The 65,276-nt window shown below is 42.8% G+C and overlaps 3 protein-coding genes across 8 annotated transcripts; 2 read left to right on the forward strand and 1 right to left on the reverse strand.

Annotated features, from left to right (window-relative positions):
* Window positions 1–1,912: 1,912 nt before the first annotated feature.
* On the forward strand, window positions 1,913–5,005 carry METTL23 (methyltransferase like 23). Of its 2 annotated transcripts, none has more exons than XM_019542672.1 (4): window positions 1,913–2,104; window positions 3,149–3,386; window positions 3,895–3,979; window positions 4,553–5,005. In XM_019542672.1, the coding sequence occupies exons 1-4, from the start codon at window positions 2,021–2,023 to the stop codon at window positions 4,719–4,721; spliced, it is 576 nt and encodes a 191-aa protein (XP_019398217.1). In that variant the 5' UTR covers window positions 1,913–2,020; the 3' UTR covers window positions 4,722–5,005. The 2 variants fall into 2 exon arrangements, with proteins under 2 accessions (XP_019398217.1, XP_019398218.1); XM_019542673.1 differs by having other exon boundaries at window positions 2,001–2,087.
* A 733-nt stretch (window positions 5,006–5,738) lies between these two features.
* SRSF2 (serine and arginine rich splicing factor 2) lies at window positions 5,739–9,184 on the reverse strand. 4 transcript variants are annotated; one of them, XR_002102425.1, is made up of 3 exons: window positions 8,625–9,184; window positions 7,458–8,167; window positions 5,739–6,798 (listed from the first exon to the last, which is right to left on the reverse strand). XR_002102425.1 is itself a non-coding variant. In XM_019542671.1 (3 exons), the coding sequence occupies exons 1-2, from the start codon at window positions 8,981–8,983 to the stop codon at window positions 7,864–7,866; spliced, it is 663 nt and encodes a 220-aa protein (XP_019398216.1). In that variant the 5' UTR covers window positions 8,984–9,182; the 3' UTR covers window positions 5,739–6,798; window positions 7,857–7,863. The 4 variants fall into 4 exon arrangements, 2 of the variants coding, with proteins under 2 accessions (XP_019398216.1, XP_019398215.1); XR_002102426.1 differs by having other exon boundaries at window positions 5,739–6,174; window positions 6,689–8,167; XM_019542671.1 differs by having other exon boundaries at window positions 7,857–8,167; window positions 8,625–9,182.
* Window positions 9,185–11,886: 2,702 nt separating this feature from the next.
* MFSD11 (major facilitator superfamily domain containing 11) lies at window positions 11,887–39,032 on the forward strand. Of its 2 annotated transcripts, none has more exons than XM_019542674.1 (14): window positions 11,887–14,168; window positions 14,361–14,531; window positions 16,309–16,364; window positions 17,398–17,505; window positions 17,939–18,018; window positions 18,126–18,222; window positions 19,169–19,227; window positions 22,533–22,674; window positions 24,637–24,677; window positions 26,357–26,422; window positions 33,076–33,201; window positions 33,984–34,158; window positions 35,076–35,211; window positions 36,410–39,032. In XM_019542674.1, exons 2-14 carry the CDS (start codon window positions 14,436–14,438, stop codon window positions 36,572–36,574), a joined length of 1,347 nt encoding a protein of 448 aa, XP_019398219.1. In that variant the 5' UTR covers window positions 11,887–14,168; window positions 14,361–14,435; the 3' UTR covers window positions 36,575–39,032. The 2 variants fall into 2 exon arrangements, with proteins under 2 accessions (XP_019398219.1, XP_019398220.1); XM_019542675.1 differs by having other exon boundaries at window positions 14,364–14,531.
* Window positions 39,033–65,276: the final 26,244 nt, after the last annotated feature.

Below are 65,276 nucleotides of genomic sequence, written 5' to 3' on the forward strand. Positions count from 1 at the left end.
GCGCCCAGCGCGGATCTTGGCTTCCCGGGGTGGGCGAGGCCCCGGCGCGGCCGGCGGCGGCCCGCTTACAGCGCCGCGCACGGGGCCGGCGGAGGCTGCGTGGAGACCTGCGGGCGTGAGGGAGATCTCCGCGGGGGTGGGGGTGTAGGATCTGCGGGGGGTGGGGTGATATCCAGGTAATGGGTGTGGTGGGGAGGAGGGATGTATGATCTCCGTGTGCGTGTGTGTGTGCGAGATCGATCTCCAGGTCTGGGGCATTTGTGTGTGACATCTGGGGGTATTACTGTGTGCACTGGGGGAAGGGGCAGGGGCAAGGAGGGTGATCTCCAGGTATTCCTGAGTGTGTGCGTGCGCAGTGGGAGAGAGATCTCCAGACACTTGTGTGTGCGCGTGTGTATGTTATGAGATCTCCAGGGGGTAGGTTGTAAGGACCTAGGCAGACAAGGTTCTTTGGGTAAATCTGGTATCTCTTATTAGATCAACTGAAGTAGCTGGAAAAATTCTTCTTAGCAAGCTTGTGTATAAATATCCTCTTCAGGCTGAGGAAGCATCTGCAGTTGGATTTATGACACAATATAACCTGCCTAACATCTGACTCTCCCCTTCCCCTCAAGCCTGTGCCTCACCCACTGACACCTCAGCTTACATCTTCACTGACACCTTCCTTCACGCAGCCCAGCCTCCGGCCTTTTTACTATTTGTTCCCTCCAGGAAGAGCACGCACCAACTGCAGGTGCGTCCTCAGCCTGAAGAAGGATATTTATACACAAAAGCTTGCCAAGAAATTTTCCAGCTATTTCAGCTGGTCTAATAAAAGAGATCAAATTCACCCAAGCAGCCTTGTCTGCCTATGAGATCTCCAGGTCTGAGAGAGAGAGTGAGCTCTCCAGGTATTAGAGGATGTGTGTGAGGGGGAGTGTATGATCTCTAGGCATTAGTGTGTGCACGTGCACATTTTTTACTATGCTGGATGGCAGAAGATGAAAGGAAACCCCAGTTATGCTGAAACAGTAGTTCGAAGAAGCGCTTTTATTTTTTGAATCTCCACCTCTCCATACCTTACATTGTGAATAGCTACTTTGCACCTGAGGTTTATCTCACATTTCAAGCCAGTGTAAAAAGTGGACTAGGTTGAAAACATTTTAAACCAGGCAAAAAAATAAATAAGTAAATAAATAAAAGCCTGTCCAAAGGCATTAAAGAAATTAAATGGAACTGTGTAATTGCTCCCGTTCTTGCAAGCGGTGCAGCTGAGCTGCCTTTTTGATCATGCTCAGAAGTGTATTAGGTCCTACCTCTGCAGCTAATGGAGTTAACAGTAACTGTTTAGTTAGAACCCAAGTTCATTTCTCATGTAGGACTGCTCTAAATCAGTGCCATAAATGTTTTTAAAAATGCCATACGGTCCTTGATACACAGTTGTTAAACTTATTTGAGTGTGTAAGCAGGACAGGGTTGTCCTTTTCCTTTATGAAAACACAGCAATTGCTACAGGTGGTATATTACTGAACCACCATATAAAGGCAAAAACTTACTAATGGGGTTTATCCTAGTCGTGACTGAGAGGATAGCTCTTGGGGAAATGAGATGAAATCAAAGAAGCCAGCCCAAGCTGAATTTCAGAATCAAATCTTGACAGCAAAGTTCTTGTGGGTTGAGTCCTATACTTGCGTAAGCTTATTTGAAGGAATCTGGAGCATTATTAAATAAAGGCTGGAATACCCCAGTGCTCCAGCAGGTGTAACAGGAACAATCTTTAATAAATTAGTAGGGAAGCTCTAGCTAAAAGGCAAGCAATTTTTTCCCCCTAATTGTCGAGCTGTACATTTATTTGCGTGTTAGCAGAAAATTAACTGAAGTTACTCAGGATCAAATCTGAAATGAGCAAAAAAACTTCAGTCTGGCCTAGAATAAAAGGTATTAATATAATATTTTTGTTTTCCTTTCAAAATATTCTGTAGTGCTGCTGAAATTTATTAGAAAGAACTTATTGTTTCAGGTCCTGGATTCCCAGTATGGCATGTATGTTTGGCCGTGTGCTGTGGTCCTTGCTCAGTACCTGTGGTTTCACAGAAGAAAGCTACCTGGCAAGAGAGTTTTGGAGGTAAAAATGGTTCTTTTTTAAATCATGCAATTTTTTTTTTATAAAAGAAATAACAGAATCAATGTTACTGTCTCTTGAGTATCTACTGGTTTTAAAATTGTGAGCTCTTCTTCAATAAAATGAAAGCTGTATAGGGCATAATTTTTTTGTTTCCTCTCAGGGTTTATAGAAGTCTTGATTTATTATCATCGTTTATTTTTTCTTTTCAATTCTGTTCATGTTGCCCCAGCCAGTCTAATTTTGGATCCAACTTACATCAGAAACTTAATGCTGTGGGAAATGCTTTTATGGCATTGGAGGTTTATTAACCAGCTTGCAAATTCTTTGCATGGTGTGGTAGTGAGACCCTAATTCATCTATAAATTTTGCATAGTTAGGTATTGATAGGGTACTTTGTCCTAAATATGGCCTTCACGTTAAGGTCCATCAGTTCAGTAACTAAGATGTATGTAAATGTGGACTGTCTAGTTCACCCTGGTATCTGCCAAATAGAAATTGATAATAGATTCATATTACTATCAGGGATCCAGGTTTTCCATTTCCCATGGGGAAAATGGAGAAAAACCTTGAATTTCTCCCCTTTACCAGAGGAAAACATGGATTTCTCATTTTACTGGAGAAAACCATGGATTTTGCAGAGCTTTCTGCAGGATGCAGTTCCAGTCTGCAAGGGGCTGGGGGGAGGGCAGGCAGGCAGGGGAGGCCATGTTCATGTAGATGCACATGGACACCAGATAGCTTGGAGCAGCTCCCACAGGTAAGTGAGGGAGTGGGAATTGAGGCCCCCATGGTGAGGTGGGGAGCTGGGCAGGGCTGGGGTTGCTGCCCAGCCAGGCTGCACATAGGGCTTGGGACTTACACTGTGCAGCCACAGGGCCCTGGCAGGGAGCAGGCTTAGCCAGGGAATGGGCAGCTCCCCACCATTCTGCATACTCCCAGGGAGAAGGGGTAAAAATCTACTTAGGGATAACCAAAGTGAATTTAAAGAATTGCTACAATATTAACAGTTTAAGATGCAAGACTCATCCATCCTTCACTGTTTAGATTGGAGCCGGTGTGAGTTTACCTGGTATAGTAGCAGCTAAATGTGGTGCAGAAGTAATACTATCAGATAGCGAAGAACTACCTCAGTGCTTGGAAAACTGTTGGCAAAGCTGTCGTATGAATAACCTTCATGGGGTACGTGTTCTAGGACTCACCTGGGGTCAGATTTCTCCAAATCTGCTCTTTTTGCCTCCAGTAGACATTATTCTGGCATCTGATGTGTTTTTTGAACCAGACGGTAAGTCCTCATAAGTAAAATGTCTAAAACTTTTAGGAAGGCAGTGTAAAACTATGAAATAAGTGTTCAAAATAAAATGTTGAAAACCAGATCAGGGAGGTAGGTTATTGAATACAGCTATGAGGACTACAAGGAACTGTTAAGCCATAAACCTTGACATTACGAGTAGTCGCACTCCCGGGTGTTGAGTTGTTTCTGGGGGAGAGGAAGGTCTGACATGACAGTTCCAATGTTCAGCTATAAAAACATACTGAAAAGTATTAAGGGAGAGTAATATGCTATTAAAAGTTCAGTTATACAAAACCAGCCTGGTTCGTAAGTCTAACTTTTAGACGTCGTTGGTTCTTTATGGCTTCTATTTGTACTCCAAACATAATTTCCTTAAGATCAAACTTTGTAACATACTGAAATGAATTCAGTATTGTTAATCTGACCAGCCATAAATATAACATGCACAGAAGAACCAGGACAAGCTAAAATGTTAACCTCCACCAATACTTTGATGCAGATTTTGAAGATGTTATAACTACAGTATACTACTTGATGGAAAAGAATCCATGTGCTCAGTTCTGGACAACCTATCAGGTCCGAAGGCAAGTATCATGAAACGGTTTTTTTTGCATTGTCAGGACTCAAAAGTTTTAAGTTACTTTAAATTGGCAGAGGCTTTGAGTCAGGGTCCTGCCTCCTAGAAGCCATAGGACCATATTCTTTGGATTGTAGCTGTGCTGTAAATCCTTTCAATTGTATCCGTTAGTAGTTTTTAACTGCTGCCTAACAACTCCTTTGCCTACCTAAGCATTGCTCAACTCATGGCCAAATCTTAAAAGGGTAACCTTATAGGTAACCTGAAGTGGTCGAGAGAGGACTGTTGGCAGAGAATGTGAGGTAGAAGTGATCGACTAAGCAGGAACAGGCAGTTCTTTTATAGTACAATAGTGCTAGAAATGCATTTTACTTAAATAATGAACTTAGGAGTCACTGAGAGTTGTGCAAGCTCTTTTCTGTAGTGCAGAGAGGTTAGCCATTTTATCCAGTCAAGTAGAAGGTAAGCAGTGCCCCTGTGCTGTTTCTTTACTATACTTTACTACCAGGTTTGCCTTAGTCCAATCCTCATTCTGCTCTTATATTTTGACACTCAATATTGATACCGTTTACTTTTTCAGTGGTGACTGGTCTATTGAAGCTTTACTCTACAAATGGGAGATGAAGGCCATCCATGTTCCATTATGGTCTTTTGGTGCTGACAAAGAGCAGTTAGCTGGCTCTTCTCTTCCAGGAAGACACACAGTTGAAATGATGATCATCTCACTGGCAAGAGCTAACTATTCTTGAAGCTATGTATTTAATAACTTCTTATAAGTCTGACTGTACCAGAATTGGGGGGGGGGAGGGGGGAAGAAAGAAGAAAAATACTCTCTCTCAACAGCAACCACTACACACATTTTGGAAACTTCATCCTTTCTCAAGTCCAGAATGCATTTAACTGTTCAGAATGTACAGATGTAATTTATCACGTTCCCACCACATACTCTATAGGAAGCTGGTAGACTACATTGTTTTAGATGCTTTTAAAATCATTGTTACCTTGGATTGGGAAAAATAAAAAGCTGGAAAAAGGTTTTTTACTCCCAGTTTTTTCCCCAGACTCGTATCTTTATAGTTCAAGCACAGGAAAGGAAGAAAGCTTCACTGAAGAGCTTCCTGACATGTCACTGATGTTTGTACATGCTTAAGTTTGCAAAAAGTTAAACTCTATTTGAAATCTGAGTAAGAACTAAAAACTCTATCCCTTTTCAGGACAAGAGTTTCCTGTAGCTCCCAAAAGGGAAAACACATAAGCTTGATTACTTAACTGACTATGGGAAGTGAAATATTCATTTGGGGAAGAGGGTAGGAACAGTAAGGAGTTTCCTGGGCCAGTCAGATAAAGATTTTGTTCCTGCGTAGCCAACTTTAAATACAAAAAAGTGTTTTTGAGATAGTTAGCTGTTTTTATGTACCTTAGTAGTGGGTTTAAGTATAAATTCATTACCCTGAACAATGCATCAAGATATCTGGTGCAAAGTGGTATTGATGGTCGCAGTTCAAAAAGTTCAAAAAAACCCAGTTAACTTCCAGATCAAAAACTGCCTTCACTGCTTTGAGCTCAAAAGACATTGTGTTCAACAGTTAACATTTCTTTGACAGAATTAGAGAAAGCAAGTGTAAGAGTTAAAAGTTGCCTTTAACTATATGAATAGCTACCCCATGTGTTGATTTTTTTTAAACCCTATATTGTCACTGGCATTAGATGTGGACACGAGCTGCAGAAATCTTCAGGTTAAAAGAAGAGGCGACTCAGACATTCAATTGAGAAAAATTAACACGAAAAAAAGTTTAATATTAAACTACAGAGACAGTGGTTATAGTACAGAATGTCTTAAGCGAAAGATACACCAATCAGTTACTTACAAAGGAATGAACCATCTGCTTTCTTAACATTATAATTCTCATATGCAAGTTCATACATGAAGATGGTAAGATTTACCATTCTGGAAAAAATAAGGTGTGTATATCATCTGCTAGATGTGCTCACTGTATGCTCCATTATTTTTATGCAAGGCCCGGGTGACTGGAAGTGCAGTTGTCAGGCATTTTAATTAACTGGACAGCCATTTGTTTCTGCACGACAAGGCATCGTTACACTGGAGCAATCAGGAGAAAACAGGAAACAGCCAAGCACTCTGCACTGCAACACGCCACCTTAACAGCTAACCAGCATTACTCAACTGCTACACAACTGCGCCTAGTGCACAAAAATACATAAGAGAAGAGATTAGAATTGAGTCTGATAAAACAATCCTCTCAAAAGAAAAAAAAAAAAAAGTCAACTGTCATCCGAAAAAAGTTCTCTATGAATTTGGATGTGAAGATACTTCAATTCAAAGCATAAAGCATTTGCAACGAAGTTTAATTTGATGCTCTGCAGAATTTTAAGAAATGAAGCCAAAATTGAGAACACTTTTCTTGACAGAGTTAGCTACTCAGCATAATGGCTGCAGTTTCCTCAGTATGAAACTTGAGGCAGCAAGTTACCAGTGTGTATTATTTCAAATAAAAAAAGTCAGCACTATATAAACAAAAATGAAATTTTACCTCAAATATCCAAGCCAATAATGAAATCGGTAGTCGATCACTTCACTAAATTACAAGAAATTTGAATAACAGCAACAAAATGGCACATAAAATGTAAAATCTGCCATTTGAGGCGCAACTTAAACAAGTAAAAAAAAAAAGTTAGACAAATGTTACAAAATAACCTTTTCAATAGCTGGTTGCTTGTACCAAGGGTCTCTCCAATGGACCGAAGACTCAAGTCATCTTCTCCCAGAGGCGTCCTTTACGTAGATCTCTCATTTGTCTGATGCATCTAGGTTTGAAGAGAGAAAAGTTCAGTCGAAGTTTTCATAACACATACCTCATGTGGATGACTTCGGACATACTTCTAGTAGCTTCAGATGCCCTGGTCTAGTTTCATTAAGTTTTAAGCATGACTGTGGTGTTCCACCTCCCCCCATGGTCCAATTCAAAGACCAAATTAAACTGAATGGTTAGATATTAACAGTACTATTTATTTATTTATCACTTTAATATATTAGAGTTGTTGTAGAGATCAGGCTGTTAGTCAAAGCACTTAACTTGAATTCAGCCTGAGTAAGAATAAGTTAACATAATGTTACAGAAAACTAATACTTTATATAAACTTAACTATTTAGTCTGCAATTGACATTCAAAACAATGTGGGAAAACATCACTACATCCAATACAGCAACTTAATGTTAGAGCTAAAGGCCCTTTCCTTTTTAATAAAAAACAGGACCAAACAGTTTGAGGGGTTAAAGACACACTATCCTTTCCCCACCCAATGCATCCTCAAAAGCTTTGTGGAATGGAGGAAAACCTGGTTTTCATCAATCTTCGTGCATTTGCTGCTTCTAGAAAGACGGTTACCTCCAGTCAGAACATCCATCCCTGTGCCACTTTTCCAGTACCAAAGGATAGTGCATCTTTAACATTTTAAAGACAAACCTGCTCCAATACACGCCCACAGAAACTGGTCCCTGGAGGATCAGCCAAATCAGTTAAAATCTGCAATACTGGTCAATATTCTTTTAGCAAACAGGAGACCGCAGCTTTAAAGGGGAAAATGCAGATGTTGGATAAATACAGTAAGAAATAGTCATTTTCATTTATAGGTCTCATACAGTATTTTATTAAAAGCAAGCCATTAATCTAAAACACCCACAAAAACGTGTCTTTTGAAGGAAGTCCTTTAGTACTTACATCCCTAACCAAATAAATGAAAAGCACGGTTCCCCATTAGGATTCATTTGGTTCAGTTTGTTAATACTCTAAACTACCCAACAACCCACTTAAATGCTAAAACGAATTTAACATGCGGACAGTGCTGTTCCCTAGCTACCTTACCATTTTTCTAAGACGATACAGCTCCTTCCTCTTCTGGAGACTTAGGGGGGCTCTTAGACCTCGACCTGGAGTTAGATTCTCTCTTCGAGACAGGTGGAGGGCTCCTAGACCTTGACCGGGATCGCGACCTTGACCGGGATCTGGAGACGGAGGACGACTTCGATTTGGATCTCCGGGCAGACCTGGACTTGGAGGTGGAGCGCGACCTGGAGCGCGTGCGGGACCTCGACTTGGATCTGCTGTAGCGGGACCGGCTGCGGGACCTCGAGCGGCTCCTGCTCCTGGACCGGCTGCGGCGGCGTCTTCGGGGGCTGCGGTTTTCGAAACACTTAATTAGGCGCGCTCCCTTCCCGCCCACCTGGGCGAGTGGTGGAGGCCTGCACAGCGGTTACGCCTAGCGGCGGAGGGCCCTGCGCGCCCCTGGGGATCCCACGTGGCTCCGGCTGCTTTCGCGCCTATCTGAACCCCCCCGCCCCCCTTCCCAGGGGCCCAGCTTCCTCTCCCATCCCGCAGAAGCTTCGCTGGTCACCTCCCCCCAACTTGTTCAGAGGCCACTGGGCATCCCTTCCCATCTTTATTTGTCCCCCATGGCTTTAAGGGAGCGTGCAGCCTCCCTACAATGCTGCAATCCACCCCCCCCCCCCTTTTAGCTAGGAACCTCACTCCTTTCCCTCTTTATTTGCCCCCCACGTGTAGTTAACCCGTCCCCTCTGGCTTTAAGGGGGCGTGTGTCCTCCCTACAAGGCCCAGACCCCACCAGGCGCTGACCTGCGGCTGCGGCGCCCGTATCCGCTGCTGTAGCGGCGCGGCGGGGGCCCGCGCCGACTGTGGTGCGAGTCGGGCGGGCGGCCGTAGCGGGCCATCTGCACGCGCAGCTCCCGGCCGTCCAGCACGGCGCCGTCCATAGCGTCCATGGCGTCCTCGGCGTCGCGCTTGTCGTGGAAACGCACGAAGGCGAAGCCGCGGCTCTCCTTGGTGTAGCGGTCGCGGGGGATGTAGACGTCACCCACACGACCATACTTCTCGAAGACGCGGCGCAGCGTGTCCGGGGACGTGCGGTAGGTCAGGTTGTCCACCTTCAGGGACGTCATGCCCTCCACGTCGGGGGGCGGCCGCCCGTAACTCATGGCGGGCAGGGGCCCCCGCGGGGCTCGACTCGGCTCAGCTCGGGGAAAGGCTCAGGCTAGCAGATCAGGCCGGAGAGGCGGAAAGCGACCGGTCGTAGGAAGGAGAAACAGAACTGAGGACCTCCTCTGAAGACGGCTGACGAGGAAATGAGCGAGGTGCTGCCCGCGCCCTTCGACTTAACGCCACAAAATGGCCGCCCGCCCGCGACCCGGAAGCGAACCGCTGGGCCCGCGCGCGCCCCCGATGCTTTTTTTTGGGGAAGCTCGCTTTTTTTTTTCTTTTTTAAATCTTCGAGCTTCCCGCTCAGCGGCCACCGAGGAAAAGCTGCGGCACAATTAATATTTCAGCCGCGGCGCAAAGAGGCCGTTGGGTTGGGGGGAGGGAGGAGGAGGAGGAGGAGGGGGCCTCGCTGTGACCCGGAAGGGCTTGTCCGAGGCGGGGAAATTTTGAATGAAATGCGTGCCAAAAAATTATTATCAGCCCCCCAGATTGAATAAAGTCGCGAGGCGGGGTCGGAGCTGTTGGTGGGGAAGGGAAATAAAATGGACACGTCGGGCCGGGGTTAGGGAAGGGAGCGATCGCGATTCAAAATGGCGGCTGAGCAGCTGGGGCGGGTGGGTGCGGCGGGGTCGGCTGACTGATCGGCTGCTGGGGCTGTATCGAGGTGGAGGAGGGGGCGGGTTGGTTTCCTCCTCTCGCCACGTGTTGGGGCCTCCCACCTGCCACATGAGGCGAGTTTGCAACGTCCCCGCCTCACTGCTGCATGTGCCCTTCGCAGCCCCAGGGTCATGTAAGATGCTTGGCTCCCCTCCGTGCGCTCACCTGACCACAGGGCTCGTGTAACGGCAGGGGGTGCACGTGTCCCAGCACCCCCACCTCCCGGCGAGGGCTGCCGTGTGTGGGCAAAACTCCCCGTGGGAGCGTGGAAGCTCTGCAGAAAACGGGCGCAAAAGGTCTTGGAGGAACGTCCTGCCTGGAAAGTGCTGTGGGAGGAGGAGACCTCCTCATGCACCTGCAGAACTGGTTGTGCAACGCGGACTCCCCCTGCATGCGCCCACCCTGCCGCCAGGCTGGGGCTTCCCCTGGTTTCTGGATGGGGTGGGTGGCCCTTAGGGCTGTGCAAAATTTCGCAGGCTGTTCCATTTGGACTCATTTTGAGCCCAAAATGGCAAATTTGAAACAAAGCGAAGGGCTTCGAAACAGCCTCGAAAGGCAATGAGAGCAGTCAAAATGTTTCGAGATTCAAAGCTGAAGCTGAGCTTGCCTGCAGGGAAATGGAAAGTAAGGACAGGGAGGTGGGTGAGCGGGGAAGGACAGCTCTGATGCTGACTGTGACTATTTGGTTGCCTAAGGTGCTGCTGGTGCTGCTGAGATATTACCTGTTGTCATTTAAAGGGGTGGATTGGACTGAGGCTAAAGACGAGGAGGAGGCCTCCTACCATGTTGTGTAGAGGCCCCAGCGCCAGCGACAGTACGCCTTAACGCGCACACGGTGTCACCCATATCACGAGTTTTGCTTGTCAGCAGCCTGAGGTGCAGTTTCTCAGAAACCCCTGCACCTATCTCCTTGAAAACTGGCAGGCTTCATGGCCTCAGGAGGGGCTACCATCCTTGCTGTTCGCATCCAAATCATCAAAAAATGACAAAAGTTATAGGCAGTTTCGTGCTTCTCCATTATAGCGTACGGGAGAAATGTGGAAGCAGTGAAACAGTTTTGACAAAATGAAACAGAACGGTGCTTCTGAAACAAAATGGAACTTGAAATGAAACGCTGTCCCATCGAAACGGTGAAACAGAAGTCGAAACAAAACAGTGCTGTTTTGCTCAGCCCTGGTGGCCAGTCATTGGGAAAGCCCTTGTACCTGGGCGGGAGGGGGGTGTTCCTCAGGCTGACAGCAAGGGCTGCGTGAAACAGCGCTGTTCTGTTTCGACTTGCCTTTCAACAGAACAGCGTTTTGTTTCAAATTTCATTTAGATTCCAAACCACTGTTCCGTTTGGTCAAAACAGTTTTGCTGTTTTGAGGCTGTTTTGATGTTTCGTCCCTAGGGTATAATGGGGAGCCTCAAAACAGTCTATAACTTTGCCATTTCTGGCCTGATTTGGATGAAACTTGCAGGAATGGTAGCCCCTTCTGAGGGCATAGAGCCTGCCAAGTTTCAAAGAGATAGGTGCAGGGGTTTCAGGGAAACTGTACCTTGAAGTCTTGAAAACAAAAAGATCATGTCACATGTATGACAGGGTGAAAGTGCAGGCTTACTAGCCCCTGCTGAGGCAACGAAGCCTGCCAGCTTTCAAAGAGGAGTTTAGGGGAAAGTGCACCTCAAGCTGCAGACAAGCAAAACTCGTGTGTGCGCGTGCGCGCACAGCACAGTGAAAACTGCAACCCCTGCTGCAGCCACAAAGCCTGCCAGCTGTCAAGGAGATTGGTGCAGGGAGAGTCTGGGTTCTGGGGCCCTGTACCTGTAGCTGCTGACAGACAAAACTTGTGACATGGGTGGGTGGCACCGTGTGTGCATTAAGGTGGACACCAAGGCAGAAAGCAGGGCAGGTCAAACAGTGCTGCCTTTTATTCAGTTTTTCCATCCCTCTCCCAGAGCACTGGGATTGGAAGAGACCCCAGGAAAGGATGACCATCACTGGCCAGCTACAAAGTCAGTAACGAGAGTAGTCCTCCCCCTTTCTTCCCCCTCCCTGGCCTTACTTTAGTTTCTGTTTCTCAAAACATTTCAACTTGCCTCATTTCGTTTCAATGCTGTTTCAAAGCTCTGTTTCATTTTGATTTTGCTGTTTCGAGCTCGAGTTGGCATCGAAATGAAACTACTGGCGAAATTTTGCACAGCCCCAGACAGCATGTCTGCAATTCAGCAAGGTTGTATGGTGCTGTAAAGTAAAATTTCTATCCATTTTATTTCATATTCTCATTGCCCCAGTACTATGAAGTGGCCATACCAGTTGTAGTGAGTAGCTCCCACCAATGGCAGGAGTTGATTGGTCGTTGTCAGACTTCTTAGACTCAAGGCACCCCTCAGAAAATGCCATCTCTTAGCTTTTACTTGCTTTTTGACTGTGGGGAAAAATAGTAGAGTAATTTTCTGTTGCAAGAACTTGGATCATCCCAGTCAAAACATTTGTGACCCATGGATTTGTGTTTGAAATCTCTGTTTATCCTGTGTATCATGTGTAGAGATGTTTGGCCCAACTAAGTGCGAATATTATATGGCATCTTGTGACATCCTTAAAAGGATCTCAGTAGCACCCCAGGGTGCTGTAGCACCTTCGCTGGTGTAGATTGTCACTTGGAATTTTTACTTCACATTTAACTCTGTTCAATAGAGAAACACTGGGAAGTTTGGCCACATTGTTTTCTTAATGATACCAGCCACACAATAATCATAATACCTAGCTCTTACACAAAGCATTCAAGAGGTGTATGACTGTGTCCTTGATAACACTACTTTGTTTAAATAAACGTAAAATAAGCTGAAAAGGACAAGAGACTGCTTTTCTAGAGATCTCAAATTTTAAGTGTAATGGCGGTGTGAATGTGAGATTTTGAAAGTGGTTAGTGAAATTTTAATTGTTCTTATTGCAATATTTTGTTAAGTAAATACTTTGTGTAAGAGTGGAAAGCATGTGTAATGAGGTAATTTTGGCATAAAATAGGAATATGACTATGTCATGCAACAGTAATCTAAAGGAAGTAAATGTGTTGCTTCTTGTTGTTTCTTGTTTTATTGCTTTTTGCTATGTGTTTCACAGAGCAGCAGCATGATTATAAATGTCCTACTGAATCACATTGTAAAAATCCTCCGTATCGGGAAAGAGATTAAAATCTGTTTTAAAATGAATCCATCAGAACAGCTGAGGGAGTCTCCCTGCCATCTCACTTAGAAATCTAATATAAGTGTTAATTATATGGAAGAGGGGTTGAAGATTGTCTTTCCTTAGTCCAGTAACCAAGGCAATGATCCTTCCATCTGCTCCATGTGAGCAGTACTTTGAAGCCAATACAAATCAGTAGTCACAGGAGTATGTAGTCCCATTGGCTTCCCTATGTAACAATGAAGTTTGAAAAATAAAATCTTGGACAATTTTGCAAACAAATAGTTTGGAAATCTTTGAAGTACTGAATAAGTCATAACAGCTTTTGGGCTGTTTTTGGAGTAGTAGATTCTGGGTAGGCCCCATTTGGCAGGAAACACATAAAATACTGGTGACACTGAAATTATTGAGTTTTGTATTTTCCTTAAATTGGACCTGAATTTCTTTCCTGCTGTCTTTGTACTATGGTTAGCACACTGAGATCCCAATCATAATGGCATGCTCCTGTAATACAAACACTTTTAAGTGCAATAAAAAGAAGTAGTAAAACAAGTAATGCAGGCTGCTTTACTTTCTTTTTCTGCTTTGCTTGCTTTTTTGATAAGGATTTTCTGCCCTTACAGGTTACTTCTGTTTCAAAACGTTTACAAAACTTAATAACGATATCAGTGTATTTAATTGCTAATAATTAGTGTATGTTGGAGGCATTAGGAAGCTATATGTTGAATGATTGCAGAGGCAACCATTTTATTTCCTTTCTGGAGTAAATTAGTGAGTGACAGGAACTGAAACAGAAAGGGAGTGTGTGCCTGTGTCAGTAGCGATGAACTAGCTCCTTTTCTTCTGCTTGTATGGAGGGGACACACTAAGCATTGTCATTTTTTACTTCTGAATTATTTTTGCATGTTAGAAAGCAGAAGTCAAGACAGTGTTCTTATGAGATTTTGGAGAGATTTGGTTTCTTGGCAGATGTGTTATTGCCTGGTGGTTACTGAATATTTTTTGTGGAAATGGCAAACAGATTATTAATATTGAACATCTGCCATGTTTAAGGAGGAGAAGTGCTGAAACTGCATTTCCCATAATGCACATAGGTTTTCTTATAGCCTGGATCAGCTGACCTGGATTGTGAAACCGTCTTTATTTCCTGTCCAGCATGAATGGAAATGACTTGTACATACCAGTATCTTTTCTTTCCTTAGTCAGGTGATTTAATGACTTTTGACCAAAATCTGATTCAGAGCAATGGCCAAAAAGTGAGCTGACTTACTGGCTCGAGTGGTGGAAAACTACTTCTTTCGGGGGGAAGCAATGTCACGAAGTAATATACTACAGTCTGCTCTATTATCTTCATATTGAAGGTAGAGAGAATCTTAATTTTCTTAGCAGTTCTTTAGTCTATTGTTTATAGTGTTCTTTACTGCTATAAGCTTTATTTAATATTAAGTGCAGTGTACTAGAGCTCTTAATTTTGTGATGAATACTTCTGACCACTTAGCAATTGGCTTGAAATAACCTTTTTTCTGGGTTTCTTCATGGCTTTGTTTTCTCAGCAGAACTTAAAAGAGACCTTTAAAAGAAAACTAGAGCTTTTCCAGGCAGTAGCTGACGTCTGAAGAAAAGAGAAAATGTCCTCTGAATCGAAAAAGCTTTTTAACATAATTATTTTAGGAGTGGCTTTTATGTTTATGTTCACTGCCTTCCAAACATGTGGAAATGTTGCGGTAAGTTCAACTATCAATATATAACCTGTATCACTACCCCAACATTTCTCCTTTCTTCCTAGCACCCCAGTTCTATGGGTTGTTTTGCTAAAAGGTTTCACAGCGTGTGAGAGAGACTATATTATACAGTGCCTACATAGGTACTTAGTACAAAGAACACATTACTACATGTAATGTGTTTCTTGTAGTGAGTAAAGTAGTGAATTGGTCCCATTATGAAAGAGCGCATGGCTATTTATGACTGTATCCTATTAAACGGCTTCACTTTGAACTTCAGAATAATAGCTGCTTTGGCACTTGTCTGTCCAGAGGTTTGGTTAAACTGAAACTTAACATGTTTCTGGGATTCTTACGTAAATCCCTTCAAAGCATCCCCACAAGATGCTGTTGTTCTTAACCATAGTCCCTATTTTCTCTTATTTTAATTAGTCATACCTAGGCTTGCATTCTTTTCAAATTGGACGTTGCAAGTATTTGTATATAGTATCTTACAAGTAGCCTGCCACAACTGGTAGAATTGCTAAGTCGCCTTGCTTCTCAGTAAATAATTTTCTGCCATTGTATCTCTTTTCCCTAATGCAAGATTGGAAGTAAAACTAATGAGCATACCAGTGCAAGAAGATTGTGCTTTTACTACAACGCTTATTATAATCCTTTTGTTACCATGTTTGGGTTCAGATCCTCAAAGTTGCCTTAGGAGCCTAACTGTCATTGTTTTAAATTGATTTCAGTGACAGGGAGGCACCTAAACATTTTTCAGGCTATGGGCCTTAGATTCTTTCTTTTCCTACAACTTTTTTTGGTAGATTTAAGAAGGTTTCTTTACATTACATAGTTAATTGCAGAAGGTTGATCAGGGACTTGGGGAATAAGGGTTTAATTCCTAATTCTGCAGATGTCTGTGCACCTTTTATGCCTCTATGCCTTGATTTCCATTTTGTAAATGGAGCTAGACAGCCTTCTCTGTTAAAGAAGTTTTGTAGGGCTTAATTAATAATTTGTGAAATGCTTTGAGGTTTGGAGTGTAGAGGAAAGGAACTGCTGAGCCACAAAGTATTAATTATTGTTTCAGACATAGCTCCTCCCTTCCAAGCGTCTGTTACACTTAATGGTAGCAAGTGTTTTGAAGTGAAGGAATCAAGATTTAGTTGTCATGATTCAAATTACAGTTGCCTGGTGTCCAAACTCTCACACACACAAGGCAGCAGAGGGAGGACATAGGAAGGCAGTGTCTGGTTTTAGTATAGCTTGTGTTTTTTTTCTGCTGTACTTATTCAGATGGACAAGGAGTGTAATACCAGAATTTGTCCCCATGCTAGGTTAAATGTACACATTACAGTGAGCGATTGAATTTTGCAGGGTCACACTTTTACATATTTTTCTTTATTAGTTTCATTACATTAGCTAACTAATCAATGCGGTTTACAAAGACAGCCTTGCTGCTACATTTGAAGCTGAGGAAGTATGAGCAAGAGAGAGAGCGAGAGTAACAAGAGTAGGGAATGGGAGGCAAAATTCTGATGCCCTGATTTTGACCCTGCTTCTAAGTCTGACCAAGCTTTGATTCAGGTTTCCAAACTATGTAGTGGGTATAATATTAACCTTCATGTGGGTTTTATTAAGTTTAATATATCAATACACACAGCTTTTAGTTTCTTGATAGCACTTACTAATAATTAGTTCTAACTCTGATCTGTGTGTCAGGAATTTTCATATTTAAAAATACATCATATTTTCTATATTAATTTATCTCTATATTGTAATTTTTTCCACACAGCAAACAGTTATCACAAATTTAAACAGCACAGATTTTCATGGCAGTGGCTATACCAGGTAATTTACTTATTATTTACTTTAAGAGAGCCAATTCTCTTTATCAGATTTCATGAATACTCTAGTGATTATATTGTTCTGCTGTATTTGTTCTTTAAAACACATTTAAGGAAAGTTTTATTGCTGTTGTACTTTAAATGCCTTCATTTACTCTTAGATTTCCTTACTATTTCATTGAGTCACATGTATGGAAATTTAGGGGGAAATGCCATTACTTAATTGCATGCTTTGATTTTAACCCAGGCTGTGAAGACAATGTAAACATTGCTGAAAACGAAGCAGCTCAGTAAGGCTAGGGTTCTACCAACCTTTGTGCCTGTGTGCTTCCATGTGCCCATACAGAGCACAGGGTCTGCCTGTGTCGATCACTTTACAGGGGGGAATTTCATTCAAGAGATGCTTAGAAAGAACAGTCAGAAAAACAGGAGGAAAATTAAGACTGCAGAGCTGTGGAAACCAGTTCTTTCTACTGCATTTCCCTAGGAGCCAAAGTCCCAGTCATGATCAGGGACCTACTTGCAAGGGACTGTGCAATCACATAAGAAGCTTGTTTACTACCATAATGCATTACAATATAATTTAAGACAAAGAGCAATGTTAGCAGGAACAAAAATAGGTAGTAGACAGTCCTGAATGAGAAGTTTTAAAATTAAGCGAGGAATCAGAAATTGGTGAGGAAGGGTGGGGACAAAAAAAGGCAAAACTAGTTTTAAGATGAGGCTTCATAAATTTATGGTCAAAGTTGCATGATGTACTTGAATGTGATCTCAGGGAACTGGACACTCTTTCCCAGGAGGTCCCTACAGAGTAATGTTTCTTTGTTAAAATAAGGTGAAACATATTAACGTAACTAACAAGAAAGGGAAAGGTGGCTAGATTAGAAAGCTTATGCATTTACCTTTCCTAGGGGTGTATTTCACTCCGATAGTTTGGAATCATTTGAAAGTCTTTGTTAAAAAATAATCAGTTACACTTAGCAGCACCTCAAATTTAATTTTAAATTCCAACTCATCTTTATTGTTTCTTTTTGTAGCATGGCCATTATTTATGGAGTGTTTTCTGCATCAAATCTCATTTCACCTTCAGTGGTTGCTATAGTAGGACCACAAATCTCCATGTTTGTTAGTGGTATATTTTATAGGTAAGTAATACTTTTTTAAATCAATAATATCTGCTTCGTGTTCAGCAACTGCTTTTCTGTTTGGTTCTCCAGCTTCAAAAGTACCGCATTTTGCATGAAATGGTACTGGCCAGGCAGAACACAATATAGTTTCAAAGGTGTCACTTGCAAGCAGTCCCTCCCACCAGAAACTGAGCTTGCTATTTCCATAGCACTGTCAGGGTTGGCTGACCTTGGAGTAAAGAACTAACCACTAGTCTCAGTTTAATGATTCCATTAAAGAAGTATCAGTATATCTTTAGCATAATCAATTGTTTTGCCTCTTAAACTTTGGATTATTTTCAAAACTAGCTTAGAGGATAGTTAGCGGCATCTGTAATTTTTAAAGAGCATAATACACTGGATATTGTCCATATCTAGTATGTATATAATAAACTGACCTGTTATATTTTAGTGCATACATTGCAGTTTTTATCCAGCCTTTCACGTGGGCCTTCTACACTGCTTCTGTTTTCATTGGGATAGCAGCTGCTGGTAAGTATTGTAGTTATTCTGTATCTGCTTGCTTTTCTTTACTACATTCATATATATCTCTCAGATGCTCAACAAGAAGTAAAAGTAACTTTTTGCTTGAATTTCAGTACTTTGGACTGCACAGGGAAGTTGCCTAACAATAAATTCAGATGAAAACACCATTGGAAGAAATAGTGGAGTATTCTGGGCACTTCTACAGTTCAGGTAATTTTCCTTGGTTAAATTGATCCATTTGTTCATGCTCATTCTTGTTGTTTGTATAGTGAGCATGCAAGGGACGTTTTATTCTGAGAAAGTACTTCAGTGATGCTCACAGGCTATGAAACAGAAGGAAAAGCTGGAGATGACATTTCTGTTAGTGCTGTGCAATTCTTAATAATAAACAGAAGTTAAATACTGCAGGCCTCTCCTTCTGGTGTGCTAACATCCCCACTGTTTGGTATAGAAACATAAGCCTTGAGGCATATGCCTGTTAGGAGAGAAGCCAAAATATCTCATGTCCAGAATATATATTGGTGATCATTGTAGACTGCAGTGAGCAGCAGATTCAGGGATTAGAAAAGCACCATTTTGTCGTAGTTTCCAGAAGCACAACTGATGCTATTTCAGCATGAGTAAAATGTATTGTCTGCTGTGAAGGAAACTTTTTTATTCTAGGGCTGTAGTGAATCACTGTTCAGAATCACTAGATGTTCAGGAACTTATCTTTAGACACTCAGAATTTCCCAGGGTGATCACCAACCAGTCCAGCATTGTTCAAACAGGCCTCAAGCAACAAGAATGGCCCCTTGGAAGAAGCACTGCAAGACTGATCTCTGCAGCTTTGGGTCAGCTGCTCTTTCACCTCTCCAGCCCCCAAATGTTGCAGAGGGTAACCCATAACCTGAGTTTGCCGCCTCTGTACTCCTTATGCTATCTTGGATCCTTGCAACAAATAGAGTAGCCTCATGAAAGGGGATCCTCAATTTAATGTTAAATTATTGCTGTAGGGTTAGGAGTGAGACAGTATGAGGAAAGGTTCCCTCTAGCCCTTTTTCACAGCTGTGCCTTATACTTTGTATTTATAATTTATTTGTATTTTATTCTTTGTAAATGTTACATTATCATAATAAATACCAAATTCCTGTGTTCCCTTTTCTGATGTCCACAGCTTGTTTTTTGGAAATCTCTATATATACTTGGCTTGGCAAGGAAAAACCCATATATCAGGTTTGTATGATTTATTTTGATGTTTCTTATACACTGTAAAAATAGCTACTTCTCTGTAGGGAGCATTCAGAAACATAGAAAATGGCATGCAATCTCTGTAACTTAGTTGATATATTCCTTATTTATTTTAAGAGGGTATTTTGGTTTTAGTAGGTACACCCCCATGATACAGGATCTGTGATTTTTTTGCCGCTGTTCCTTTTGGCTGTTGCTTTTTGGAGTTTATCTAAACAGGAAAATTGTTCAGGATAGCTACTGAAGAATAAGTTATTTTGCAATAAGTATTCAGGAATATTTCCACACTCGAATATGCTTATCCTAGAATAAACGTGTTGACATAGAGGAGTTTTGTGAAAATTATTCTGTTTAATATCCATACCTTGTCTTATTCCAGCTTAACTACCCCATACAGATAAGCCCTCAGTCTCACCGAAGTTTGTTTTCTGTTGGAATTTTAATTTTTATTGTGTCTGTTACATTCTATATTTTACTATATATCAAATTCCTTAAATACAGGATTTAGAGCAGAGTGTGCATGTTACTCGGAGGTGAAAGTGGCAGCTAGTAGAACCTGGGCCTCACAACACAGGCCACTAACACTTGACTTACTGTAAAATGGGGGGAAGGGCTTTGTACGTGGTGGTTGTAAGCCACACATTCACTTAATTATATTGAGATTAGAATAAAATCTGGATTTTAATGCAGTCACCTAGGTAACTGGCGTAATCTAGAACTTTAAATGGAGCTAATGGTTGTACTTGTGTAAGAAGTTCATTTGTAGTAGACTATCAAATACCTAATAGAATAATTTCCATATAAAATCCTGTACATTGGATAGAATATACAGTCTTATTAACCAAGGAGGATATGGGGCAAGGTTGTCTGAGAGTGTTTGTTTGTTTTTGCTAAACAGCACAAGGAGTCGAGAGTGAAATGGTGACTATTAAATGACCATTATCAAGCTTCCAGGGTAACACCCTGTTGAGAGACACAGGTGCAGACTGTGCTGGGTAGAGAGCTATTTTAGGTTTTTGTCAGGCTGGATTAATAGTACAGCAAAAGTCAACCTTTGAATGGGTTCAACCCCCTTTTTTTTTTTTAAAGTAAAAGCTTAAAACTGGGTGAAAGCACTGGGGAACACTAGATTTGAAGTACTAGAAGTTGTATGCATCTTACATTAAAATAACCCTGCAAATCTTCCCAGAATACAACTCTATAGTGGAACTCGCATTAAAGATTTCCTTAATTTTTAAGTGGTGTAAAAGTCCTCGATCCTATATTGAAACTATTGCTCCACTTCATTATAAGGTTAATGGCATTATAACAATATTTCACCGCACTTGTAAATTGGTTCCTCTTTCTCTTTCCTTCCTAGATCTTAATTCAGGATCCTACAAGAATAGTTTACACATGTAGGTTTACATATACGTAATACAATTTTTTTTTTTAAGCTTACACCCCTACATTCTTGTTTTGGGTTCTTTCACAGTTTTTTAAGGAATTTATAGCATTTATTTCTGTTCCCCTTTGAGCCCCTAGAAAGTTCATTACAAGTGCATAGGCAGTATCTCTAGGATTGAGCTCTAGGAGTTCAAAGGTTAGTCAGTTTCTCAATCACAAACCAGTATTAGCTACTTCTCAGCAGTTTTTCTGCCTGATTGGGCTTGGTGAATGGCAGACGGGCTTCTGCAGCAACAACTTCACTGTGCCAAACAAATTGTTTACTCTAGAGCCGGTGGTTCTCAGCCTTTTCAGACTGTTTCTCAGCCTTGTTTGGCTTGAGGCTCCCCTTGGAAAATGCCAGCTCTTTTTTTTTTTTTTTTTTTAGTGCAGAAAAACAACAGAGCAATTTTTCTGTTGCACAGAATTCAGAAAGACCACTGTCGGTCAGAACATTTTTAACACTGTGAATGCCTATTCAAGATCTCTGGGTTTATCTTATGAATCATGTTTGCACATCTAACAGTGCTGACATTTTGTAGCACCCATGGAAGGGTGTCAAGGCACTCTGCTTGAGAATAACTACTCCGGAAGGAATATGGACCAGCAGGCACCTTCTATACTCTGATGCTGTGACAAAAAAAAAAAAAAATGTAAATGCAGTTATGGGTATTGTAATTGCCCTTGGGCCCCTAAGTGCATAAAACGTATTCTTTGCAATGCAGTAACATGCACAGCATATAATACATAGGAGATATCCTTCCTTAGCACTGCTTAGGCCTCAGCTGGAGTGTCCAGTGCTAAGCATGACGTTTTAAGAAGGATATAGAGAAACTGGAGATAATCCAAATGTGAGTGACAGCTAATAAAGCAGTTGGAGTGTAAAGAAAAGTTGAGAGAACTAGATGTATTTAGTTTAGAGAGATTAAGGGTGGAATATGATAGCAACATTAAAAAATATTGGAAAGGCTGCCAGAAAGAAGAGGGAAAATAATTATTCTCCTTTGCTTCAGAGGCAGGGCAGAAAACAAGGTTTTAAACTACAGTAAAACAAATGTAGATTACATTTCAGGAAAAAAACTTCCGAACAGTAGGACGATGGAATAAATTGTTAGTTAAGAATCCGACACTGGCTAACAGGTTGGACTAGGCAACCCATGAGGAGCCTTTCAATCCTATGATTCCCTCCAGATATGCATTGTATCATTTGACAAACTGTAAGATTTCAGCAGCTGAAAGCCTTTAGATTTTACAGCTGTTTATGGTGTCATATGGTGTAACAATAGTATCCTGGGGTCTTGAAAGGAAGCTGTTTTAGAAGTCTGAACAGCACTGGTAGAATGGGATGTAGTCTCCAATCCTTCTGAGTTTGAAATAGGATGTTTTGCATGCAGTACTGAATAGTGCTACAATAGCTGCACTTGCCCTTCGCTATAGAGGGACTATAACAGGAGTTAATAAAAATAAGTGGAAGTGACATTCTCTGACATGCCCAACACTCTGTATGTATAACAGCACTAAAGCAGGGATTTGTTAGCCATTTGGACATTTTGTCCCACGTGCACAGTAAGTTAGGCAGCACCAAATTATATGCTAGGCATTACGTGCATCTTGTCTTAAAGTGTTCTGTGTTTTAACATGGGAAAGTCATAGCTAGGTAGAAATAGTTTATTAGACAATAAACTAGACAAGTATTATTAGACAACAATATTTATATATATATAAATAGTATTAATAAATAATAAACAATAAATAATAATAAATAATAATATTTATGGTCTAATAATAATTAGACAATATTATTAGACAATAAACTATGTTTGTTAGGACAAACATAGTTGTGATATCTTTTTGTTTTTCCACAGAGGGTGACCGCAGAACTGTCTTCATTGCTCTAACTGTTATCAGTCTTGTGGGCACTGTTCTGTTTTTTCTGATTCGGAAACCTGAGGAGTCAAATACTCATGGGGAGGAAGATTCCACTAATGAAAACCTTGGGGATGCATTGTAAGTGCTTAAAACAATAACACACTACCATTCAGCCAGACTTGTGTTCTTAATCCTTTGTGGAAAGCTTCTTGCTCGCTTATCTCTCTGACCCCAAAGCATGTAAGTTTTGAACACGGTATTAAGCCTTAAGGATATTTTTAAGAGTCCCTACCATCTCATAAGAAGTGAGGATTACATCACTTGGTTTCTTTACAGGCAGTTGCCTTGAGAGTAGGATAGGGCACAAGTTGTGTTTTTCCATTGAAGAGTATTAGAAGAAGTCACTGACCTCCTCCTTCCATTGTTAAGCATATATTTGTCCATGATAGTCTCTCTTTTTTAATTTTTTTTGCTGCTTCAGACCAGCTGTGTTAGGTTCAGTGGTCGTGTCTACACGAGAAGCTGACTGAGCAGTTGTTACTGTGCAGCCATTTAGTTCTTGTATAAATAAGGACTAAATGACTGCACAGTAACCGGAGTTACTGCTCAGTCACACTGAGGAACAGCTTTTTATGATGCTGGCTGCACAGTAGCCCATGACTACTACGCAGTAGCACTGGAGTGGGAGGATGTGATATTACTGCATGATGTGATGCTACTGCACAGTCAGAGTCTTGTGTATATGTGGCCAGTGACTCCAAACCTTAGCTGTTGCTCTCTGATCATGGAAGAGATTGGGGAATAGAAGCAATGCAGGAGATGCAGCAGATTTGAAAACGGGTTGAAGTGGCATGTTTACTTTGTCCTTTGTAAGAACACATTTAATCAACTTCTGTGGCTGCAATAATTATCCTGCAAGAGAGAACTGACCGCCTTACCAGCACAGAATTTTTTTTAAGTCGGCTTGTTCCTAGCAGAATTTGTATCTGGTGGTCAAGTTAACATGTTTATCCACACCTCTTCCCTGAATTAAAGAGGACAATAGAGTGATTGTTTATTTGTAGCTAACTGGGGTTGGGAGCTAGTTTGTAATTTTAGTTTGTTGCTAGAGGCAGGGCAGCAAATTTTTATTACTTTAGTGGCTTCTTTTTAGGTGGGATTTGGAAAAATCGGCCATAAAAAAATCAACTACAGTGTAGACAGATTATCTGTCCAATAGTTTAAAAAGATTTCATGCTATTGCAATAGCAAGGGCTGTTTCACATACCGGACCAAGATCTCTTAAGCCAGGGATGTCAAACATATGACCTGTGGGCTGGATTCAGACTCCAGAACCATTCCATCCAGACTGCTAGTAGTCCAGCAGGCTACTGGAAGTTGTGGGGCACAGCCTGCTGCAGAATTTGGGGACCCTGGACCCTGATGGACATGGCTGTGGATGGTAGCACTTCAGACCCACATTGCCCTAACACAGCCTGATGTGGCTGCATGCCTTTGGACCCATGTTGCCGTGTGAACACGGCTCTGCTGCTGCCAAAATATTGCTCTGCTCTTCCCTGGCAGTGGACACACAGCAGTTGCTGGTATCCACCCCCAGATCTGGCCTGGGAGGAGCCTTTGCGGTTTGGATCTGGTCTGGGGCCCAGGGTGAGTTTCACACCCCTGTCTTAAGCTCTCATTGATAATTTAGCTGCTGATTGTTAGCAAATTACTTAGATGTCATACATATTATAAATGCATGGGTAAATGGAAACACTAAAGTAGTCGTGAAATGGTATTTTCAGATACAGATATGCTGTTAATAATCGGCATAAGAAAGACCAAAGCAAATATAGTGAGGAAATCAAATCCAGTAAAAAAAAAAAAAAAAAAAATCCCAGAGACAAGTAGGTTACTTTTCCATATAATATGTGTGTAAGTAAGCAAATACCTTATAGCTAATGGTTTAGGTTCACAAAAAAAAAATTGTTAGACATTAATGCGTTCTAGCTAATAATAACCAGTAAGAAAATATACAAAAACTGAAAATAGAATTAGCTTCAATGCTGAGGCAGGTTTATCTCTGGTTTATCTTTCTGATTTTAAAATGCATTTATCCAGGTCTTCCCAAAGCAAAATGACAAGAGCAGTGGATGCATTTAGTAAGTATTATTCCACTTCAGAACCACTTCTGAAAATATTAAAACAGACTAATGATTCTGTTCATATACATGCACACTTGCAAATCACTTTAATTAGCAGTTCAAAAAAGGATGAAACTTTGAGAATGCGAGGCAACAGACTTGCAGCCTTTCCTCCCTCTACACAATTTTAATATTGTCTTGGCTATATCTTTACTAGGAACACTATTGGTGTAATAGTAAATGTGTGTTATGGAGGATTGTAGCTCTGCTAGTTGCCACAGTAAAATCAACTTCTATCCCAGCCTTCCAAGAGCAAAAACTGCCATATCGATTAAAGGGCAGTTTTACTGGTATAACTGCATCTTTTCCAACCCTTGTTGTCTCTACTGCACACAAGCCTTGGGAAGCTTCAGTTTCTTTACTTATTCTCCTAAACAACCCTCGCAGTTTCCCTGTTGGTTACTAATACGATAGTAAGACCCAGTATCTTCATGTCCCAGATCAGTCTGAGCGTCTGTAGTGTTTGTCTCCTTTGAAGTATCATGATCTGAGGCAAAGAGTATGTGATATGAAAGCTTGAATTTCTCAGGATTCAAGAGAAAGAGCAAAGAAAGTGCAGTAAGCATTTTCACACTTACTGTGCTTGAAGAGGTCCACATGCTGAGTTAGAACATAGCAGCTAGTGCTATAAATTCACACCTTACTCCACAATTACGTTATCATGTAGACAATTCTGGTTCTCCCTAACGGCATAACGAGAGGAACAAGTCGGTACAAGGTATGCTTGGGAGTGAATTTGCTGCATGTTAACTGTTTTGTAATAACTACCTATGTGCATGCTTTTCCTTTTGCAGAAGGCATGAGGTAATTTATACTGCTTTCACTACATTCACATTGCATTTATAGTCTAGCTAAATCCCTGTCTTATTACAACTTAATAGTATAGTGCTTACAAAAATAGAGCCCTCTTTGGTTATGTCTTTCTTTAAAAAAAATAAAGGACTTCTGTATGGAGGTGGAGCATAGATAGAGTTGTTAGTGTGTTATATATTAATTTACTACACAGTGACATCTTCATGTAGACAAACTCGGGGATCCAAAAGTTGAAACCTGGTGTAACAAAATGATGCAAAGTAGCATCCATGGAGGGAATTGTGTTAGTCAATTTGGCAACTGAATTCTAAAGTAATTGTAGTAGATTGTTGCTCTTGCATATTTCTTTTCCTCTTCTGTACCTCCGTCTTTCCTCCTCCTTTTTTTTTTTTTTCCTTTCCTTTATTGCTTATTATTTGTGATAGGCAAATTTGTGATTTCCCCCCCACATGCGCGCGCGCGCACACACACACACACACACTTGTAATTGTAACACAAAAAGACAATCTTGGAGAGAGGGGCCATTAGTAGGAGTGAAAGTTAAAAGGAATAACCACTTCAGGGAAGTAAAAATGTTTCTTATTGGAGAAACAACATGAGTAAGTAAAAGTTGCTTTTAAACTAAAGGTCAACATGTGAAAAAAATCAATTAATAAATGTGTGCCACTCATTAGTGCTTTTAGCCTAGCAAACATTTAGAAATATTCAATCCAGAATGTATTCAGTCTTTTAAAATAAAAACATTGTAAAATGAAGATTAGAAAATAATGTCTAAAAACAATCTTATCTTTAATATTGTTAGTGATTTTCTACTTTTTTTCCAGAGAGATCTATGAAGCTTTGCCTCACCAAAGAGATTCTACTTCTTAGTATTACAACAGCCTATACAGGTAATGAAGTAAAAAACCACAATCATTAAATTGTCAGCCAATTGTATTGGACTTTAATTGCCTGCCCCTTGATAGTGGATTCTTGTGTTTTAGTATCCTAGTAGTATATTTGGGTATATAATATTTTTGTACTCTGTTTCTGGAAAAAGTCTTCTGTAGGATTTTTTGTGGTGAGGAGAGGTCTAAACCCTGTGAACACCATTGGGTTTAATAAGAGTGGTTGGAGTTGGTTCCAGGTCAACCAGTTTGTACTTGCACATGTTTTATGAATCTGATTATTATACAGTTTCTCTCCATGCTGGGCAGGTTGAATCCTGCTAGAAAGAAATTAAATTGCAGTGAATTTTAATAACTAATTAAACACCTGTAGGTGATGAGGCCTCTAATACTGCCTGCAATGAGCTGGTAATGAGGTGTAGGAGATTGCTGTTGGAATCCTTGTCTTAATGTCCTGTTTGCATTAGGAAAATGTTGTAAGATTTCCCTACTGTTGTAGTCACTGAATTAATTTTATTGATGTTTGCAGTTCTAGAAGTGCTATATGTTTAAGCAGCACTGTTTAAACTTGCTCTGACTAAAGTTAGGGCAGGATTTGAATTGGGGAATAAAAAAAATGGGGCTGTCCCCATATGCCAAGTTCTGCCAAGCTGAGATTCCAATACCCACAAAAACCCTACCCACAGTAGATTATGCAGATGTTCAATGTGTGACCATGCATGCTTTGATCAGTATGTCAGACTTGGTTCCCCTTACAGGGGCTCAGATGCCTCCTGGACAAAGCTGAGGTAAGGCCTAGGAACCATGGGTATATGTTGCCAGAGTCTCAGGATGGCATAAGAATCATTATAATGTGGTCCATAGCTCTCATAGGTACAAAGAAAACCTTGAAAATGTGAATTTAGTATAAATTCTTGGATTGGAGTGTTATTGTAGCCACTTGTACCAAAGTAATTCAAACCTGAAGTGCAGGGCTGGTTTGTGAGCCAGATCCAAAGTGTGGAACCATGGCACTTCAGAGGTCTACTTAAGTTGCAGTAAGACAAAGCAATTTCGCAGCTTGGTCACAGCATGAAGTGCTGATTATTTTTTTTGTGTTTTGCAGGCATTTCCTGGTGTCCCCGTCCTTCACCACTGATTGGTGGAGGGGCATAGGCATTGTATTTAACTTAAAAGATGTGCTGAGACACTTTCACTTTACTGACTGGCACCTTCACTCTCTGTACATTACTAGCAGACAGTGGGCATGCCTACACATGCTTTTATGCATGCCTAAACTTACTGCACATTTGCCTAATGCACATTAAGGCAATTTAGGCACATTATGCAGTGCACAGACCAATTTGGGACTAAAGTTAATTCAAAGTCGGTTGACATAGTATTAATGTGTCTTAGTGCGTCTACACGTTCATTAAGGCATTTAGCTATTCATGTGTAAATTTGGTACCTGCTTTTGTTGTCTTTTTATTGTCTTTTGATTCCCATAGCCAGTTTGAGTTTGGTTTCAGCCTTGGCTTTTCTGGTCCACTCCCTACAGGTGCGGGCCAGTGCTACATAATCCTCTTTAGTGGTAGTTCCCGACTTCCATCCCTTTATAAGCTTCTCTTTTCAGATTCAGGAGGTGCATGAGTTCTGTCTTGAGCCAAGGGGGTCCCCAGCCCTTTTGCTACCTTTCCTACAGTCTGGATTGGACTTCCCCTGTGCTTTTTAGGATCACGTCCTTAAGGAGTGACCACTCATTGTAGATTCCCCTTCCATGTCAGATCATGGTCTCTCAGGACCTCAGCAACCAATTCATGTATCAGGAGTGCCATTACTGTTTTCAAGAACCTCTCTCTTTGATAAATTGTTACATTAACCTAGCATGGAGTAGCAGCATAGGCAAATGGACAGAGTCTCCTTGGTTAGCACTCAGAAATCTCTTGGGTCCATTCCTGCTTTCCCTCTTAGCCTTTGTTTTGTTTGGCTGAACAAGCCAAGGTCTTTTACTCTCCTCTCATAAAATAGGCTGTCTACTTCCAGCATCTTTCTAATAGCATGTTTCTGGACCTGTCCCAGGATGCATTTATCTCTCTTAAACAAGGAGGAGCCAGAATCATACACCATGTTCTAGATGAAATCTCACCCATATTCTGTACAATAGCATTAATATCTCTTTATCTTTGAAAGAAACACTTATTTTTAGCCCAGTGCATCCTTGAATTCTGTTTGCCTTTTCCACAACTGCATCCCACTGTTGGGTCATGGCAATCCTGTGATTGATCATGTGTGGAGGGAAGGGGTCTCCTGTCAATTTCCGTTGATGAGCTGCCCCATTGCAGCAGGAATTCTTGAGTCCCTAACTGCATTACCTTATGTTGTGTACTGTTACAGTTAATCCCATTTCTATTACTCTTGTCCCCAAGATCATCTAGTTAGTCCTATATGATATTCTGATTTTACTTTGCTGCTGCTGCTGCTGATGACGATGCCTCCCAGCTGTGTATCAACAGAAAATTTCACTAGCTCACCCCTGTTTTATGTGCCATGGTTATTAGTGAAAATACTGAGTGAGGAACAACTAAGCCTGCAGATCAGATATCCTAGGCACTGAGGGAGCTACTAATCTTTGCCTTCTGAAATAACTATTGCTAATGAATGTTGCTACAATAAAGTGCTAAATACATTCTTTAGCAGCAGCATACTTCCTTGCTTGGATTGTCTCTGTGTGTTATTTTCAGGCTTTGTCATTTTACTTTTAACTTACTTTAAAAGCTAGCAATCTTAACTGTGCCGTCTTCTATGTTCAGAGGAGGAGGTAGACTTAGTTGAGTGAAGATCACTGTGATTTAAAATAGAAATTTCAAATCCCTGCTTACTCATGATAACAGAACAGTAGGATAACACAATATTCAGCCCTTATGCAAACAATTTCCATCCATTATACTTGGGAAATAACCCTGGGAGAGTCTGTAAAGGGACCAATGTATTTTTATTCAAATCCCTCCTTAAGACTTGCCTCTCTCAGTTCCTTACAATGCACTGCCACTTGGTGACGTGCTAATTTTATTGTTACTTTGTTCCTTTCCCCTACCCACACTTATTCATTTCATCCATATTTTGTGTCTTGTCATAAACTGGTTCTAGTGGTGGCTGTTGTATTACTTGTTAGTATGGCACGTAGTACAGTGGGACCCTTAGATATATTCATAGTTTGGGTTATAATGACAGATAAATCACATTGCTGTGTCTTAAATGCTATTTTAAATCAAAACCTGAACTAAGAACTCGCTTTTCATAGCAAATGTGGCCAACCACATGTGGTGCAGGAAGGCTATGTGGGGCATAGGCAGACTGGGGAGGGGGCAGAAAGCAAAGCAGTAGATTGGGCAGGGAAAGGGGGTTGGAGTGGCACATGGGGAGAGTTCAGAGCTTAATTTGTGGCACACGTGCCAAAGTGGTTGTCCCCCCCCCTTATACAGTCAGTATACTGGGAGCATGACGGAAGGTGTTACTGTAGTGCAAAGTAAGAAACTACTTGATGTCTGATTCTTCAGTCCTTACTTCTGCATATCTCCCATCAAAGGCATTGTTCCCTGATTAATGCAGGAACTGGTCCTTACAGTTTCCTGAAAATAGACTTGTAAAAACTTGCTGCTGCCATCTGTTGGCTCATATTAAACATTACTGCCTGTACTGCAAAACGGGATTGTACAGCTTCTCACAAAGCTGCAAAAGCAGCTGATGTCCAAAATCTTTCAGTTTGTTTTGAAGCTGTCCAAAGTTCACTGCTCTGTGAGCTTCTGTAGTTCTCATATTGCGTAGGATCAGCCACTGCTGCCAGACCCATAGATGATATATCATTTTGTCAGCAGTAGCAAAGGGGGAAGAGGGTGCATTAAGAATAGGTGCTTTGTTGAACTGTTTTTGTATTTGTTTAGGCAAAATTCTTTGCATTGTTTTAGATTCTGTTGAGGGCTGACATTTTATCCAATTGATTTATATATGATGGATTATATACATTGCACAACCGATACTATTCACTAATCTGTATCACCTTTATGTTAGTGACAGTGCAAGGGTGGAAAAGTACTATACAAAACAGTGGCCTTAGGGTTTAGTCTACATATTTATCCAGTTTTAGTTAATTATAAGTGGGTTGATAGTAGCAATACACAGTAGGAGCTTAATTGTGAATTTTTAATTTCCTGCATAAGATTTGGAGACACAATGGATATTTCTCAGGAATGCCATTGCTTGAAAAAATAGTATTTTTTTCTATATTGAGACCAAGCTTTAAATACTTCATCATTGTTTCCTTGAAATACTATTGTATAACAACTGCGCAGCACACATTTGGAAGAATTTCCAAAGCATGTTAAAAACTGAAAAAATAGGGAACGCTTTGCTCAGCATTGAAATGCATCATCTTCTGGGCAAGAGTACAGCTATCATTCAGCAGCATACGACAACATAACATCACAGTTTAGGACAAGAAGTGAAGAATAGCATATCCTAAGAGAATTTTGAGAGGGAAGTATTAATGAATGTTTCTACTTTATAAAGCACTTTAGGCATACATGTCACATTTAAAAAAAATTATGAACTCAAGAACAGAATTGCTGCAGGAAGGAATTAACAGTCCAAAAAGCAGTGGTCTGTTGATAAGAATATAACACAGATAGAAACTTTGTGTTCTATTTAAATTCATTTTTAGTTGGCTATGAGGTCTGGACAGTCAGCTTAGTATTTTTGCCAGTTTTCCCATCTGCCAATTGGGGTCGATTTACAATAGTTACTTACCTTTTATAAAGGTGTTAGGAGCGTTTGGCCTTTCGTAAATGTTTCTGAATATTAAAATATATATCCTAAATGTTTTTACAAATGGATGCAGTACATCATGGCTGCATTCCTTCATGGTACAGGTGAATGCTCATGCAGAATTTAACTAAACAGAGTGGCATTATCCAGGCTGAGAGCTAGCCAGTAATGACTCGCGTCTTTCTGTGTTGCAGTGACCTCAGCAACACAGTGAAAGTCACTGCATGTCCTAAGGTTCCTGCAGGGCTCCAAGATGTGTAATGTACACTTGTTAAACAGTCATGGATTCAGTGTAGATTATTGAAGCGTTGTCTTGGTTGCTGGTGGCAGTAAGTCTATGTAGTACAACCTCAAATGACATTTAAGGTGTATTACTGCAGCTTCTTGTTTGGCATTCCCCACCATATAAACTTAAAACCAACTTCAAGTTGGATATTTCACATTTTCCCAAATTATTCATACAAAATACTTGTGTGATTATCTTGTCAGGCTTTTCTTAGGGATCATGTGTGGTGTCAAAGACCAAAGACACTGAAGTCAAGGTTTTCCATTGGCTTCAGTGGGACCAGAATTTTACCCCATGTGCATATATGACATTAGCTATGATTATTATGACATGGAGTTTTTTATAAAGTGGTTGCTGAGTTCTGAGTTACAGGAATTTTGTAAGAAATGCTTGTTCCATTACACAGCTTGGAATTTACCCTAGCTAGCCTGACTACACCTGATATTCTAGATCTGTGGGGGCCAACCACTTTTTTTTTTTTTTTTTGGCAGACAGGCCACAGAATAGTCTTGTGGTCTTCTGGAGTGCCACTTCAGTCACCCCCCTCTGTCCAGCCTGCTGCTCTGCTTTTGGCTCCATGCCCAGTGCCTCCTGCCTGCTCTTTGTTCTGTTTCCTGCTGGGTCCTTCCTACCCATTCTGCTCCTCTGCTTCCTGCCCAGCCCTCCCTGCCTCATCTGCTCCTCTTTGAGTGTGTAGCAACCATGTGCATCTACATGTGACCAGCAGCTACTGTGCTACTTCATTGTAGCAGCGCACTCCCTCATTATAGTGCACCATTACAGCGAAGTAGAAGTGAAAGATAACCGTGTGTCCGGTGTACAGCGCAATATGGGCTGCTGCTGCACTGTGCTTTAATACTTCTAAAAGGAAGTACTAAAGCATGGCACAGTAGTAACATCACCATCTGGACAAGTGTAGACGCTCCCTTTCTGTCCTATCTGCTTCTGTGCTGCCTGTCCCCTCCCTAGTCTGATGTGTGCCACACAGAAGTTTCTTCTGCCATTTGTGGCATGCATGACTCATGTTGGCCATCCCTATTTTAGAGAGAGAGAGAGATTATGGAATTTGAGGATTTAGACTGGGGTTCTTAACTTGGGGTCCACGGACCCCCAAGGGGTCTGTGGATAGATTTCATGGGGACCATGAACTTGGATGGGAAAAAAATTATATCTTTATTTTTACTTACCTCTAACTGAAATTTAGCATTCCTTCAATTAAGAATGTAGGCAACAAACCACAGTAGTATTAGCAGTACCTGTGACTTTGTCACCAATAGAAATCACAGATATTTTCATATCACATTTCAGTTGTTGCAGGTATCTCAAAATACCGTTTACGCTCATCACTACTTCAAAATTACAGTAGTTATTAGACCCGCCGCTAGATTGCACGTGATCGCAGTCTTCCTGTCTACAGATGCTCATTATTCTGAGAAGGGGTCCATAGGCTTCACCAGACTGCCAAAGGCGTCCATGGCACAAAAAAGGTTAAGAACCCCTGATTTAGACGCAAGTCATTTGTACGTAAATAATAGTACAGCTTTTACCTTTTGTCTGTCTTTTCTTAAAGGACTGGAATTAACGTTCTTCTCTGGAGTGTATGGGACCTGTATTGGTGCCGTGAATAAATTTGGCAGTGATGAGAAAAGCCTCATTGGACTCTCTGGTATTTTTATTGGCATAGGAGAAATTTTAGGTGAGTCTAAAGAATTAAAGAGTAGGGATAAAAAAGAAAGACTTTAAGATGATTGAAAATGTTTCAGTACAGCTGTGTAAAGGGGTACATATTTTTGATAGCTGCAGAAATTTCATGTACAGGAAGTAAAGTACAACAAAAATACGCTGCCGTGATTCATTACCACAGTGCAAATTGTGTAGTCGTTTTCACAAGTACAATAAATGCAGAGGAGGATGTAAAATGCTACTTTTACATTCACTTTGTACCACTGTAAATGACTACATAAATTGTAGGATAGCAAAGATTATTGCCTATAATGTTAATAGGCAGTTTTTAGCATTTCTTTTATGTTTTTTTTTTTTTGAGTTAATTGTCTCCAGTTCATATTTTTTGAATTTTTATATCAAATTGTTCTTTAAGAAAATAAAATGAAGGAATAAATACATAAGCTGTTACTGTATGCCATTGCAATGCCACTGAAGAAGGCAAACACCAGTAAAGCAGCTGCAACGCTACAGGGAGTCCCCCACTCAGCACCAGCCCAGAGGTCTCCTTTCCATTTGCAGTGACTGCTCTGACAGCTCAGAGAGCTGACATGGTCACTTCCCAAAGGACATGTCCATATTTCCTGATCAGTCAATGGACTTCCCTGGCTGGGGTCAACTCTACTGGTCACAAATTTCTAATGTACCTTTTTAAGCATCTTGAAGAACAGTGTAAATATCTGATTTATTGGAAGCCCACTGAACATTTTTTTTTCTTCAGTGCTGATTATTATGCCTTTGTTTTCATTCTTTTAGGTGGCGGATTCTTTGGGTTAGTGAACAAGAACAATCGTTTTGGCAGGAACCCAGTTGTGACACTGGGCATTGTGGTCCATTTTGTAGCCTTTTATTTAATCTTTTTCAACATGCCAAATAATGCTCCCATTGCTTCCATTGAGGGGACAAATGACCAAGCTTATATGAATCCAAGGTAAGAAGGGTTCTGTTTTGTTTTGATTGGTGTCATTTAGGCGGGTTGGGAAAAGCAGCCTGTGCTATTGGAAAGACTGCCCCAAGATTCCAGACTTTGGAGCATCTTCATTTACACCCTCATATAATGAGGGTTAATTTGTTACACGAGCAGAGCCTCTTCAGCCATGCTCTTTTGTTAGGGCATGGTTTTTTGAGTGCTTTCAAGGGGCTGATCATGTGACAAATGTAATTTCTGTCTGCCCCCCTAGTGCCTGCTTTTCTCCCTTTCTTATGGCACACTGCTCTACCATCTTGCTCATCCTATAGGCCAGGAAGAATGAGCTGTGAGAAAGCAATCCAATGATTAAATACAACTGGTCATTTGCAAGCATAGCAGTTCATGAGAATGTATGAAAATATTTAACTGCAAGTGAAAATTCCCACAGCAAGATAGTTGTCCTTAAGTCTTCTTTATCTGGAAGATTTTTGTAGTCTTCCTCTGCCTGGTGCATGCTTTCGCTCTCTCTCGCTCTCTCAATATCTCAATATATGATTTAGTTAGTCTGTAAGGTGCACATCTGCCCTGCTTTCTATCAGTTTTGCATTGGTGCCTGCAACCATCAAGCCTACCATGCTTTCCCATCTGCAGTAAAGGAGCAATCTCAGGTGGTGGCCAATCTAATGTAGAATCAACTGTAACATTAGCAAAATCTTAGGCCTCCATACTAGGAAAATCATGGGGGAGAAAAAATGTCTTTCCCCACTCACCACCCCCCTAAGCTGTTGTCCACTGACATTTATATCCTGTTAACTTTCTTTTCTACTTCTCATTTTCAGACGAGTTTGATTTGTATGTGCATAGGACAATTTTATGCAGTAGTTGTATATGCTACATCTGTGCATTGCTATTAAATTGGATTTCATGTTTTTCTTCAGCAAAGAGTTGGCCATTTTTTGCAGTTTCCTTTTGGGGCTAGGAGACAGCTGCTTTAACACCCAACTGCTCAGTATTTTGGGGTTCCTTTATTCAGAAGACAGTGCTCCAGCCTTTGCCATCTTTAAGTTTGTCCAGGTATTGTATTGGTCAGCAAACTCAGACTGTGTGTGTGGGGTTGTTATTTGATTGAATGGGTTATTAGTATTCTGTTGAAATATGGATTTCTTTTTAATGGGATCAGTAAATTTTTAAACTATCCTTCCTGGAAAGTATGCGAGCCTGTTCCATCTTCTGTCCAAAAGAATTTGTTCAGCTAATAGGCCACCTCCGAGTCGGTGTTGTTCTCTGCTATCGTGCTTTCACAGATCTTTGGGAGTGAGCTAGAAATATGCTGGATTCTGTTCTAATGTCAGAAGCATATTTGGATGTATAGATTCTTGTTTTTTTATGTCAGTGTTTATTTACTAGAAGGTATCTTTGGAGAATGGGAAGTAGGTAAAAGAAAATGTATTGGTTCAAAGTTGACTCCTTAAAAAGATGCAAGTAAGCAGCAACATATGACAGTTTGCAGTTGTGATGTCACATATATTTTTGGTGCTTAAGGCAGTCTTAGTCATATAGCAGGTTTGTTTGGCAATCAGAAAATTGCCTGACAAATTAATTTTCTTACTCCATTTCAGTCCTATCAGTGTAGTGCTAAGTCCTGTCAAGGCTTCTGGTAAGTGACAAGGCACCCCAACTAACAAGATAAGGCGTCTTAAGGAGGTGTAAACAGTTATGCATATTGCTTAACACAGACAGTTCCCACAAAAATGAGCGCTCAGGTGTAATTTAGGTTAATTGGTGCCTTCAGTATTAAAATCAATGGGATCTGGCAAATGGCTGAAGCCATTTACACTATTTAGATACCTGTCTGTATTACCAGAGTTCATTTTAAGCAGTTTATACTGAACAGGATTACTTAGGTCATTGCTTTGTTGTGCCCATACCTTGTATACCTTATGTACAAGGGTGACTAGTTGCAGTAGCAGAGAACTGTACACATGATACTATAAAAACCCTTACATTTGTATCATCTTAGCGCTTCTAGGGAAGGCCACGTTTATGCTAAAGTAAAAACTAATAACTTTTTTGTGCAGCCTACTAAAACATGTAAAAGTATGGTGAAGCCTTTTTAAATTGAATACCTGATAAAGGGATGTGTTCCCAGAATAAATGCAGGTTACACGCCAGTTTGTATGCGTCTCTGTAACGATGATGATCATCAGCATAGAGTAGCTCCATCATATAATAATGATTCAATGACAGTTTTTGTTTTGTGTTTCTCTTTCAGTCCATCTGTGCTGCAGTTGCCTATTTCTATAGCAACTACCTGCTTCTCCAGTGGCAGCTTCTGATCATGGTGGTGGTCGGGTTCTTTGGAACAATATCCTTCTTTACAGTGGAGTGGGAAGCACCAGCATTTGTTGCCCGTGGCTCTGATTACAGCAGCATTTGATCCAGGTGTTCCATCAGTCTGATGTGAGCAGATACCTGCACACCTTTTTTTTCAAATGACTTGAAAAGGTAAAAAGATAAAACCACAGAGGCAAGGATGAAGGAAGACTGTTAAACCTGTCAGTGTAACCAGTGGGAGCAGCCACAGTGAAACATGGAAAAACAAAATGCCAAAAATTAAAAGGCTCTTTTTCTTGCTTTAATCAACCAAGGTCAATGTGCAGGTTCACAGAAATCAGGTATTAGAAAATGGAAGGAAAAATGGGGATCTGTGCATTGAAAACATTTGTTCTGATGCATCCCTTTCTTGAGTGCCTATTTCTCTGTCACTCTTTATGGTTGTGCACTACAAAGATTCCAGTTTCATTCCTCACCTTTAAATTATTTTATTTTTACACAGATCAAATTTCTACAAATGCTTTTATTATAAAAATCACTCCTGTACGTGAGTGATATTTTGTTAAATACGTTATGTTGTGGCACATATCTACATATGAGAAACTAGTCCATGCCGAGGACTTTTGTAGCAATATGATCTTTAGAAGTATCATAGAGGGAACTTTTTTCTTTCTGATTCTGTGCCCCTCAGTTCCTGGGTTCTTAACTGTTTAGGTTTGTTGATTTGCTATTTTATAGCTTATAATTTTTTGGGGGCTCAATTTAAAAAAAATAAGGAGAAGTTGCATGTTATGGGATGATGTAAAAGATTTTACAATAATCTGAACAATATTTTCCTACAAGACATGGTCTGCAAAGAAGCACTTGTAACTCTCAATCATATTCATGGGTACTGAGAGCTTAGCATTTCTCAGGATGAAGTCGTAGATTAGCTTGCCTTCCATAAGTTCCTCCAGATAACAGTATATGAAGAACCATAAAGCCATGGCTATCATCCCACAAATATTTATGCACCTCAGTTTTCCTTTTGAATTCATTGGGATTACTAACATGCTTAATTATTTACTTCTGTAGGTGCAATATTGGGGCCTATGTTAGTTTTACTGTTAGTAAAGATAGTTTGTGATTTGATTTTTTTTTTCCCCCCCCCCCTCCCCCATATACCTTTTTACACCACACTTGGAATCAGTCAAAATACTTGTAAAACAGCACCTTGTTACTGCATGCTCAGCATGTGCTTATATGTATGAGGAAATAATATCTAAAAACCTGACTGATATAAACTAGTTTTATTATTCCATATAGCTGGGGATGATTCTTCAAAAACAAAGCTGGCGGCAAAGTTGGAGATAATGTAAGCAACAGATGCAACACATCTTGGGGTTTTTTTTTCCTTTTTATTTACCTAGCTGACTTAGCAGTCAAAGTCTAACTACAAGTACTACAAAGTGAATTTGAGGCAATTTGAAAACCAAGGGAGCCTTTTTAGTATCTCTCTTGGTTTTAATCATCTCCTACTTTCTAGCAACGTATCGTTTAAACTACAAGCCTTTTTGAGGCCAGTTGGCATGTTGACTTCTATTTTAAAAGAAAGTTGATTTTAAATCATGTTTCAGTCGTCCCCTTCCCCCTGGCCCAAGCATCCTCTAGTCCCCCATCTCCCTGCAATGTCAAAAATTACTTGGGTGTGTTTGGAAGTTGAACTTTCTGTGGAAATAAAGGAATCCTGTGCCTTTCTGCATCTGTCAAAGTGGCGAGTCTCTCAGTCATGAGTCAAAATCCTCACATAGCACAATCATGTCTGTGCAGTTAAATGGCACAACAACACTGAGTTTTTTTGAGTTCACCCTGATTTTCTGCTGTGAGGTCAGAAAATATTAATAGGAGGATTAATGAACCTAAGTATTTGTCAGGGAAGGAGATGAGTTAGGAGATGCAAGAAGCTTATTATAGGTCAGTTTCAGAAAACATAAAAGGGAAGGAGATGGAGGAGAATATAAAATAGGAGAGGGGTCTAACATAATCATTCTGATTGTTCAGTTAAACTTAAAGGGAATATTCAGGACGTGGAATCGCATTGAATCAATCTATATTATTGATGGATCTAGCTGTATATTAGTTCCTCAGATCTACTCCTTTTATTCGGTAATTTCAAATACAATATTTTTACACGGCTCCATCATAAAAAAGGAGAGGCATTAGGAAATCTTCAGTGATTTGGTATTTTCTTATTTATATTTTCTTCAAAATACCAGAAGGGATAAAGAGCTTTATTTTAAGATACAGATACATTTACCTTTTGCCCCTTTTAATATTCTTGAGGATCTGTTCACCCCAACACATCAGCAATGGAAAAAAGACTTTAATTACCTAAAGCCCATTAGGAGCAACTCTATATGGCAATATATGGATGAACAAATTAATTCTTAGGTAGTATGATGATGAGTGATTTACAGATGTATTTAAAAATCATGCAATTTCATTTTTCCAAGCTAATGCTTCTCATGAGATTTGCTTTTAAAAAGGGTGCTTTTATTAAAGGAATTTGTGTGTAATGTTCACCTGGGACTTATGCTTCAGTAGAGCGTATTGGGAAGAATCTCTTCATCTCTATGCTTGCACAGTTTCAGCAAGTAGCATGGGACTAATATTCAGAGGTTCTGAATACCAACAGCTTCTGTTGATGGCAGCTAAAGTTGTGGGTCCTGGGTACCTTTTGAAAATCAGATTTATTATCCCTTTCTGAAGAAGGCCAAGTACCTTTTCTCTCTTGCTGCAGAGAGGAGGACATGGACCAATAGCTTGAAGTTGCAGCACAGTAAGTTTAGATTGGACAGCCAGAAAAACTTCTTCACTATTAGACTAGTGACACAATGGAACAGACTATCTAGGGCAGCGTTTCTCAACTGATCTGTCACGGCACACTAGTATGCTGTCGGATATGTCCAGATGTGCCGTGGAATCTTGGGGAGGCATGGCTACATCCACTGCCGATTGCCACCCCCCTGCGTCCAGCTGCTCACTAGCCCCCCTCCCCGTTCCACATCTGGCTGCTTGCCTCCTCCCACTGCGTTCACCCAGTGTGCTGTGGAATGCAGAAAGTTGGGAAATGCTGATTTAGGGAAGTTGTGGACTCTCCATCATTGGAGGTGTTCAAGAAGAGGTGGGACAGCTACTGGTCGGGGATGATCTAGACCTGGGTGAGTGAAATGGCAGATTCCTCTGGCAGCCAGACTCCATTTCCCAGCAGCCCTTGCCTATGTGGCTGCAGCCGGTTTCCATGGAGACTTCAGCAGCAACAGTGCCCTGACAGTATAAGGTCAGGGTTTCCAGGGAGACCAGCCCCAGCGACACCGGCAGGGCGTACATCTGGGCAGAGAGCTGATCTGGGGCCAGGGCTGAGATTTTGCAGCGGTGACAGTGTAGCCCAGAGCAGAGCTGTGATCTGCTGGCTGCACACCCCTGCTTGGGCCACGCGGGCAGCAGTTCACAGCTTTGCCCTGGTTCCGGACCACACTGTCACTGCGGTAACCTCGAGCCCCAGGGCAGGTCCATGCCCAGCCGCATGCCCTGCAAGTGCTGCTGGGGCTGGTCTCCATGGAAACCCTTGCCCCATGCTGTCATGGCACTGCCGCTGCTGGTTTTTTTCTGGAAACCAGCTGCAGTGACACAGGCAGGGACTGCTGGCAAATGGACTCCACTCTGGGCTTGATCCAGCCCATGGGCTGGATTTTGCCTGCCCCTAATCTAGGCATAGCTATGCCTAACTTTTACTATGGGGATTTCCCATGCTTCTGGCTTTGCTGGTTACTCCCACCCCCTCCCATTCTGCCACATGTCAGGGTGTTTTTAAGCCTTCCTCAAAGACACTGGGTCTTGGTTACAGCCAAGGCTGGGGACTTTGACTGGGGTGTGCCAATGTTTCTGCTGGGACCAAAGCTGGAGGTTCCTGGCTAATGGGCTTTGCCCCTCTGCTCAAGGTCAGACCAATCACCCTGCTTGGGATCAGGAGGGATTTTATCTCATGGTCAGATTGGTATGGGCTTTTGGGGGGGTTTGCCTTCTGTGGACCTTCACCCCGGGATCTTTTAAGCACATATGGACAACATTTCATAGAGGCAAGGGCATTGGCCATCTTGGCTCCCCTGCTTTACCTGTGGCAGGTTAGGGTGTTAGGTCTGTGTTGTCAGAGTGGATGGTAGTCTTATGTAGAGTTTATATTGTGGTTTGCACAGGATGGTTTGCACAGGGATGATCCTGCTTCAGGCCGGGGGTTGGACTAGATGACCTCTGGAGGTCCCTTCCAGCCCCACTTCTCTATGAGTCTGGGATTCTTATTTTGCTTGAACTGGTTCAATGCCAGCTATGTAAAACACAAGAAGGGTTGTTTAGACTACTTCTTGGCTCATTAAAGTGAGCTGTTATTGTCCCTGTGAGACGAGTCTTGTAAGAAACCTGTATCATTCTTCAGCCAGCATTACAAGTGCTCAGCATTTTAACTATTAATTAAATAAACATAATTTTTTGATTGATTTTTCCCCCCGCCCCCCCCACAGAATAAAGGCCTTGGTTTTTCAGAAAACCATATAATACATGACTGCATTTAAACTTGCAGCCTAATTCCTGTGGAATATCAGAATATGAGAAATTTACCCATCTACACAGGATAATCCTTTCCGTCATATGCTTCTGGTATAACAATTAGCGGTAAAACAGATTAACACTTTCTATATCTAGTTGTTATCACATGTCTCGGACAGCATTTCTAAATCTATTGTCATAGCTATGGGCTTGTATTAACAGACAACTTTGACTATACCTATTCATCTTTTCTCTTCTGAAGTTTGATTCAACATCCTGGAAACAGAGTGTTTCAGTGGGAATTAGAGCAGTCCTTGTTGTTAACCCCAACAATTTAAATATAGAGCTCTCCAGCTTTTGAAGAGAACCTTTCCAACATAAACTAATGTAGCAAAGCTGTTTCTGGAGCCCACAAACCAAGTCATGAACAGTACAAAGAAACACATTTTTGTTCCCTTTCTTCTTTGTGTTATAATTGAGGCTCTAGCTTCTTGAGATGTTACCTCCCCAAGTTCTCCAAATGTCAAACCCCTTAAGAGGAAGTAAAAACTTTATTTTCTTGACACGTTTAATGCATTAGAGCTAACTTTTAAGTCTTTTTCTCATAAGAAAACTAAGCACAAATAATTTTGTCTTGAGGTCTTGCAAATCTTCTAAATCTGCCAATAACAGTAATATTGGTGGAAAGAGCACGTGTTGAAATCTGAATGTCTATAATCCTTTCTCACTAACTGGTATGTTTTGGTTTGCATTGTGTTAATTTTATTGAGTATAATATACATGAGGAGGTTGGAATAAGAAGGAAAACTGCAGTGTGTTCTTTTTTGCAGAGACTTGTTCTACACTTAATGTTGCTGATATAGCTACATCTTTTAGGACTATGATAAAAAAAAAAATCATAGCACTAACTGACCTAGCTATTCCAAAAGAAACCCTAATGGAGACACAGTTGTAACAGCAAAAAAAGCTCTTCTGCTGCTATAACTTATTCATTTTGGGGAACTGCTTTAAACTATATTGGGGAAAGAATTTATACTGTTTACATTAGTTAAATCTCTAGTGGGGGGTGTTTTGCTGGTATAGTTGAAGTGGTAAACCCTTTTAAGTGAAGAGCACTCCACATGCAGGACCAGATACTTAGCTGATGTAAATTGGCATAACACCAGTTGACTTAACTGGAGCCACATCAGGTTATTTCAGTTGGGGATCTGGACTACAATTTGTATTTTTTAAATGGCCACCACTGTGGCTGAATGGTGCTAATTAACCTTGCAGAAGTCCTTCTATAAGCTTGTCTTCACTATACATAGAGAACCTGGTTGTGTTCTGAAGAGTACCTCAAAGGGCTGTCTATGTAGCATGAAGTTTAAACAGCTGTGTCAATATAAACAGGAACTATCATATTTAATGTCATAACAGGAGGCTAAACATGATTGATTGATTGATTTATCCCCATCTACAAAATCATATTAACACAGTGTCTCAAGGTCATGTTTAACAAGAGCTTGCTTTCTCGCATAGACTAGTCACAGTTACAAGACTGTCTACACCTTTTCTGGAATTCTTGGAAGCCCACAAATGCTAGCAACAGTGAAAGTACTGGAGACCAGCACTTTTTACTGTCTCTTCAATTTGTGGGCTTTTTGTTGGAAAACCACCTTTAATGACAGAACTTCAGAGATGAAGCACAGCATAAACCAGAACTGCTTTACAAAATACTTTGCATTTAGACATTAGTTTAATGCAGGGACTGAAAGTCTTAGTTGCTTCCATTTCCAATTATTCATTCAAAGGGGATGCAAAACCTAATTTAACTTCAGAAATTATCTGAACCCCACTGTGAAGCACTAATGAGCAGGTAGTGGAAGATATCTCCCCAGGGGTATAGGAATGCCATAGAGAACAAATTTGGAAAGGGAGAGAATGGTTTAGAGAGCAAATAAGGAGAGGCTGTTGCACAATGAAAAGGACGAGTTTGGGTAATTAGATGCTGTTGGCATTAATTCAGTTTGTTTGCTTCATCTTTGCTCTGCTGTCTAAATTGTTATTTCACGTGTTGACAAGTCCTCCTCCAAGCCATCCTTTCTGTTTTGTTTATGTTTTGATGTTGTGCAGAGGTCTTATTAAAATTGGTTTAAGTCTTTTTTTATGCTAATAAAAAGGTGTCTTTAGGTTATAATTGATGTCACATTAATTGAAAGCAGACCCACGTGATGACTGTTATAATGAAGACACTGATTGTAAGTGAGTGTATTGAATGAAAACAGGCTCCTTACTATATTTCTTTTGTGGTTACAGCCACACAAATAAAAGTGAATCATGGCCAATATTTTTGCTAATCGGCTTGTTAAGTTGTCAGAATTGCTATTGTCACTATTCTAAGCTGTGCAGTCATGCCAGAGGCTTTGAGGAGTAGAGACAAATGCAGTTGGCTGATTGATCTCTCAGGTGCTTTGCTTCACCTATATGGGCTCACTTTTTAAAATGAATGTGTGTTTGTTGTAGAAGTAACAACAGTTTATTTCAGCTAGGAAAGATTTCACTTCATTCTAGTCATGGACATACAGAACGGACTTGCCCTTCGTGATCACTGTCCTCAGCCCGTGGCATTGACAAACCTGTCTGACGCAATCGATGCAAGGAGGATGAGTTTCATCCACTTTTTTAAAATATGTTTTTATCTCCCATGAAAATAATTCTCAGGTTCTGATTTTCTCCCTTTTCCACATGTTATACCTTTTTGAAGTGATCTGTAAAATCAATCTGCTTTAATGAACTCCAGCATGTTGTTTGAGAATGTATTTTAGGTCTCAGATGGGGAAGGGTATTGTTCAAATTGATAACTATCTGGCAGAAGCATATAATTTGGAACAAATTCAGTTTTCTTGCACTTGCAAGAAGTTGATCGCTTAACAAAATAGAGCAGTAGCAGCTAGGATTATTTTGTTGGTTTAGCAGGGTGGCATGAATGAAACAGGATGGACACATACATGAAGGCTGCAATTGGAGGTATGAGGTGCTCACATAGAGAAAGTCCAGCCCAAAGAATCTGATCACCTACACTTTCCTCTGAGGGCTAAGAAAATCATGCATTCACAAAACCACTGTGTTTCTTCCAACCTGGGTCTAGACTTCTTTAATATTCTGGTTTATGTGGCATTTGAACCTCCAGATTCAAATAATAGACCTTACAGTTATTTAACAAATGAAACCACAAAGAAAACAGCAACAAAAAGTGCTTTTTAAGTTTATTCTCTTTTCACAAAGCCATTCGTATCTCTAGATAAAAGGACGGTTTTGAGTTCACGTGTCAAAGTTATGTCAGAAGGGAGAAAAATTAGAAGGTTGTGCCTCAAATGAGCAATCACTCGTTCTGTCATATTAAAGGAAAATTGCCATTTATTAAGGTCACTTATTGAAATTAGCTTCAATTAAGCAACTATAGTAAATGTGGTGGTTGTTGGTTATTGTCAGGGACATTCATCTTGTGGTAGTCCAGCCTGCATGGGTTGATTGCGCTTATTAATCTTTTAAAAAAAGAAATTACATAGATAATAACCTGTTTGAAAGAGCTGTGAAGTCATAGATCTTTATTTGTTTTGTGAAACAAATCTAGGAGAATCTGAAATGCATTTTCTCCTCTTCAGTGCAGATGGGGTATGGCAATCTACAAGTCATTTTAATGCAACTGAAATGTGATTATTCTGGTACTAGTAACTGAAATTTCTGATTTACTGGTTTTTGTTTTTCCCTTTGTACAATAAGCAGCTGTTTTAACAGCAAATTTAAGGGTGGTCCTTAAGTTTGTTTTTTTTTTTTTTTTGGTACTGTCATGTGAAAGACCCATTCTTCAAGTCCACATATGCCTGCCTCAGCCAGAAGGGCCTAATTTCTCTGAAGCAATGGGAATTACTATATTTTCTCACATACAATATGTCCTGGAATATGATACCTTGTTTTTGAAAGGCAAAATGAAGGGGGAAAAAGATTATGAAGTAAGTAACTGAGTAACAGTAGCTATGGAGCCAAGCCTGTTCTCTTTCTGCAGCCTGTGGATCATGTGCAAACTTTACTTCAGCTTTCACTAGCAGAAAAGCTTAAGCAGCAGAAACTTGTTACCCTATTTCCTCGCATATAATGCACATCCTGATCTCTATCGTCTGTTTTTGGAAAGGTGTGTGTTTTATGTGGGGGAAAATACGGTATTATTTGCTTGTGTTGTGGTAGCATCCCAGGCACGAATAAAAATTGCTAAGGCAGAAGAATGGTTTGGTGGACATGAATCTGGGCACAGATTTGGAAAGATTGAATCCTAGTTTTACATAAGAGGATAAGCCATGCCTCATGACCTGAAGCAACGTCACTAACGTATTTCCTGATTTGGAGCCCACAAGCATGAGCAGGTGGGCAGGCCATGTTTGGGAAAATTGTGGCCAAGACTTGCTGCTGGTGAAGTGGAGCCCTCTCCCAAGTCGTATTTAGCACCTAACCGTGAACCTATTCTGCCCTGCTCAAATGCTGGAAAAACCATTAGCTCAGAAGGTGAATGGGTCCTTTTCTCTCTCACCACTTCATGTGACTGAGTCTGTAGGCTAAGGTGAAGGCATGTTCCAAAAGTTTTGATGTGTTGATAGTTTCCTTGAGACCGGTCTTCAGTGTGCTTGGGTGTGGCTGTGTGGGATGCCCCCATAGCAGCTTCACTGTTACATTTCCAAGTTTAACACATGCAGGTGAGTGTGGGTGGGTGGAAGTAATATAAGGGGTGCACCATCAATCAAACTTAAACCCTGACTTCTGTGCTCCTCTCCCAGAAGTGATGCCATATTGGACTTGGGTTTGATTGATGGTTTACCTCTTACGCTACTGAGGCTTTTTGCCACATGCTAGGTACACAGAGTAGAGACCTATATGCTGTTGAGATGCTTAATAGGTAGAATAGGATCTGGCTCATGTGTTTGCCTTAAAGATCAAGGTTTGCAGCTCCACTTAAGAAATCCCTGAAGCTGCTGAATGTGGCTGTATTGCTTTATTTTTTATTCAAGACAAAATGTATATGTCCTGTTCATATACAGGGGAGGAAGCATATGGATAACTGTTACTTCTCTGTTTCTTCTGTATTAAGTATCTCAAATACTAAATTTAGGGGTTCCCTCTTTCTGCCATCTGTATTTTACTGTAACAAAATGATATAAATGAGTACTGTATCACAGTGCCCCTTGGCAAAATTTAAAAGGGCCAGAGACTCCAATTGAGTTGGCTGATATTAACTTTCCAGCATCTATTCCTGAATGCTTCCAACTTTTAAAGCTTTATGAAACTGAATGCTATTCTACTTTGGTGCTACCTCGCTGCCTTATCCATATTCTGAGCCAGTAGCCTGAGAGAAGGAGGCGGGAGGCTGAACTTGATGTTCATCATTAGTTTGTTAGATCACGTAGAATTTAGGACCCCAGTCAATGTTAAGCTTGCCAGTGTGAATGGCAAATTATCCCATAATTGAAAGTTTTAAAAGAAAATATTTCATGAGCGACATCCTTGAAATAAAATTGAAACATGCCAGCCTTAACACTTAGTTAAGAAGTCCTTGCTGTTCTTCTGTATGTATTATAGCAGAGAGAACAAACTGAAATTTAATAGCAATCAATCTCGTTAAGCCCAACAAAGCTTCTGAATAATAATTATACTCTACAAGGGTCTAATTCTGCCCAGGTCTAAGAATCCCTTGTACAGAGCTAAGTGCCTCCTAGTCCTATTGACATCACTGGCAACTGCTGGCGCTCAGCAAATTGCAAAGCACCTAGCAGAATCTGTGTGTACAGCTCCCATTAAGCTCTTTGCTAGCATTGCTGTGATTTGACATATATATAATGACCCTGAGGGGGCTGCAGACTGAGTTTCATTTCATGCAAGAAAAATATTGGATTTAAAAGATATTCAGGCAATAGAATGCCTTTAAGTGTCTACAGTGAACAAATAAACCACTAGTCAGGTTTTGGAAGGAAATGAAGGGTTGGAATGGGTGCATGATAGAAGCCTGAGGTTCCAAATGTGTTCTCTAGATAACATACCTGAGTATTGATGAGTTTTGCATAATGCTACTCATTAGTGAAGCTGGAGCCAGGGCAATTACTACAGCTAGCACTGCTCTTTCTCCAGCAGTTTAAGTATACAAGGACCTTTCAAATTTTGCAGTCCTATTTCAATGCTTCAGATCCCTGCTAGCTAGGATGCCCCTGTTCTTCATTTTTTGCCCTCCAGCATGTCACTGGTGGCAACACAGTGGCTCTGAACTGACCCGTGGAGTAATTCAGCAGGTATAGGCCAGAAGGTTCCCTAAGTCTGCCAAGGCTTTCTCATATATTCATGCTTAAAGTGATGGAGGGGATAGTGCCAAAAAGGTGAGCTTCATGATATAATCTAGTCGCATTCTGGTTTTTGATTGTTACTGGAGGCTTCATTGTGATCCTCATGTTTCATTTGTTCTGAGATACCTAAATACAAAATCATGTACACTCTTTTAATGGAACACACAAAATGGATGTCATGCTCCTCTTGTTGACTTTCAAACAGCGTTTTAACACACCAGTCTGTGTCAGGTAGTCCCCCTGGCACCATGATGCAGAGTGCACGGGCACTGCTTCAAAAGGTGCGATTCCAGGTGGGTTCAGAGATGTGCCCACATAAAGTAATTTGTGCCTAAAAGGTTAGTCATTGGGTGATGTGGCAACGATGGCCTGTATAGTCTTGAGGCTGGCTGCCTACTACTTTCAGTAGGGCTTTGTCAATGCCAGGGCATTTCTGCATGAAACTCATCATAGCATCAGGGCTCTGTGTAGTTCAGAACATGTTTCTAGCCTCTTTTTGTGTTAGATGTTAAGCACAAATGTGTGTGTGTGTGTGTTTTCTTTGGGTTATTTGGAATGAGGGAAGGAGAATACTGTACCAGAAAAAAATTAAATCACTTGTCAAAAGTTTTAGAGCATTATAGAGTTAGCTGGAAGAAGCTGAAATACCCTGATAAATAATGATCAGTAGAAAGTATGGTATGATAGCCAGGAAGGCTGACTATCCTACTGACCCTTTATATTTCTAAAGATAGTTTTCTTGGGGCATGATTGAAACACCCTGATGAACATGTTCTTTCTTTAATGGAATTAAAGTATTAGGATAGATGAGTGTAGTGTCCTCTATGTTCAAAGCACTTCTGAACTTTCCTTACAAACACCCTTGTAAGGGGGGAGAGTATCATTTCCCCATTTTACAGGTGAGGGCAATATGAGACAGAAGGTGAAGTGATTTGTTCAAGATCACACACTAAACTGATGGCAGTGGTAGGATAACTCAAGACCTCTTTCCAACCTTAAGGAAAGTTGTCCAGCACAAGATGCCTTTACACAGATGCAACTGTTTTTGGGGGTTTGTTTGGGGTTTTTTTGCTTTGTTTTGTTTTGAAACCTTTTTTTTATCCAGACAGCAAAGCACTTCCCAAACAATAGTGAAGTCCAACCATTGTTTGCTGTGTTAACAAGTCAGGTGTATTATGGTCACTTGTCACTTTGCTAGATAAACTCCAGGTCTCGCAGGGAGGTATCAGCTACCCTAACTCCTTCTGTATCTAGCCCACTATATTGCAGAGGTATGGCCATCTTATGAGAGAACCTATTCATTATTCATTATTGCCTGGTTCGTTCTGTTTCAGGGTAGTTGGGGGGTGGGGGCAGAATTTGCCCCAGATATTAGGGTCATTGCCTGTCCTGGTGAGAAGGCACAGAGGTGCAGGGAGTTGTTAATGAACGAAACCCTGTGCTTTAAAGGGAGCTGAGGGAAGGCAGTTGTGTCCATAAACGCTTTTCAAGAAGTCTTGGGGGAACATAAACTGGAGAGGGACCCACAGCCTAAGGCAGTGTGTGGAGCCTAGCATTTCTGGCAGTTGTGATTCTAACGTGAGGTTTGCTTGAAGGGGATTTTTTCTTTCCTTATCCGGTGTTTTCATCTATTTTAACAGAATGGGGCTTTGTGGTTTGCAATGCTGATTCCTGAAGAATGAGCAGGGGTTATTTTAAGCTGGCTCAAATCCAAGAGGCTGACTGGGGCATAAGTATGTACGGGCCATCCATAGAGTGGCCTGGTCCTGCTGTGGGGGACATATGGTGACCGCCACTCCTGTTCCCCCTCTATCTAGGCTCTAAAGGTGAGTCAAGGTGTCTCCAGCTGGATCCCTGAAAAAGTACTAAAACTCAGTGGCCACTTTTTGAAAACATCAGCAGCCACCACGCGCTGCTTTCCTGTGATCGGCCTGCAGAGGGTACTGTTCACTCACCAGTGCTCCCATTCTCCCTTTTCCCTATCAAAGTTCTCTATTCCAGGTGTCGCTCCTTGCTGCTCTCTGTGCTATACCCTCCCATCAAGGTGCCCTTTTGGATATTTCACTCCCACTGCCAAGAGCCGGCTTGCAATTAAATCCAGTTCAGGTCAGTGCTGACAAGAAGCCTCCCATGTAATTCGTGGAGGTTATCAACCAGCATATGCCTGAAATACAGCTGAAAAAACCCTGCTGGAAGCCAACCACTTTTGTCTGATATATTATTCTCCTTATGACTTCCTTGGCAGAAGCCTTGCTTTGGATGGTGGCCTCTGTAAGCCAGGTTTGAGCACCAAGAGGTGATAAGAAGCATGACTGCTAATTAACTGCTGTGTGTACAGTGCTTTGATTATGTGGTGCTCTTTACACTTGGAGTTGTCTAGGCTAAGGGCTGCAAACACTGCAGAAGGGATGTTGAACTTTGGGTTCCAGGGCTTCAAGTGGCCTCTGACTGCGGATCTAGAGACCCAGGTGGGGGCAGATTGTCCCATGTGGGCTTTGTACACCTTGCTCCGAAGCATGGGTTTTCAAGCCTCTTCCTCCTTGGCCCAACCCAACGGCCCAACCCAACAGCCCACCTTGCCCCCTCCATCCCACCAGCAACAAGCCTCATTCCAACCACACACATAGCCCTCCTCCCTCATAGCTCTTGGGCCAGGCATACTGTGGTGCCTGACACCTGAGCTCACTCCACATGCCCTGGGTGCACATTGGAAGCAGCACAGTTGCATTTGTGCAGTGCTGCACTTTGACTAATGAGCTCTGCCTCCCAGCAGGGCTAACAAGCTTGCTCACAGCACCATGCTGAGGTATCTCTGCTGCTTCCAGCTGGGGGGAGAAGGGCGGTGCTCATGTAGATGCCTGCAGCAGCAGCATGACTGCCTGGTCCTGTCGGAATATTTTGGGAGGTGGAGTGGGGCTAAACCACCCCCTATTTTGCTTCTGCACCTGCCTAGAGCCAGGAAAAATCACAGGAGCACTATTCATGCTCAGTAGAGGGGAGTGACTTTTGGCATGAATTTGCAAGGCTCTTGTTTGCCAGCCTTTCCTCCCATTGCATGTATATAAAGCAGCCGTCCCATTTCCCCAACCCAGCCTCGATGCCTTTCCATACCCAGCATGCCTTCCAGGCACAGTCCTCAACATGAAGAATGGGGTGAACGTCTGTTCACCAGGGCACCCCATGGGAAGACTGGATCCAATGGTCACAAACTCTTGGAAGACCGTTTTAGGCTGGACATAAGGAAAAACTCCTTTACTGTCTGAGTCCCTGGAATAGACTGCCCCCAGAGGTGGGGCAGGCACCTACTCTGGGTTTCTTTAAGAAATGCTTGGATGATTATTTTGCTGGGATCCTTAGACCCTTGCTGACTGCCTGCCCTTTGGGCAGGGGGCTGGACCCGATGATCTTGCGAGGTCTCTTCTAGCCCTAATATCTATGAAATCTGTGAACCTCAGACAACATGTTCAAATGCTTCCTCTGCCCACCTTGGGCTGCAGTTGGCTCCAAGCTCTTGCATTAACCCATCTTCTCCCTCCATGCACTCAACTCTTGACAGGCATCACCTGATACCTTCTGTGCTGGGTCTGATAAATGCCCGGAAGGGGTGGAATGCCCTGTCCCCACAGCATTGTTATTATAGGCATATTCTAGGTTATTTGGGGTTTTTTGGAAGGGATGAGCATTTCATTGCTCCCTTGGATTCCCTTCTTCTCTAACACAGGCTTCATCAAGGTAATGAGGTTGGATTCTGTGTTGATTCCATGTCTGCTCACCCTTAAGGTTTGATCTAGGAGGAGATAGGGGATTGGTGAAAGGCTAGTGAGGGGTGCAGGAGGACAGTGATTAGGGTGGCAGAAGGAGGGGGCCGGATGGCAGCCCCCCACCCTAGGGGTATTGGAAGGGAAGGGGAAACCCCTCTGAGCAGCCAATGGGAAGGCTGCGTTGTTGCATGTCTGTTTAAGAATGAGTTTGACCCTTTGAAAGCTTAAGCCGATAGGCTTCTTCCTATTGCTTCAGAAAGCTGAGGGAACAGAAGGAACCTCACAAACTTCCTTTCACATGAGCGGGGTTGGTCAGACTGCATCACCAGTCTTTGAATCAGACTTGAAATACCTAGGAGGGGCCTTGAGGATCCGTCACTGGACTAGGACTCAGGAGATGGGGGGGGTTTATCCTTGTTCTACCTCTGGTTTGCTGGTGACCTTATACAAATCCATGTCCCCTCTCTATGCCTTAGTTTCCCCTGCTGTAACATACCCCTTGGAACATGTCTCCTGTGAACCCCTTTGAGCTCTACCAGTGACAAGAAACAGTGAGCGTGGTGTAGTGGAGGCCAGTGGCAGGGGGCAATGTTTTGCAATCAGCTGCAACCAGAATTAAAGTGCCAGAATGCAGCGAGCTTCATAAGTCTCAGCCCATTTTTGTCCTCGAAGCTCTCATGGTGCCGCTGCCTGAGATCACTCTTGTTCCACTATATTGTGAATGGCAGCCTGTACAGAGGGATTAGCCGCAAGTGGAGCAGTATGTTCTGTCTAGCTCTGTGCTACCTTGTGGCAGCCCTCACTGGATGCATTTGTTGTTCTCTCAGGCAGATACAGCCACAGGCTTGCATTAGACTTGCTGCTTATCTCACACACAGAAACAATTCCAGCCATTTTAATTAATGAGCCTCCCCTGCTGGGGTCTAAGGTGACGCATCAGCACAGGAAACTGGCCAAGCTAGGCAGCACCTGGATTTAGATCCCAATTTTGAAGGCAAAAGTTTGTCAGGCAAGATGAATTGTAGGCACTGGGCTGAATTCCTCTTTTCTTTGGGTTTGGCAAGCAGAAGCAAGGGTATATTCTGGTCCAGAACAAGAGTAGCTGAAATGCTATGGCAATAGTGTACTTCAAGATAGGTTCGCTGTGAGCACAACTGAAGTGAATGGAGGAAAGGTCAGTCAGGTTTATTGCTGGGTATATCCTATCATCTGATGTAAGAACTGTTCTAATAATGGTGTGTTAGGAGGGCAGAGCATTTCAGTACCTGCCTCCACTGGTGAAAGTCTGCCCTAAAAGCAGTGATTGTAAACCCCCCACCCCGAGTCTGAATGGACCGTGAAAAGTCCAGCCCAAAGCACAAGTAGCTGCCCCCCGCGTGAGCCCTGAAGCCAGTTTGAACAAGGTGGGCCAGGATGGGGGAGGCTGTTTTGTGAAGCTCTCAGATTCATGGGAGGCTTAGAGCTGGCTGGGAGCCTGCAGATCTCTTCTGCTCTCTTAATTTAAGGGGAAAGCCAATGTCTTTGGCTTCTAGTGAAGCATAAGATTGGATCAGACCAAACATGCAGTCAGCTGTTTGATGTTTTAGGACAAAGGGTTTTATTTAGTAGTTCTTTACTACTGGCTGATGGTTGTTATCACTGCTCGCTAGCTCCTAAAGGGGAGGAAATGCAAATCCCTCGAACCTAGGGGGACCTGGAAGGTGGTGGGTGCTCATGGTTCCTTGCAGTTGGGCCCTGATTGAGATGTGGAAGAATTGTGAGACTCTATTTCTAGAGCGGTAAAGGTCAGAGCCCCCAGATGTGACATGGTTGTGCTCAGCATAACCGGAAGAGGCAGCCAGCCCTGGAACATCCCAGAACTGAATAGCAGCCAGGAGAGGTAAGGACACATGGCCCAAGGAGTACTAAACAGGCTGTTTTGAGGAGCCTGCAGCCAGTTTTCCCTAGCAATGACCCTCATCTCTCCCAGCCATAGGAGGTCTGTATTGAGCAGATTCTTTTTGGTATTGGTTGGTGGAATTGGAGCTTGCTCCATCCACTCCATGCATTGACCTGGTATTGCAGTGCTTCCAGGACTGGTGCAAAAAAAACAGAAAAAAAAAAAAAAAAAAGGCTGTTTTGAGGTAATTTTAAAGCACAATAAAACTACCACTCCCTAGTCCGGGGGCTCTAATCTGATCCTGTTAGGGTCACCCTCTAAGGTCTGGCTCTACAGGCAAGTAACTGAGAAAGTGGTGCTGGGCTTTACAGTGCATCTGGGGACTGCTGGTGCATGCTCTCACCCACTGCAAATGTGCACATCAAGGAACTTAGGCAACATAAGGGGCCTTGATCAGAAAAGTTCAAACCCCTGGCCCCTATTGGCTGCATAGCCTTGGCCTGTCAGCCCCTGATACACCCCATTGCCTGGCACAGATTACCCCTCCAGTCCCAGCCAGCCTTTGAATGGACACGGGTAGGCAGCAGCAAGCTCAGGCAGTGGCTGAAGCATTTATACTGCAAGGTGGGCCTCGGCGGAGCTTTCTCATCAGGCTGAGCTGTTCTCTTCAGGCACAAGGACACATGCCAGTGCTGTTAATGGGCCTTTAGTAGGCAGGATTGTGTCGCTGTCGATGCTGGGAGCTGCTGTAACGCACCGGGATGCGGACAATACTGCTCATACTCCCAGGCTGGGAGTGAGAGTGGGACATGCTAGAGACATCCTTTTCTCCTTCCAGGAGGTGCACAGTGCAACTGCTAACAGCTCATGCCCCGTAACCCCGTGCCTCAGCATGGCTCCCTGTTGGCTTGTACGCGTGCATTGCAAGCTGACGCTAATCGCATAGACAGCCAGCCAGCTCCTCTCTCTGGCTGCAGGTTGGGTTTGGATTCATGTTTATTAGTTTCATTAGTGCCCCAAGGGATGGGCTCAGATATCTTAATGCAGCATCAGAGCCACTCCAGCCTTCTCCCTAAACCAGTGGTCTCCAAAGTGGGGTGCACAAGATGATCCACTGGGGTGCAGGAAGAAAATATTAGAACTTCTATTTATATTTATATAAATATACATATATTGGAGGTGCGTCCTCAAAAATTTTTACTGATAGGGTGCGTGATCAAAAAAGTTTGGAGACTACTGCCTTAAACCAACGCAGCTTCCCAGCGGTTCCACAAGATAAGACCTTGTCTGATCCTTTCGTTCCTCATTCTCTCTCATTGTTTCTGTTGCCACTGACAGCCACAGCTCTATCTCCAATGCTAATAAGGGCCCCTTCTCCTGTGTATTAATGGGAGATGTTTCTGCAGAATATCCTGGCTCAGGCAGACAGCCTGCTTAGCATGGATTCCCACCCAAGGCTGCTGACATCATGACACAGATCTCGTTCTGAAACAGGAGACAGGCAGAGACTTGTATGCTTAATATGTCCTCTTTGGCTTGCCAGCTTCCAGTGCAGCATGACAGCCATGCATAATAGGCTCAAGTCTTTCATGGGGTGCCAACGTACCCAAGAGCTCTTTCCTTCCAAAGACCTCAAAGCACTTCATATGCAACTGTTAATGAGGGAAGTAGTGAGGCCTACTAGATAGTGCATGGGACCAGGATTTGGGGAGCTTGTTCCACGCTCTGTCACCAGATTGCTGGATGGTCTCAAGAGTCACTTTCCCCTCTGTGCCTCAGTTTTCCATATCTGTAAAATGGGGGTAATGGTGCTGTCCTCTGTAAAATGCTTTGGGCTCTGTGGATGATAACCTCCACATACAAGCAAGATATTCAGTGGACTTTCATAATTCCTCTGTGTGGTATGTCTAACTTCCATGGTAGGAACATAGGCCAAGGGAGTTTGTCCCGTGATGAAAGGCAGCCTGTGACTGAGGTTATATGACTTTACTGCTCTCCTGTGGGACTCTGTGAGTCCAGACCAGCATGGACTGGTTTCAAGCCTCCTGCACTCACTGACAGCAAACCCCTCCACCCATCCTCCTCCATGCTGGAGAAATAGCTGGATTTTAAATGCTTTGTGACCTGAATGCCAGGATCCGTGAAAGCGGGATGGAGCTGCTCATTTGCAAAGCAAACTCTTCCAAGAACGGTGCAAGTAATAAGAGGCCTGTCCTGGATCCAAGGCATGGATAGGAGCTGGGGACAAACAACAGTAGACTGAGGGTGGCTTCAGCCTTTATATCCTTCATACCTGTTTCACCTTCAGCGAGAGCCACTCTATTCACTTCTCTGATACCACATCCATTTACAAAGAATGTTAATTGGGCCCCCTGTTTTAAAGTGAACAGCCTTGTCATGGGACAGGCAGGAAGGAGACCGACCTTTTAGGAAAGAGGCTAATTAAAGCCAATCAGGCTTAACATTTTCAAGTTAACATTTGTTCTATTAATCGTTGAAATTTTGGTGAAATATTTTGTTGAAGTTGAAATTTCTTTTCAACTGGGCTTCAGAGAACGTACAGGTATTGTAGGAAAGACCACCGTGACAGCAAGACGTATGTGGAGGCCTGTTGGGACTCCACCTTATGTGTTCCAGCCCCAGAACACTGCTTGCTGTGACCTCTTCAGCAGTAATCCTTTTGCCATATACTTCACTTTTTGTCCACAGAATAAATTGGTGCTTTACAAGGGAGTGCAGAATTGCTATCCCCATTTTATAAATAGGGGAATATTGATGCACAAAGAGTGGAATTGATTTCCCAGGACCACTTAGCAGCACAGAACCCATGCGTCTTGACACCTATGTCCTTTCCATCAACCCTCCTGCCTTCTTCCAGCTCCAAGTGATCCTTGGAGGATTTGGGGAAGATTGTGAATACTATATCTTCTTGCATACAACCTATTCCAGAATATAACACAGCTTGTTTTTGAAAGGCAGAATGCCAAAAAAAAGGATCTTTCCAGAGTTATGGCTGAATAGAGTAAGGACAGAGGCTTATTGTGAAGCTGACTGTCTCTCACTTTCTGGTTAAGCTATGACATAGGAAGAGAGAGACAAGAACAGCTAGCAGACAGCAAAATTGCCCCAGGAAAGGTTAGCTTGCTTAGTAAAACATCAAGACCCCTGAAAAGGTAAGACTGTCATTAACATCTGTGGAGCAGAGAACAATGAGACATTATGAGCTGCCTGAATAGTGATGCCACAGCTGCTGCACTATGAAGCATGAATCAAAACAGGGTGCTTCTATTCCAGGAGAAAATTGCTTCCCTGCTTACTACATGTTACCCCCATTTTGGGGGCTCATTTTGGGGGAAAAACCTAGCACGTGATAAATATGGTGTAATACAACATGGCTTATTTTTGTGTCTAGGAAACACTCAACCTGCTCAGTTTGCGGGGGGCGTTGCCGCATAAAGACAAGCCTCTCAACTGCTTCCTATGCTTTTACTTTGAAGGTCTCTGTTTCCCCAATTCACCTGGAATTCCTCAGCAGCCCCATGCTGATTGGAAGCACGGGGTACTGTTAGATATAAAAGCTTCAGCCAAAACCCGCTGCATCCCAACAGTCCTGAGCAGCATTTTGCTGTGGCTCTGTGTACTCCTGAGTTCTTTGCAAACCCTTGTTTTTGCAAGGGAGATACCTAACCTCTGAAGAGTCTGGGGTCTACCGACTTACAGGGAGGAGCCCTTTTGGGTATCTAGATGAGTCTGGAGTGCCAATCTGGGGCAGGTGTACTGCTGGCACAGCTGGAAACTGAGGCAAAAGAGCCCCTGTGAAGCCAAGCAGGCGATAATACAAAAAAGCATTGGAACAGATGTTTGTTTCTGCACTTTGTGCATCATCAAGCAGGCATCAATTCATTCCAACTTTGTGCAACTCTGTTGTTACTATTTTTAATAATGATGATGAGTATGCAATTCTCTCTTGGGATCGTGTGTATTTCTGCAGCCCAGAAATAACATATGAGTAAGAGAGGTAACTTTTACACATTACTTAGTTAAATTGTAAGGTGTTTGGGGCAGTGTTTGCACAGTACAATCAGGCTTAGGACTGTAATAGTAAAATTACAGCTTATGCTACAGAGCTGTCACAGAGCAATACACGGCCTTGTAAAAGGAGACAGGCATACCCTTCAACTCCTAATTACTTCGAAAGGATTTCAGTTTCTGTGCAGAAGGCCTCAGATTTGCTGTTTCTACAAGAGCAATAGAAAGGAATTAGCAGATTATCAGGCTGGTGGTGGTAGAAATTGCTGACTAGTCAGAGAGGTTCTGAGCTACCTCTGGGAAGGGCCCCATCTTCTATGAAGACTTGTCGGCTTGCTTTGGAAAGGGCCACAGGGAACAGTCTGCACCTTCCCTGCTGATCTAGTGGTCCCTGTTTAACATGCGTGTGGAGTACTTCAAACCATGGCAAGGCACATCTCTCCCATTGGACTAGAAACTCAGAGTGGAGTGTGGCACATATCTAGCACTTCCCAATTAAAGAAGAGCTCTGGGGAGGGGGCACAGGTCTTGACAGGCTGCCTGGGATGTGAATGTTGAATCCTAGGCTGCCTGTCCCCTAAAGTAGAGCCCACCACAATGGACACCCATTAGGAACCATTTAGGGAGTCTCAGCGGAGAGAGACCCAGGGTTGAATAGGTTGTTGAGAGCCCTGCTACACATTGAAATGAAAGCTGGATGAAAACCAACTCTAGAGTTGTTACACATTCTCAAGCACTAACTTTATAGCTGGTTGGATCTTGTTATAGTTGGATAGTCAGTTTAATTGTGTGTTAATTACTTTGCACATGTGACTGGTCTAAATTTATTGTGTGATTAACCAGTTAATTGTGTGTTTATGGTTGGTCTTTGCACATATGGCTGGTCTAAATTTATTACATGATTTACCAGTTAATTACATAATATATTATGCAACATGTAGGAGAGGCCTGAGACTCAGCTGCTCTGTCTGGCAGAGCTGTCTTGCCAGAGGAGCTTGCCTTCCTGCTCTGAGGATGCCAAATCCATACTAAGGGCCAGATTCTGGCCCCTATTATGGTGTTAACAGTACTGCAGAGCTCTGTCAGGGCCACCACAATCTCATGAGAGGCGTTCCATCAGTGTCATAGCAAAGTAGGTCTGATGGAGGAGGTCTCCTGCCCTTCTGCACGGTCCTTGGCAAAGGGATGTTCAAGAGCATTGCAGCAACACCATACTCTGGTCTTCTGCACTGCAGAAGGTCTCAGAGCATTTCCCAAACAGCCAAAAAAACTGTGCACTGGGATGATCCCAGGCTGCTCTAATTAATGCCAAGAAAACCTTGAAGGAAGCCATCTCTGACCTCCCCTTCTCTGGAGCTGCTCCTTTTGTGCTGGGCCCTTTGAGAGACTGTCCTGAAGTCTACACACACTTTTCATAAAGACATAGCCCTTTCAAGCACCTGCAGCACTTTGCCAGTGCAAAAGGCCTTGTAAGTCTTGGAAGTGCTACAAATACAAACAAGGCAGGTTAGTTCCCCAGCAGCAAACACCAGCACTACAGAGTGATGTCTGTGAAACCCCATCTGGACTCGGAATTTATACTGTGCATTCATCATCCCTGCTTTCCTCTCTCCTGCTCCTCTGCTGCTTTCCTCCCTCACCCATCAATTCAATCTCCTTTTGCTCTTCTTCTCCTCCCGGCTCCTTCGTTCCTCTCCTTCCTTTGGGCTGCTTGGTAAACAGCTATCAGGACACAGCTGCCTTTTAAAAAATAAAAGCTGAACTAATAAATCACAATGGTTGCATTAGATACACAGTTTAATAGTTTGAGCTCAGAGCTCCCAAGTTCTAAGCCCACATCCTTTGCTGACCGTAAGCAAGTCCCTTCAACATTCAATGCCTCAATTTCCCCACGGGCTGATGGGGATATTATTAAAATACTCTCTCTGCAGTGATGCTGTGAAAACCAAGTGGTGAATATGTCTCCAGTGCTTTTCAGAAAGACACTGAATACTATTAACTAGGATCTGTCTGTAATTATAATGTTCCATCTGGGAATGTTGTTCTGGTTTAGATTTCAGCTTCTTGTAGGAATCTGGCAGTAGGGACCCTGAAAGGGCTATCACTGGATGATTTGGGCTACCACTGGTTTAATCTAGCTATTCAGTGAATGGGCTGGGAACTCCAGACACACTGTTAACTCCTAGGAAATTGTCTGGTCTCCAGCTGTAAGGCAGACTGAGAGCTGACTGTTTCACTAGAGTTGTGGTTCTCAACCTTGTTAGACTCAGGGCATCACTTGGAAAATGCCGTTTCTCAGCTTTCACTCATTTTTTGACAAGAGAAAAATAGTTGAAGAAAGAAGTCAGAAAGAGCACAACAGCGCAGAATGTTTGCAACACCTTGGTTTTCTGTTTGAAATCTCATGGTTTGTCTTGTGACTTGTAGATGTATGCACACCTAACAGTACTGATATTGTGCACCCTTTGGCATCCTTAAAAGGATCTTGCAGCACCCCAGGGTGCTGTGGTGCCTGCAGCCTGATTGTCAATCAGGGTATGCGGGAGCATTTGTGCTGCATAAGCAACTAGGAAGATGGATTAAAGCAAGACGTACGTATCTTGTTGTTGGAAAGTGGGGAAGAGATTATTTGGCCTTTCGTATATAAGGAGGGAATGGCCTGTGCTGATTTTGCTCCTTTAGCATGTTCCTGTTGGGACAGGCTATTTGAGTAGATTCCTAAATCTGAGTTTGATTTTTTTTTTCCCCTCCAAGCCTTTTCTGGGCAGATCTGTTGCATCCTATGTCTCTTCTAAAAGGGTGATTTGAGGGTACCTCCTGGCATGAGAGTATCACATTGGGATGCTCAGCTTTTCTGTATGCTCACAACTCAAGAGACACCCTGGTTGCCTGTTGTCCATTTGATTGCTCATTTACATTGCTGTTGTGAACAATCTCTGCAGTTGACTCCTGGAAAAAGTGAGCAGGGTTTCCCTACAGCTGATGGCCAGGCTATAGGGAAATCCTGACATCAGAGAAACCCCCTAGAGATGGTGCCAGCTGCTCCCCACTGCCTTTTTTAAGAGCTGAAACAATAACTCTAAACTCAGGGAGTCACATTTTCCATAGCGCCTATCTTCCATTTGCAATAGTGAATTTAGGCTCTTCAGTGCCTCAGTTCATTCTGAAATATGAGGCTTGGAAGCCTAAATCACTTAGGTCCTTTATTACATATTTGTGCCATTGGTACTTCATGTTAGGCACCTACATTAAAAACTGTCAATAAATGGGTTTTAAAAAATGAACTCACTGTAGACTATTGAGGAGTCCAGGCTGTTGATGGGCCAGTGAAACTGTCACATGATTTACAATTTTGGGTGTAGAGCTTTGCCCATCTTCAGCAGGGAGGGAGCAGTAACTTTGGGGAATGTCCCTTAAAAATTCCCTCAGTCCTGTGCAGGCACCAGAAGAAAGCACACCTTGCAGATGTAGCTCCTCCTCCTATTGCAAGGCATCTTATTAATAAATCTCATGTAACACCTCTCCGTGGAGTCCCTCAGGAAACCTGCTAACTAGGAGGAAGCCAAGATCAAAGATAAGCCTCCTAATCCATTATCAGCAAATGCAATCAGACTCCCATCTGCTATCAAAGGCCCACAGATTTCTGACAAGCCAGCCATGATAAATAACCCAGCGACAAGCACAAGAGTTTCATTTCCTCCTCGCTTTCCTTGTCTCCCTCTCGAATCAGGACAGAGACATCTCAGGTTATTGGCCTTGTACCCAAGTCCTTTGCCTCCCATCAGAAAAAGCCAGCATGCCTTGTGGGCAGGGACACACGCGCACCAAGCTCAGATGAAAAACAAGCAGCAGGTGGCTTCTGTACCCACATTCAATTTAGTGCTGTACACTCAGCCACGCAGGAGCATGAGTCGCTTCCAGCTCCATCTGCAGAAGGAGGCAGATGCAGACTGCTTACATTACTGGTTATAAATAACATTCCCACCGCTGCCGGATGGCAAGAGCTGGAGTGTGTCATTTTTCTTTCGAGTGGTTTCTGCCTACAGCAGCCTTCCTGTTTAACCCTTAAAGCCTAGTTTCTTTTCTAGCACAAGGATAAGGCTTTGCATCTCATTTGGGGACTGTACATGTGGTAAGGAGCAGCCCTGGCTCTGAAAATGTTGTAATTTGATTAGAAGAAAACAAAAGAATGCAGATTCTTCCTCATTTCATAGATAGGGGAGAGGCCCAGAAAGTATCAGAGTCTTCCTTAATGCCATACAAGGCAGGGGTGGGCAATTACTTGGGCTGGAGGGCCACTTAAGGAGTTTTGGTGAGCTGTTGCAGGCCCAGGGGTGAGGGTCATGCTGACCCAGTGCAGCAGTGGATGAAGGGGTAGTGCTGACTTGGCCCGGTGCTGTGGGGGGCAATCAACCCTATCTGGCCCAGGGCCATCTGTCTCTCACCCACTGCTGGAGAGAGCGGGTGGGTGGGTCTCCATGAAGACCAGCTGGGACACATTGTGGGCCGGATACAATCCCTTGGCAGGCTGGATTCAACCCGTAAGCTTTTTTGCCCACTTCTGATATAAAGAGTCTGAGTCCCCCGAGGCCTGTGTCTTCCATAGTTGCACCCACAAGATAGTCCTTTTTATCTAGGTCCCATGTAAATGGCTGAGGTGCTACTCATCAGAGAGGCTTGACTTAAGCATAAAGACTGGAGTGTATGGCTTCACGTGGCAAACACCCCTTCCAGAAGGGAAAGAACCAGCCCTTTTAATCGCAGCTCTGGAGTTTGATGTTTTAGCAAGTCCCTAACGACTGAGACCATGGAAAAACTGTTGTTAGGGAAGGTCATACCTTGGAGCTGAACTGGTAGTGGCAATGGTGAGGGATTTTGACAAAGGACTGCCACTGGCAGTGCCTCGGTGACCTCCTCACCATCACACGGGGAGTTGGTGACAAAGCAAGAAAGAGAGCCCAGGAGCTGGCGTTCCCAGCAGCCTCCTTGGATGGCTCCCGGAGACTTTGGGTGTGAGGATTTGCCTCGGAAGTGGCATTCCAGTGTTACAAGTCAGACGGGATTGTAGATCGACTCCCCAGGTGATGGCTTACTGCTTCTTTCTTCAGGGTGCAGCATTATAATTCAGAATAACACAAGCTGCAGAAAGAGAAATCAACCTCATTTCAACAGCCTTGGCGTGTCTGTGTATGTGCATGTGTGTTGTTTCCTGATTGAGGAGCCAGGAGACCCAGCCCAGGAACTCCTACACAAAGGAAAACTGTCCTACAATTTAAGCTCCCAAGCCTCACACAGGCTTGGGTGTTCCTACATCTCAACTCTAAATCTCATGACAGCCAGACACAGGCTGCTTCTGCTCAGCTGTTAGAGATGGGCCTTTAATATTCTATCATCCATAGAGACTATGGTGATATAAGAGCCAAGCGCCAGAGCGGTAGCTGGCTTTCCTGGTGCCCTGGGCAAAGCAGAGGGGGGAAAGGGGGTGCTAAGTTGTGGCAAAGGGCAGAGAAAGATGGGGTGGGGGTAATTACCTCATGCCAGAGACCCAGAAACCCTCATTGCCATGGTCATGGTGCTGGGTGACTGCACCCTGACTGAAGCAGCAGGAGCTCAAAGCTGCTTCTCCTGCCGCACAGGCTCCGCGCACACTGTCTGCACAGAGCAATGTTTTATTTGCAGTGTCTGCGTGTAATACGTACAGGTTCAGGCTGCTGGTTGGTTGTGTCAGATAAGGCTGAACTGCAGAAGGTGCCTTGCCTATGGAGCAGAAGGTCAGGAGGTCTCTAATGGCCCTTGCTCATCAGGAGACTTCACTCCACAGGCTGGGGCTGGCCTTGTCTCTCAGTGCTGTGACATCTTAACATCATCCTCATAACAGCCTGGATCTGGAGATAAATCTAGTCCCTACTATAGAGGTACAGGGCTGAGGGTCAGAGAAACAAGGGAGTTGCCCAGGATCACACTGGGAGTCTGTGGCAGAGGAAGGCACAGCATACAACTTTCTTGAGCCCCCGGCCAGTCCTTGGTCTTCCTCTCCAATTCTTTCAAGGCTATTGAAGCAACTTTAATTCCATTTTCCATTTGAAGAGGCGTTAATGTCACCACCTCTTTCTTCATGATGCAAGGCAGCCCAGAACCCCAGCTCTGAGCTCCTCATTGCCAGACTCTATTGTCATGGTGGCTGACAAAGAGCAGTTAAGCAGGAAAGCCCAGTTGCTTGCAGCTAGAAGAGAGCTGTCGCTGCTGGGGGGAAATACTGCTGAGGGCAGTCCTGGCTTTATTAGAAATAGATTTATCACCAAGTAATCTCTCTTCCTTGCTGCATCCTCCCCCTGCCCTCCCCCCATCTCCTTGGGCTTTCTTCCCTGAAATCCCCTGGGAGACTTGTAGTAAGGAGGCTGGAGCCTGAATGGATGCTGCTCCCTCACCCTCATGCCTCAGCTCCATATCCTCATCTATAACCCTACCATTTTGCTCCCTCTGCACTCCAGTACTGTGGAGTCCCAGCCTGTGAGCCCAGGGAAATCCAGAGAGGTCAGGCAGCTGCGGTACCTCCCTGAGCTTGATTCTTGATCAGGCTAACCTTGAAACTGCTCCTTCGCAGAACTGCCACTGGCTTACTGCGATCATTTGCATGCCAATCAGTATTATCCACTCTTCCTTCCCAAGTCTGAGCTCCCAAGTTTTAAGTCCATATCCTTTGCTGACCATACGTGAGTCCCTTCAATGTTCTGTACCTCAGTTTCCCTGTTGGCCAACGGGGATATTGTTGAAATGCTCTCTTTGCAGTGATGTTGCAAAAACCAGGTGTTTTCCAGAATTAACCTGCATGAACAGTGCTCCAGGTTAGCCTAGTACAGGTATATAAAACCCTGCCTGGGTTACCAAGGTGGGCACAGAACAAGTCCCATCGTTCCTTCTGTTGCTGTAGGCTGAACTGCTCTTTTATACCTTCCCAGTGATCTGCGGGAGATCTTGTCTGTCCTTCTGAGCACCTGGGGGTGGGGGCGCAATTATAGGAAGGTAGTGGAGGACTCAAATGACTCAGTCTACATTGTTGCTGGAAAGTGCGTGGTTTATCAGCCTGAGGGGAAGCAGAATTTGTGGCTCTGATCTATGCTGCTGGTGGCTTGGGTGAGAGGGGATTGTGTGCGTGGGATTGGGATTGGGGCTGGGCACTACAGCCAAGAAGAAGGCCTGTCTTGTGGCAGGTGCTCTGGAACAAGCTCTGGGAGAGCTAGTGCTAGTTCTCAGCTCTGCTGCAGAGTTGCTGTATGACTCTGGCTGAGTTAGTTCATCTTGCTGTATACTTCACTGCCCCGTAGGCAAAATGTGGAGGAGGGGATAATAAGTAATAACCATCCATTCTCCCTCCCTTTGCCTTACCGAAGCACAGTCCAAGTCCTGAAGTGCAATAGCCGGCTGTCTGCCTCTATACAGCACCCAGCACTGTCATCAGCTCAACCCTGGCTAGCAGCTCTAAAAGTAACTGTGGTACAAATAACAGCATCTGCCCTTCTGTAGCACAGCCTCCACTACTTGGAGACAGAAAGGGCTACACAGTAGGGCTGTAGTCAGTGGGCAGACGGAGTAAAGCTAATGTTGGACAATAAGCAGCCAGGAGAAAGCCAGGGAGGGGTACAGGACTGCCTATAACTACTTAGGAGCTAGCTGCCTTGCAATAGGCAATGGGGCAGGGCTCCAGGCAGGTAAGAAAGGCTGCAGGTCAGTGGACTCAAATGCAGCTAAGAAGAGTGAGCTGGTCATTGAATGGAGTGGCCACACTTGGGGTGAGCAGAAGGGGTGGAGCCCTGGGAGAGGCAAGGCCAGCTCCTGAACCAGGATGGGCAGCCTGCCCCTCGCCGCTGTGGAGAAAAGAGCTGGAGAGAGCAAAGCGACCAGAGGAAAAGCTGCAGCCTGGAAGCTACCCTCAGGTAGACCTGCGCGAAGCAGCCAGCATTTGCTTCGGATTCAGGGGATAGCGATTCCAATCGTGGTCCTGACTCAATTCAGCCGAATCTGATTCGGAGATATGGCAGCAGCTGAATTTCTAAATCAGTCAGGCCAGGCCCATCCCTCGCTCCTCTCCCAGCCCAGCCCAGCAATGGCTGCCCTGCCTGCCGCAGCTCCCGGCTCTTGTGGGGGTGGGAAAAAAGCCCTGGCTCAGTGGGTGCAGCTGGTGGGGGGGTG

The sequence above is a fragment of the Crocodylus porosus genome, unplaced genomic scaffold (genome assembly GCF_001723895.1).
Source record: "Crocodylus porosus isolate Cpor-Errol unplaced genomic scaffold, CroPor_comp1, whole genome shotgun sequence".
Classification (NCBI taxonomy): domain Eukaryota; kingdom Metazoa; phylum Chordata; order Crocodylia; family Crocodylidae; genus Crocodylus; species Crocodylus porosus.

Excerpts from the sequence above, each read along its gene's own strand:
- MFSD11 (XM_019542674.1), top strand. The coding sequence starts at position 14,436 with ATGTCCTCTGAATCGAAAAAGCTTTTTAACATAATTATTTTAGGAGTG. Across the intron at positions 26,423-33,075 it reads TATTACAACAGCCTATACAG|GACTGGAATTAACGTTCTTC; the intron begins GTAATGAAGTAA and ends CTTTTCTTAAAG. Across the intron at positions 35,212-36,409 it reads CCATCTTTAAGTTTGTCCAG|TCCATCTGTGCTGCAGTTGC; the intron begins GTATTGTATTGG and ends TTTCTCTTTCAG.
- METTL23 (XM_019542672.1), top strand. The coding sequence starts at position 2,021 with ATGTATGTTTGGCCGTGTGCTGTGGTCCTTGCTCAGTACCTGTGGTTT. Across the intron at positions 2,105-3,148 it reads CTGGCAAGAGAGTTTTGGAG|ATTGGAGCCGGTGTGAGTTT; the intron begins GTAAAAATGGTT and ends TTCACTGTTTAG. Across the intron at positions 3,387-3,894 it reads TGTGTTTTTTGAACCAGACG|ATTTTGAAGATGTTATAACT; the intron begins GTAAGTCCTCAT and ends ACTTTGATGCAG.
- SRSF2 (XM_019542670.1), bottom strand. The coding sequence starts at position 8,983 with ATGAGTTACGGGCGGCCGCCCCCCGACGTGGAGGGCATGACGTCCCTG. Across the intron at positions 8,168-8,624 it reads TACGGGCGCCGCAGCCGCAG|CCCCCGAAGACGCCGCCGCA; the intron begins GTCAGCGCCTGG and ends CGAAAACCGCAG.